The sequence below is a fragment of the Scomber scombrus genome, chromosome 19 (genome assembly GCF_963691925.1).
Source record: "Scomber scombrus chromosome 19, fScoSco1.1, whole genome shotgun sequence".
NCBI lineage: Eukaryota > Metazoa > Chordata > Actinopteri > Scombriformes > Scombridae > Scomber > Scomber scombrus.
The window spans coordinates 18,036,204-18,108,292 of record NC_084988.1 but is presented as its reverse complement, the minus strand read 5'-3'; the positions used below and the strand labels follow the sequence as shown (position 1 = coordinate 18,108,292).

The 72,089-nt window shown below is 39.6% G+C and overlaps 1 protein-coding gene across 1 annotated transcript; it reads left to right on the top strand.

The window, feature by feature from the left end:
• The first annotated feature begins 15,311 nt into the window (after positions 1–15,311).
• dlgap2a (discs, large (Drosophila) homolog-associated protein 2a) lies at positions 15,312–63,413 on the top strand. Its single transcript, XM_062439859.1, has 11 exons — positions 15,312–16,391; positions 26,352–26,566; positions 36,957–37,107; positions 38,069–38,285; positions 45,616–45,675; positions 51,316–51,701; positions 57,042–57,130; positions 57,272–57,711; positions 57,875–57,966; positions 62,670–62,822; positions 63,207–63,413. Exons 1-11 carry the CDS (start codon positions 15,312–15,314, stop codon positions 63,411–63,413), a joined length of 3,090 nt encoding a protein of 1,029 aa, XP_062295843.1.
• The last annotated feature ends 8,676 nt before the right edge of the window (positions 63,414–72,089 follow it).

Below are 72,089 nucleotides of genomic sequence, written 5' to 3'. Positions count from 1 at the left end.
TAAATACTGTCCCCTATTAATTACACCGAGCACTTTAAACACAAATCTTTAACGCTCCGGCTCGTTCTCATTCGTGACAGACATGTCTGCTTGCCTCGGAGGTGCAGTACTATTGCTGCAGACACACTTTTTGTTGCTAAAAATAAACACATCCCATACTCCCCCATTCTGGATTTCAAGAGGAAACACACACCGAAACAGCATAAATAAAGAGAAAAAGGAGGAACAATGCTCACAGCATGAACTGCTGGAGGGGACTGTCATTATTTGCAGCAACAATTATTACAAAACTGCACTTCTGTGAATTTGGGCTGCCCTCTCCTCTCCACTCCCCTCCCCATCTGAAAACATTTGAATCATCCATAAATGAGGCTGAGGCAGAAATGTTCTTCAGAAGTCTTCATTCAGAAATGATTTATTGGTGATACTGCTAAGAGATCTTCCAGGTAACTTCCAGAGTATTGTCAGTTTTTGGACTGAATGTGAGCCTCTGATGATGCTGTGAATCACGTCAAAAGTGTTGTAGTTGTATGATTGCCTCAAATTTGGTTTCTTTGTCTGGGGAAATTCATTCTGTCTGAAAAGAAGAATGTGTGAGCCTTTTGTTGTCGCTGACTGTGTTCAATCACAGTCCCTCCTGTGGCAAGCTAACCTCGGGACACAATAGCCAACCCTTTTGGTCCGGTCTGTGAGTGATAACTAGCACTCGTCTGACGTGGCAATAATCCAAGATCAGAGGGGTTAATAGTGTGTACTCTGTCCTCACCCCAAAGGCCCCCACTTCCCTGAGGGGCCTTCATATCGTCTCAATGCCTGGCCTGATGTGGACCTCAGGAAACATTAATTCCTCACCCAGCGTTAGTGGAGGTCACTTTGGGTTAATCTTCGTGGCAGGAAGCTGGGCTCTGGAGCTGCAGATGATGGATGCATGCCATGGCTCATGGCTCTCAATCCAATGAGTTTTACTGAAATGTAATACACCCTGTTGCTTACTTACACATTAGTCACATAACTGGTGGCCAAGTGGATTATATTTTGCATTTTTTGTGAATTCAAAACTATTCAGGCAGCAGTGACATTCTTATAGTATGCCCACTTAGTAGCTACAGGGTCACTACCTTTGAGCTCAGCTGAAGTGCTCTCAAAGAGCACACAAGATGCTTAATTTTGGTTCATTCTGAAACACTGCACCCTCTGACAGCCAGGCCCACTTAATGTTCATTATAAAAACCAAACGATCCATTATTGTCAGCTGCAAAAGCCCTCCTCTACTAGTTAAGCAACCTGCAGTATTTCCTCCTGGCACCCAAAAGACCTCTCTAAACTGAAATCTCTCTCGCACTGCCACTTACCTGCCCAGCTTCTGAGCTGCAATCACTGAGCACCAGCCAACAACTGAGTACATTTTAACAAACATGTTGATGGCTAAACAAGACCTGTCTGGATAGAGGAGAGCTCTATTACGCTCCCTCTCCTTCTCCAGTTCCTGTCTTTATCTCTTTCTGTCTCTCCTCTCTAGATGCTGCCTTACATTGCATTCAGTTGATTCGTCTTTTTTTTTAGGTGTGGGGTGACACAAGCTGCAAGGCTGCAATGACAGAAGCGTGATGGAAGCTGGTTTAGTTTTTTGTTATTATCAAGAGTGAGGTAAAGAGATGGGTGGATGGTATTGTGGTACTGCCATTCAGTGAGAGTTCAATGGTGCTTTAACATCCACTTTGGTTTCTATGTACTCTTGGGCTCAGTTAACAGTTAGTTTCATGGTTGATTCACCATTGGATTTTTTAATTTATTTATCAATCAACTATTTATCTATAAAAAATCCAAAAAGAAGTTTCCCAGCACCAGCACTCCAAAATATGCAAAAATGTTATTAACACTCATCTAAATAAAGCAAAACAGTAAATCCCTTCATTAAAGAATCTGAAATTACAGAATGTTAGTGTTTTTTGACTGTTGGTGTTCATTTGTTTCAGCTCTCATGTGTTGTGCATGTAAATGTGGCAGAAGTAGTGCAAGGACATGGATTTTGAACAGTGTTTTCAAGTTTGACATGTTCTCTGGCACTACGCTGTAAGTAAATGGAGGATATTTCACACCGCAACATTGGTTTCATGAGTTTCACCTCCCACTGAATAGTTTTTGCAAATGAGGAGACGAACGTAAACGTGCCGGTGGCCATGTGCCATACTATTGATGATCCATTACTAATTGCAAAATTGTGTTGAATGTTCAGAGCGTTCTTACAGGCTAAAAAATCAACTACAGTATTTGATGTCAAACCTTCCTTTTAATACAAAATGCCAAGTTGTGAACAGCAGCTGAGGTCAAGACATATTGACCTTTCGCGATTGACTCCTCACTAATCAGGTGACTCCAAAGTATCTCTTCAGTCTTACGAGAAAAACATAAACACTTTAATTAGTCCCAGTACCATTTAACTTTATATCCTCATATACTGCAGCTCGATGAACCTCCCTCCTGTAAATGTAATGCAGCCACAGCCAGTGTTTACAAATTCATCCCTCCATCCCTCCTAATCTGTTTGTGATCACGTTTTGCACTAAGCAGTCTAATAGGACTTAGTAAGTGATGCCCCACGCTCACTGAGAGTACACAGCATTAATAACTCAAGGTAATGAGTTATTATCTATAGCCTTTATCAGATTGACAAAGCCCATTCTATTAGCAGTGCTGAACGGGGGGACCAGCATCAATTAAATCACCACCTCTCATTGTTCACGTTCAGGCAGCATTAAAATATGACAAGTGAAACATAATTAGGTATTAAATTGACCATCGAGTGAAACGGATTCACAGCATGTTTCATATATTCCCTGTTAATTCATGCAAAACAGCATTAATCCATCATAAGCATGCCTCGCTGCATGCGTTGTCTTGTCTCACTTTGTCCTATGTTAATTCATCCTCTTCTTTGGCTCCCGTTCTCTTCACCTATCCTCCAGGTCTGCCTCTGCAAACACAAAATGATCTGAGAGAGAACGTAGCACTTGTTCTCATTTACAGTAGGATCACATACTCTAGCGCAGACTTCACTGAACGTAACAGTTTGTTGATTCTGAATCACACCTGCAAATATTGAACACTTGGTAATTTGTGTTTTCACAGATTTGTCATCTCTCTGAGGAATAGGAGACAAAAAAATACATTTAAAAAAAGCCAAAAAGGATGTTCCTTCTACATTGCCCATACCGTTTTGTCCTTCTTTTTCGATTGTGATCTTGCTTATGGTGAAGTAATTGTTTTTGGCTCATTCATTTGCTGTGCGCGTACACATCGCGCAGGGGAGTTTTTCAAAGCTCAGGCCTCAAGGACATGCATTAGAAGCCAATCAGGAAGCAGTGTGATGCAACGATGCGGTCGTTACCCTTGAGGCCTCGCCTTGTTGGATATGGAGATGAGAGTGGGAGGGGTATCACAGGCTCATTAATTGATTTCAGTAGAGGAACAGACCACCCAGATGTTGTGCAATTTCAATATCTGTACTAATAAATACTGAAAAATCATACAGCACAATTTGTTGGGAGAATGTTTTCCTGCATAATTGAAAAACGATGGTGACAGTAAGGCACACTTGTCATTAATGATCTACAGTGATATAATTGCCAGAGAAGGGACTGGGACATATTAAATTGCTCTTTTCTACTCATTATGCAAAGCATGCACATCCAGAATTTGTGCTGTCTTTTCTCCTTGACTAGATTTTTAAACAGTGTATTTTGAGGGTTAGGGTTAGGGTTGGGGGTTAGGGTTAGAGGGTTAGGGTTTGCAATGTGGAACCAACGTAAAGCAGAAATCTTATGTGCTATGTTTAAGCTTTGAACCTTTTATCTAAAGTTGTGTTCAAATCAGCTTTCATTGCACTGGCACAATATTCATTGTTTTAGGCATGATATGAACACTTATTTAACACAAATGTGGAAGTTTGTGTTATTGTCTTGCACCTCTGTGGCAGCCAAGGCCTATTAGCAGACCCCGAGTCCATGCTGTTCCTTCGTTTCCTCCCCAAATAAAAGTCATTTCTAGTATCAGTTAAACAGTCTATTTATTTCCCGATTATTTGATGAATAGTTTGAGTTTTGTTTGACCAATAAACCGAAGACATTCAGTTTAATATCATAGAAGACCAAAAAAGTGACTGATTGACCAATTATCACAATATAGCAGATGATTCATTTACTGTCAGTTGACTAATCGCTTAATTGACTAGTTGATCATTTCCTCTCTAAATGAGACAGTCCTGCCCTCAAACAGATTAAAGCTAATGGAGCATTCAGACTTTCATTGGCAGTCCTAACATTCTCAAATATATTCAACAATAATCAGCCAACAAAATATAAAATACTGAAGGGAGACAAGGTTTCATACACTGCAGTTTACTGTATGTATTGTATTTATAATTGTAAGTATGCCCAAATAAGTAGGTATAAGATTTCTTTTGTTACACCATGCTAACAAAAACAAATTTGATCTAGCTTCTGTTACTTAAACCCTGTTACTCAGGGTTTTTCATTGGTCTTGTTGATATGACATATACTATACTTACCTCGTAAATTTGATGGAGTTGTATGATATTTCCAGACTTTATGAGTTAACAATGATCTCCTGAACGCACCATTAAACAAGTTACAGGTACACATTGGATTATGGGATACTGATGCATGAGATGTGTCCTTCCTCATTTGGGAGAGCTTTCTGTCTAAAAACTAAACCTCAGAGAATCAGGCCTCTGAACCGAGACACAGCTAGCGGCTGTTGTGAGTGTCACATCTCCCCATGCAGTGTTTGTGGCCTCAGGCAAAAACTAACACCCTGCTCCTGGCTGTGATGTGCTCAGTATTTTTTTTCTCAGCAACCTCTAGCTCAAAGCTTAAAGGGAATGAACAAGGCGAGTTGCTGTGTAGAGTCTTGATGGCATGGGTGGATGGAGGGATTGATGTTTGTCGTGGCAGTGGTTACACTTAAGAGGTTTGCTTTAGAGGCAGTTATGACAGAGATTGCTTTAAGAGCAGCGTTGAACTTCGGCAGAAGTCAGGTTGTTTCGCTCCCCAGATATGACTTAATCCATACATCTTTATTCAGTGCTCATGAATTTCCATTCTTACGCTCACAATGAGAATGATTGATTCACTAAAAGATATATTTTTACCAGAAAGCTATAAAAGTTCATTCCGACTGAAGGATTATTTGCATTGCTTCCTGTCAGTTATTTCTTATATCGCTGATATATTCCAGCAGCATGAAGCATTCCCAAGAGTAAAGTCATACTGTACCTCCAAATTAAATGCGTTTTCATCACCATTTACTACACCGAGCAAGTATTCCTGATAAAAACTTTGCACTTAGTGGCCCTTCTTTCACCCTCTGTCTCTCCCCTCTGCCTGCCACTCTTCTTCACACACTTTCTCAATCTGACAGCCCACAGATTCCCTACGCAAATACATGTGTGCTAACCAGTCTGAAATATAAACTACTTCTGCTCACTTAACAGAGGCTCAAAAGTGGCTTTTAGATGAGTTTAAGTGCAAGACGCTGCAGTTAGACCCCTGGGAATGAGGATGAAAAAGAGTGTGAAGTAGGGATGTCAACTGGCAGCTAGCTACAAGTTTAAGCTGTCACTGATCAATTTCAACGCTTGCTGTATTTTCTCTCTTCCTGTATGTTTCCTTCAGTGTTCCTTTCTGTTGTACATTTTAGCAACAAATACTAGACAACTGCCTTAAATCGGATCCAGTCTGACTGTTCTCGAAGCCTGTATCCATGTTTTCCTTATCACCTTTTATCCCATTACAGCTACTTGTGTTGGATCTTGGGGTAAACTAAATCAGCCCGCTCACTCCATTGAATTATTACTAGAATCATGTGATTTGAACGACTGCCTGGGGAAGCAAATGAATGCTTGACTGCCCCCATAAGGCTGCTTTGGCACAGATGTTGACTATGAAAGCAGCATGAGTGCACATATCTGATCTACATTAAGCTTTTAACTCAGTCCATGTAATACAACATCATGCAACATGTACTGTAGGAGGAAGAGCTTCTGTGCAACAGGTGTTGTCATTTATTTTTACCAAATCGGCCTTACCCACTGTAATCACAAACACAAACCTCATATGAGTTACTGTAGAAGTGGGAAATTAAAAACATCCTGAAAATGTTTAAGAATTATAAATTAACAACCAAAATGTAAACGTCAAGACAGTTCTGGGTTGTTTGACCTTTCTGTGCTGGAATCTTTCTCATCCCGCAAAGGTTATTTTTGGACCTCCCTTGGTCATTTATTGACTGGTATTCTTCTTATTACTGTGGGTAATTTGGAGTATCAGCTTGCACTTTAAGGAGGTGTTCAATGGGCTGAAACCTGCCAGGCAAAATCAATTTATGCAAATACAGAAGAACTGAATTCATTTAAAATAATTCTCATACATTCTGTGTGTCTTCACTTTACTCTAACACATTATATCATCAGTTTATTCATGTTCATTCATATCTATCTTCATGTTATTTGTCAATCATAAACAACTTGTGCTTTTAAAAGTACCATAAATGCATAACATTTTGGTGACTTTTATTTTCATGTCATGTCATTTATGTCTTTTTTTTAAAGCAAAAATGGTTCTAGCTTGCCAGTTGTGAACATTTGCTGGTTTTCATAGTCTTCTATGATAGTAAGATAAATATGTATTGGTTTTGGGTGGTTGGTTGGACAAAACAAGCAATGTGAAGATCTTGGCCTGGGAACTTGTGATGGGAATTTGTACTATTTTCTGAGGTTTATAGACTAAATGATCAATTGATTAATGAAGAAAATAATCTGCAGACTAATACATAATGAAAATAATGATTAGTTGCACCCCAAATATAGTATCTAATGTAGCATTATTAGTGTGACTGAGGTAAATGTTGTAATGTAGCAAAACAACACATGTACAGTCATATAGGTGATAATAATGGCAGCTGTTTGCACCACATCACTCAGCAAGGTTATCAGCACAAGCCTCGTGGAGAGGCTAAATCTGCAGTTTGGCTTCTCGAGCATTGGCTGGTAAATAGTTATTGTATGATGTTTGGAGTGCACTCTGGGCATTGTCAATAGCGCTTCTTTCATTTCACTGCTGTGAAATTAGGCCAGTAAAACAATGGGGCAGGCACTTACACTAATTACATTTTACTGTAAGATGTGTCCGGGTTCACCTCCTCTCCCTAGAGCGACATAACCTAACCTTCCTCCATCCAAATCAGAGGGTGCTGCTCTGGTGTTTCTGGGTCTCTGTGAGCACATAAACATGAGTATGTTTGTAGACTATGAAGGTTTAGTGTAACAGTGTGGTTCAGTATTTGAATTCTTCCAGTCACATACACATCACATGACCTTTACAGTAATTACTTTGCATAGCCCTCTATCAGCATGTCTTGTTTCCACCCTCTGATGTTGTCAGCTGTCACTTCATTTTTCTGATAGGATGTTGTCCCGATTAACATCACAGCAAATCATTTAACACGCTGATTGACTTTGTAGCTCTAATGTTTCCGCTGATTTTGGAGAAAAAGACGAGTGAGAGACAAGTATCTGATCTGGACTGTCGGTATCACTTCCATCTCCAGAAAGTCATTAAGGCTGGCCCCCACCCGCCACTAGCTGGGCTGCTGTGGAAGCTGCCCAGTGGAAAATGACATTAGAGGAGAAAGGATTTCAAATGTCTTCTTCAGGCTGAGGAGTGTGGACATCTGCAGGGCCCCGGTGACCTGTAGTGTTTTTAAAATCACATCTATGATGGGCTTGTCTCTATGGACTGATGGCTAGTCCGGACCCATGAACTGGGTCTTAAACAGTTGATACAGTGAGTGTTAATGAATGACAAGGTGTCATGAACTTGCTGCCTGCTTGAGCATTGCAGAACATTTGATGCACTCATGGATTCTTGGTCGATAGGATGCCTTTGACTTGTGTTTATTCGTCATCCCTGCAAATAATAACAATGTGACATTATCAAATTATATCTCATTTATCGCTGAAGTCCTCGGTGGCCGCAACGGCTGCAAAGGATGGGAACTTTATAGCGTGTTGCTACAGCAACCAGGAACTGTTCTGAGGCTTCCTTTAACAAGTTGCCTGAGAATGCAGTCCTGGCTGTTACATAAGATGTGACTCTCTCTCTCTCTCTCTCTCTCTCATTCTCTCTCTCTCTCTCTCTCTCTCTCTCTCTCTCTCTCTCTCTCTCTCTCTCTCTCTCTCTCTCTCTCTCTCTCTCTCTCTCTCTGTCTCCTACACTCACAGGGCTTTTCCTGTGGCAGAATTTCACATTCAGCATGATTTATTCATAGCTAGATAGCTTTGCTGGATTTATGATTCCACCATGTAAATGCAAGCCCATGCAATCTACTGCACTTGGCAAGAGTTTGCGCAGGGGCATTGTTGGATTCAAAGTCAGTTTTTGTGGCTGTTGTAAATGAAAAGGGGTGCTTTGAAAAGATTTAAGTTTAGAAAATCATTGCTTGATTAAGGAATGATTCAAAGATAGCAAAATAATTTGGCATCATTTCCACTGTTGTGATATTGTGTGGGAAGAAATTAACACAGCTAAATATGAGAGAGGCTGTGCATTTTCAATGTAGCCATTAACAATTCACATTAGTATTTTGTGTTCAATTCCAAGACACAAAAGACTCACCAGAAAGTCGGGAAGCACAAAAGCTTCAAGTATTGTCATACTGGGATGAACAAGGACTGCTGATCCTGACACTTAAATTCCTTTCTGTCACCTATCGTTTGACTGGCAGAGAGAGAGAGGAACTGAGGAGGAGCGCTGAGCGCAGCACAGATAACACACTTCATCATTAGCGGGCTGACGATAAGTATTCAGACATTCAGCAGCTTCTCCTTATCTGGCCACCATAATCTCTCTGCACCTAAATACTATGGCTGCCTTCAGCTTGCCACTCTGTTGTTGAAATTGGATGTTCGGGAAAATTGCCATTTTGCCATTTTGTTGGGACAGCCTGCCAATAGCCTAATCATTTTTGAAGAGATTAGTATTGAAGCTGATAGACTTGTGCACAGAGCTCTTTTGGGAGGGGGGGGTGTAGTGTAACAGGAATATGTACACGTGTAATCAGTATCATTTTACAGTCTCCTATACCTCGTATCCCCCCAAACTCTCCCAAAACATATCACCACACACAAACTGCCTTCCCTTTATCATTACTATTGTTTAAAAAGGCTCAATAGACAATATACCCACTCACCTCTGCTAGCTTCTCCTTGCTCTCATCTATCCCACCATGCTCACAAGCAAACCTCCACCCTGCTGAGAGAGAGATAGTGGGGTGTCTGGCTTTGATTATTGTGGGGGGTCTCTCAGTGTGCCATCTCTCACATTCAGACAGCACTCTCAGGTGTGTAAGCGTAACCACATGCAGCTCTGTGCAACAGCTAGAGGCTGAAGTGCAACACAGTAAACATGCACATCTGTTCAATTGTACACAAGTATGTGCATCAGTTAGTTCAGGTTAGAATTGAATGCTTAAGTATTACCACCTGGAAATATATACCTCTGTCCACGATTTGTCACTATGAATGTAATTATTTTTAAATTATAAAATGTTTATTGAAATATTTTCTGTTACTTATTTTTGTAAAATATTACATTTACCAGAATATATATATATATATATATATATATATATATATATATATATATATATATATATATATATATATATATATATATATATATATATATATATATATATATATATATATGTATTCTACATTATATTGCTTTAATGGTAATTCAAAATTGGACATACTATTTAGTGACAGTAGTTGCACGGTGGCATCAATGAAGTCTGTAAAAGACGTCTTTGATCCAGTACATGTGATAGTCTGGACAATAGTGACATTATAGTAACACACACAAGATAGAGAGACAATCACACACAAGCTCCCCCCTCCGGATCAATGCAAGTCATTTTCCCAGAAAAGTAGAAATAGATTTTGACAATTTTTTCCAGTAAATACCAGGATCTTAATCCCCAGCATGCAGCCCCAGTGCCTGTTCTTAGATACGCGCACATGTCTGGAAGAGCAACAACATTCGACTATGACATCTCTCCTGTTGCTATGGGACACTAAGTCAGATGTTTTGAAAATAATGACAGTCACTGTGACAGTTTCAGGTGTCGACTGAGAAAAACAGATGTTGTGTAATACATTGTTTTCACACTGCTGACAAAGTTCATGATAGCTTCCACAGCAGCATGTCACTTGGTATTTCTCAGTGTCAGGCATGTGAACTGCTGATCTTTTTTTTTATAGTGTCAGTCAGTATTGTGAGATAGGTTCATGTAACACTGACCCCTCTATAAATCACTCCAGTTTGATTTAAAGCCAGTTGTGAGTGCATGTCTACCCCCCTTGTGTGTGATTGTGAGAGGAACCATGCGAACATACATGTCAACATGTGACACGTGCAGCGCTGACTCAGCACACATAATGTAACCTACTTTTTGTTTTTGATCTCATGTCTCAGCATTAGGTGTCAGTCATAACGGCGAACATGAAGGGAATAGTGTTTTTTTCTGGCAATTTAGGTGTAACGCTTAGCCAAAGACAGATGGTTTATGAAGAAAAATATCACTGACATGTGATTGGCCTCCACTTGCTGCAGCAGTTTGAAACGGCTCAGTTAGTTGACTATAGCATTTGCACATTAAAATGCTGCGGGTTCATTTTGAGCTCACACTTAACATCTGAAATGTATGCATGAATCGTCCTGTGCTGTCACTTGGATGGACAAGTGAGCAGGATGTATGCCAAAGCTGTAAGCTGGAGCCTTATTTTGATCAGAGCCGCTATGGTGGATATAATGACACTTGCAAAGCTGACAGATTTGCTACTTTTGCCTCTCTGTCCATTGGCTCCTTCTCAAATCTAATAGCTCAGACCCTTGCTGATTTGCCCCAAGGGTTGAGGACACACTTCTCCTTCCTTTGATTTCCTGAAGAAAGGGCAGAATTCTAGGGAGTCTGCATTTAACCTTTGGGAGATGGATAAGACAGCAGCTCTATCGATTTGTTTTGCTCAGGGGTGTGACTTTACTACAGCCATTTGGAAGAGATTTTGCCAGAATAACCAGGCTGTTTTTGCTGAAACGTAGTTTAAACCACATGTATACTTGTTCTTGCTACTAAAATGCAAAAGATTTTCCCTCTCTTTGACATTTTTTGGACACTACAGATATTCCAATGATTTTTTAAACTGGTGTACAGATTGAGTACAGGCTGTAATTGCAGAAATATAAGATGCCAAATATTTGTGTAGATCTCAACATATTTCAAAGAAAACAAATTATATCTGGTCTGTAGTTTATTCATAGTATGTCAGTGTTAGAATAAAACATCTGATATATACACGTGTCTAAATATTGTTGACATTATCATCTTTCTGTCTAATTGATATGTATTTTACGAAAGGCCAGTAGTTTAATTAAGCAACCCAATTAAAAAGTACTGAAGCAGTTTGTGGCTTTTGAAGTCAGAACATTCAGAAATGACTGATTCCTTTTGTAATGAAAAACATTAAATACTGCCACTTATACAGTTGCCTCTATCCCAATCCTCTCTTAAATAGTGCTGCGACTACTAGCCATGATGCTAACCACTGTCAACTCCGAAGGTCGCATGCCTTTGATCTTTCAGTCTAGTCCAGCGCTTTATTATCTTTTAACTTTGTTTTCAACTTCAGTTAAGGTCTGAGCCAGTGGAAGAGTGGGAGCTGTCAGTGATACTCAGTGCAGATATAATGCTATTTAAATGCTAATGTGTTAAGAAGAGCAAAACGACCTTTACTCACAATCCTCACACGGGCGGAGTAGCAGCACCAAACAGAAGCCCTTAATAAATGAGCCTCTTCCTCTGACTCTGTTTCCCTTCCCTACACACCTCATGTCAGATATAAGGTGTGTTTATTGCCGTCGAGCCCAGAGGACTTTGACAACATTATAGAGATAGGGTATTGGTGCAGGTGTTAGTTCCGACATGATTGGATGATTGCAGAATGTGTTAAGTCGAATGTGTTTAGTTTATTTTTCAAGGGGAAATGTCTTAAACCGTAACAGTAAGATGCTACATCTCTAAGTGAGCAGAATCCCTCAAAAATATCTGATTTTCTCATGTGTTATCTGCATATTCATTATTATCACCCATCAACATTTCCAAGAAAATGCTGTCTTGCTACTGTATGTTGTGCTAAAATTAAATTGCTATCCAGTTTCTAAATTCACCATCCATCGTAGCAGTCCACCTATGCAGTTGGCACCCTCGCCAGGAAGCCGATAATGTGATGGCAGTTTCTGGTATCAGTGTAAAAACAACAAGCCCTGTCCCTGTCCACAGATGTCACAGATACTTGTCTCCCTGTTGTCAGAGCACTTGCCAGAAGGATGCACCTTCACTGAGAGGGCTACTTTCCCCTCAATCCACCTTGTGTAAATAACCTTCTAAATGTTTTATGGGTCTTACTTTTTGAATCCTTTTTTTTCTCTCCTTTCCTTTAGCTTAGCTTAAATTCTGTATCAGCAAAGGAAGAGGTGAAAAGGAGAAAGCGAGATGGAAGGCGGATGTCATCTGTCGTATAATCCCAGGAAATGCTACAACTCTGCCGGTAGATAATGTATTCAGCGCAGCTCCCTGAAATACCTCAAGGAATAGTCAGCTATCAGAGAAAGGCCTCGGAGTAAGGAGGTGACATAACTTCAGACAGAAATATAGCATCACATCAATCAATAATGCAAGCTTATCCTTCTGCCGCAATTAATAAATAGCAGTGAATTGCACTCACACCAAGAAATTTCACCTGATTTCACCGAGCTGTTGAATAATAATCTAGTGACGTTTTTGATAAACATTTTCTGCTCCCCCCCCCCATGACTGCTTAGAGTAGCCTGGATTAATTTTACATCAGGCTGCCAAGTAGACTTCCTCTTGTAAGACTGGTAAACAACGAGAATTTGTTTTCATCTCGACAGATGGAGGACGACAGCAACAGAAGAGCAAGGCTGCACCTCAGGGGTTGACATCTTAGACCTCATTAAAAATAAGTTTGAAAAGAATTAATTTGATCCAATTTGAAAGATGAGAAGGAACATCCACCCTTAGTCACAATTCACTAACAACGTAGTAAGTCATTCTTATGACATTTTTCTGAGCTATTGATGAAATAATCAAGATGAAAATCCATAATATACCTAGTGATGAAGATCCTCTGGATAGAGTGACAGCATTTTCATAGAGCATCCTGTCTGGATTCTACCCTGTATGTTACAATGATGTGAAGTTTTTTTAGTAGCATTTAAATGCAGATGAATCAAATAACATACATCAAAAATCAGTTTAAATCCATCACAAATTGTTATACTGCTCCTGTAATAGCTAATTCTCAAATATCTCATTGGTTTAGGCCATTGTGGGCAATGTTTTAACTCAATGAGCAGGACTGCTTTATTGCTATGCTGGATTGTTATGATTTTTGCACCGGTGCAATAAAATAACCTGATTTGTTTGGTACTTAATTTGCATTAGCAGAAGCAGATATTCCTTATTGGTTTATCTATCTCCTAGTTCCTCTACCTATTTTCTAGGGATTTAGCTTTATTGCAATATACACTCACTGAGCACTTGATTAGGAACACCTGTGCAATCTAATGCAATCCAGTCCAACATATCTGCCATAAATTCTACTTTTAAAAATGTATTGACATTGTTAGAAAGGTGATAATTCTACTTTATGTTTATTATCGAGGTCAGAGTGGGTGTTGGTGGTGTGTGTTATCAAAGTGTTACTAATATTTTGCTAACCCATGAACATATATGAGTGGGGCCAAACCCAGGGTCCTCATGCCCCATTGTTTTTGTTTTGTGTATGTGTGTGTATTGAAGATATAAGAATTATTTGATTTGATAATATATTGGTACACATTAAAAGTGCTACGGTTTAGCCTAAAATTCCCCTGGTCTCTCTCTCTCTCTTCTACCACTGAAGCTCATAAAAACTGTCCTTCATTTTATGGGGTTACAGTGGGAGTGAAAGTGCAGGGGTTTATGGGGCGTATCAGTGGCAGGCAAGCAGGCTTAGATATGGTTATTGTTTGTTTTGTTTGTTTGTTTCCTATTTCACAAGACAGGGTTCAGATAAGTTTGAAATATAACCCGGGTAAGCTTTTCTACTACAATATTCAGAAAACCAAGTAATGAGGAAAATCAAAAAAAAAGGGGTGACAAAACTTTTATGAAATACACAGACTCATGTGATTCATAAAATGTACACTTTTCAAGTTTTATAACATACCTTTATTAGTATTCATTCAAACCTCATAAACTAAAAAAACTGTACTGCTATGAAGACCTTCAGACTACATTGGGATATATTATACTTTAATTGTTTTTAAACTAGACACATTAGGGAAAACGATCGTGGTGTCATTCATAACATAACACTATACAGAAGTTTAATCCTCATTGTGACGTGATTCAAAGGAAGGGCATTGTAATTACAGAGGGAGCAGGCGATGGTGAGGCATAAAGATAAAGTAAACCTTCCCTCTGATTAAGTTAAATACAATGGAATAGAGTGCTGGGACGTCTGCCCTTGGTGACCGATCACATAGACTTGGGTTTTAATCTAAGACTACATGGCCAACAGAAAAAGAGGGAGGGAGGGTGGGTGCATTTGGTGATCGCCTCCCAAGGACGCCTATCAAGCCGTACGCCTCGCAGCGCTCTCCTCAGGGCTTTGACGGATGACACCAGCACCACAGAGTGATAGGCTATTATTTCACTTTGCATTGGATAAATGGCAATGCGGGCTCCTACCTGTCGCCTGCCCTTCTCTTCGTTTTCTGTCTTTTTTGCCTGTCTCTCAAGCAGTATACCGTCACACACCTGAATGGAAGGAAAACACTTGGAGGACTGAGATTTTGTCTGTGCAATCTGTTAATTTCTTTTTTCAGAATTGCTACTTTTTTAGTTTCTTATGTCCTTTTGTAGGCAGAATGGATATGGAGAGTAAGATTATAGTGTATAATGACCAAACTGTTTAGGAGATGTCATTTAGTAATAGACTTTTTTCCTCCTCCCCATTAAGTGTGAGATGTATTTCTTTTTGTGGTAAAAATGGTTTTATACCCTGGGTGTGATCTGGTATTCTCCCTCTCTTGCTTTCAGACCAGCAGTATTCATGGTCACCCTCGCAGTACTTCGATGAGGACAGCCACTCCCCTCCACCCAGGAACATGAAGGGTCTCTCTGGCGGCCGCCCTGCCCACCTCCAGCTCACCTCTCCCACCTCAGCCCACACCTGCGGCCTGGCTGAATGTGACCATTCCTTTGACCATCACCTCCACTATGGCGACTCACGCCCCCCCTCCTACCTCCTCAGCCCCACTGAAAGCTGCCCCCTTGAGGGTCACCATCGCTGCTCCCCACGGAGCTCCATCCACTCCGACTGCATGGTGATTCCGGTGTCCATGTCGGCCACCGACCACTCCATCTCAAGTAGCACTTTCCCCCGCATGCACTACGGCAGCGCTTCACGGGACAGCGGTGGCAACACCTCTGGCGGCAGGGAATCGCGAGATGATGGTGGCTCATCCTCACACGGTGGTAGTGGAAAAATGAACCGAATCCCGGCAAACCTTCTGGACCAATTTGAGAAGCAGATGCCACTGCACAGGGATGGGTTCCACACATTGCAGTACCAACGCACCTCCACTACAACCACGACTACAGAGCAGCGTAACGAAAGCCCTGGGCGAATTCGTCATTTAGTCCACTCAGTACAGAAGCTCTTCACAAAGTCACATTCTCTAGAAGGTTCTTCCAAGATGAATGGTACCAAAAGCGACTCGCATCGGGACGGCTCACACCACCATCATCACCACCATCAAGGCCACCACAAACACAGCAAACGCAGCAAAAGCAAAGAACGCAAAGCTGAAGGCAGTGGGAAACAACGTTCGGGAGGTTGGTGGAGTTCGGATGACAACCTGGATAGTGACAGCACGTACCGAACACCGAGTGTCATGTCAAGACATCCTGTGGACCACATCAGCCACTGTTACCCTGACTCAGTGCATGCACACCTGGCCGGGGACCTGTCACTAAAGACCTCCAAGAGTAATAACGACGTCAAGTGCTCAGCCTGTGAGAGCATAAGCATGGCACCAGAAGGCAAGTTCATGAAGAGGAGCTCTTGGTCCACGTTAACGGTCAGCCAAGCCAAGGAGGCCTACAGGAAGTCCTCACTCAACCTGGAGAAGCCCATGACGCCAACTGACCTTAAGCCCAACCTCAGGCCCTGTCACTTTCTACAGGTGAGTTTGTCTTATTCTTATTATCAGTATTATCACAGAGAAAACACGAGTTCCAAAACTAAAGCCTGCATTGTACAACACAAAGCATTCTGTTTCTGTAGACATCGTTGGCCAATAGACAACGAACAAAAGTTGCTCATCTCAGCTGGATTTGTGATTGATCTCAAAGACGGTGTTCTGTGCTGCCTTGGATATTACAATATGAACCTGTCCTATGGCTCAGCATGTGGCTGGCAGCAGAAAGGACAAGCACAGCAGGACGAATCAATTAACTCCATAAATGATCTGCACCGGAGGGGAAGAGTCGGCAGTATGAGAATGAAAGACCAGGGATCAATGTTGATTTCTACTTTGTTGTTTGCTTCGATTTTGCATAGGTTTCGAGTCTGAAAAGGTTAGCATTTACCACTGAACTATGATTGGCTCTGTGGGAGGCCCTATAGCACCTAGTACTCAGGGATCAATGAAGATTGAGTCAGCACTTTTCGCACATGGAAAAACATGGGTTATATATGCATTCTGAAGGGAATATAAAAAAGGGAGCATGCTTATTAATCCCAAATTGCAAATCCAAGCAGGGGAAAAAATTATGTAACAACAATGTTCAATATACAACAATATAACATCTGATAGCATCATGTAAGTACCGCCTGCAGCCAAAATAAAGCGAGCACTTCAGCACACTGGGGAAGAAAACTTGGAGACTCAGAGCTCTGAGCAGAGTGTGTTACTGTATGGATTAGAGACTGTTGTAAACGGAAAGCCAATACATTACTCAAATCAGCCAGTGGAGCCAAACAAATCACTCAATCTAAGCTTACGTCAACAGAAAACACTTTTAGGAATAATTTTGACTAGCATATTTTTAAACATAATTGATGATCATTTTGAACTGCACAGACAGTTCATTCATCCACTCAAAATTTTTACAATCCCACTAAGTGCAGAATTCTGCAGTGTTTAGCCCCCCCCCCCTTACCCCTTTCTTCCAATTGGCCGTGCAGCTGAGGTAGTGTCCGAGTCGTGGCACCATAAACATTTCTAAAAATATCCTCTTCTCCTGCTTCCTGCCGCAGGGCTATATTTAGCTCTGCGTTATCAATCCAATCCGTGCAGGGTGACACATCTTCCCTCCCCAGAGGAAAATCAATGCCCTCTCAGAGAGCTGGAAGATCTATCGAAGAGGAGAGGTAGTGAAGGTTGGAGATACATGCCAGCAAAGTGTGTGAGAGATGCTCCAAGAATCAAAGGGGAGGAAACGGCAAAAGAGATGGCTGTTTTTGCTCCCTGTGGCTACTGTTGTTGCTCATCATCAGGAGCAGTCAGGCAGAGACATAGCCAATAGTCAGGAATGATACTCTGCACACACACCGAGGGGTCACATTGAGAAGCTCTCACTTCCTGCTGCCACTGAATTGGAATCGCCTTAAACTATCTCCACTGTAACAACATAAACTGTGTCCGGGGAGTATTTGTACTGATTGCCTGTCCATGTGTGAGTGAGAATGCGTGTGGAAGGATGTTTATCGCACAACAGATGGTTTGATGATGTGCTAGACACTTTGTTTGCATCCTTGGTTGGAGGAAAAGCGAAAGAAAAACTTCTAAAGTGGTGTTAAAGTGTAAAACAGCAAACAGAAAGATGTGCAGGACTTCTCCTACTGAAGTGTCAGTATGTTATCATTGATAAACCAACAATGAGCTCATCCTTTTAAATAATGTGTGTGTATCCCAAGTCTGACGTATTTTCTTTGTCTGTGCCGTAGACCTCCATTGTTCAAAAACTATTAAAAACACATCAATGAGCCACACCACTGCACTAGCTGACACATTCCTCCACCCCTGAAGAGTGTGATTAGAATAAATAATGTATCATCATGTATCCTGTCTGATCTCGCACCATACCCAAACCATCCACATAATACCAAAAGTGCGCTGGACACAACACACCCCCGGCATGCTGCGCAAGATGCACTCGACTGTGATCTGTGCTGCTGGGTTCATGAAAAAAAGGCCCTATGAACATGATGATCCTGACAGTGCCCCACAGGGTCCAAATGCAGTGAGTGTGCCTGAGGGATCAGCTTCACATGATCACAATCAGCATAGTTTGCTATAAATTTTGCTCAAAGTCAGTAGTTGATGCTCTCAGTGCAACAGACCCATGTGCAAGAATCATAGTGACAAACGCGGTGTGATTGTTTGATATGACTGTCCTTGATGAGACAACAACAGAGGAATGTGTGGATGTTGACACTGTTAAGTTTAGAGGGGGTTTTTTAGAGTTTTTTTGTCAGTACTGTTCACTAAAGTCTTTAGTCTTCAAAGATATTACGTATGAAGTAATATTGAAAAGTAATGCAGGTTTTTTGACCCATGTTGTCAAAAGGTTTTGAATATGTTGTGCATCGGAGGGTTAATAGTTTATTTGTTTTTTTACAATAACAAAGGTCTACAGCACAGAGGAATATGATATATCAGACTTCAAATATATATACAATATTTGAAAGTTGGATAAGTTCATTGTTGGTTTGACTCTGCACATGAGATTTGTTGACAATATAGAAAAATATAGAAAAATACAGAAAATCAACCAGCCTTATCCTTCAACGTCAGTGCATGGAGCAGGTGTGTGATCGTTTTTGTGTGAGTGGGTTTTCATGTGTGGGTGTATGTATGAGAGATCGATTAACTGGACATCGGGGAGGACAGAGATGGATTCATATTGGCTGCTCTTTCTCTGAATTGACAAATGCTGGGGAATCAGACCTGGCATTAGCCATCGCTCTCTGTCTTTGACTAAGCCATTTCACAAATTAGCCCCAATTAGCCCTTCCCTCACACATACACATACACATCTTGTTATTATTCCTTCATGAGTTTGACTGTGTGCTTGAAATTAATGAAAGCAGGTGATTGTGGCAGAAAATTCATCTACTGTTGGCGACAGGCTCACCTGGATGAATTTCAAGCTGTGCAACTACTGTAGGTGTTAAGGCCACCATCCCTCCCTTGCTCTCTCTCTCTCTCTCTCTCTCACACACACACTATCTACAAATCAGGCATGTAAATAAATCTGGACTGCAGTAGCAGCTGTAATCTGTGCCTCCAGCTCGTAGGTTCACAGCACAAGAACTTTGTCTAACTGACAACTCTCAGCGCTGATGAAGTCAGCTGCTTCAGCAAACGCAAGTCTGTTCTCTCCGTGCGTACAGTACTGTAATACAATGGGAGGATTAGTCTTTGATAGTTTTGCTGATAGGGCATTGCGGAGGGATTTAATAAGCCAATTAATTGGCATGTTGGCTTGCCAAAGGTGGAGCTTGAGAGGCAGAAAGGCCGCTGATTAAAATACAAAAGGGAAGTGCAAAGCAGCAGAAAAAAAAACTGGCACTGTGAATGAAAGCTACAGAGTGCACCATCTACACACAGACAGGGGTTCCCTAACTTTTTTATTCTAGGGGCTACCAGATCGCTATCAGTCCATGAACCAGTACTTGGCAAGATTTAGTCCCAGGAACCTAGGGATCAGACAGTAGTTTGCAACTTAATGTTACTCATCCGCGTGGCCTCAGGCAACAGAGTGGCTTTGTGGTTAACCACCATGTCGGCAAGCATCTGCTCATATTTGTGTTTTATCTCAAGTTTCCTTTTATTCTACAAGGAGGGTAACAAGCTGTAACCATTTAATTGTCACTTGCTAAGCACATTTGCTCGTATCCGTCTTGTATGTGAAACTGTTCTTCCAAGCCAAAACAATAGTGTACTAATTCTCTGAGGGTTTGGTACCAATATTTGCTGCTTTAGTAGCCTTTTTGCCAGGAATTCTTGGTCTTTTAACAGAACAGTTCTTGCCACATGGTCCAAACATAGTCAAGGATAGGTCTTTGACCCAATCTCCATAGTCAAAGTTAAAAGAAACCAAAACAACGGAGAGCAAATATTGGGATTACATTGGTGCCCAGCAATTTAAAAAAAAAATGAATGCAGATGTTGTTCAGTATCTGCTGGAAGATGTAAAAGTTTGTAATCATTTGACACACACACACACACACACACACACACACACACACACACACACACACACACACACACACACACACACACACACACACATTAGCTGTGACAGCATTTACAGCTACATTTACACCTGTTAATGCGGTCAGCTCCTTTTGATGTTTTCCTGCCACCTTGTTGCCAAAAATGGGGCAAAGAAGCTCAAAATAAAAAAATGCTGGGTATAGCAATCCTAATGTGGCTGTTCAACTTTGACTTCTATTTTATTTGAAGAGTAAAATATATAAATTCAATAGTGTTAGAGAGAAATATTTTTAAAATATTTGTGACTTTAGTTTCTAGGAACTTGAAGGCCTGCTGGGAGATCTGTTCCCTTAAGTGGGTCTGCCCCTGGGGTCATTTTCCAGGTTTCTTTTTTTGACCTTTTGAGGCAGCTCTCCTTAACAATACAAGGGTGAAGGGCTTGACGTGACTTGACTGAATTAGTTACCATACAAATTAAGTTCATCATCATGAATAATTATTCAGCGATAAAGTGCAGAAATGTCCTTTTATTGTATTCACGTTACCTCAGCTTGCTTCATCTACTTTACTTTCCTGCTTTGACCAGTTGGACTTTTAATAACTCACAGAACATTTTTGTATTTCAGCTGTGAGTTTTAAATGTAGTCAAAAAGAGTGAGTGTGACAGTACAAGTAAGAGCAAAAAGACAGGAAGAATTTCAAGTCAAGGGAAAGTCAGTTCTTTTACTAAAAAAAAAAAAAAAAAAAGGGTCTCATGGTTGCACAGTCTTCTCTCTCTGCCTCTTGTCACTTTACGATTGTTGAGTGTCAGTAACCTTCATTGTAGTTGCACTTAAAATATCCCACAGCCATGTCACAATATCTACTTTTCAGATTAACTTCACCCAGATATTCCAGATATTCAAAGGAATAAGACAACACGCTGCCAACTGGAAAGACTCCAGCCACTCACAGGGAATGAACATTTTTTTGAAATGTTAGACACTAGTCAGGTTTCCATCAACATATTTTTGTGCGCATTTTGAAGTATTGCATTAGAAAGGTCGATGGAAATGGCAGAAATTGGAGAAAAATGCCCTTAATTTTGCAAAGAAGCTTTTACGCTAGCTTGAGGTTGTTTTTGTTAAGAGTTATTGTGCTAAAAGGGAGATGGAAACACAAGAAGTTCGGACGTAGGGGACATTTAATTCACATGACATACTGTATCAGCTGTGTCTGCTGTCTGTGTTTTTCTAAATGTTGTTATAAAACAAAAACATGGCTGGTAGCAGCAACTAGGCAACCAATACTGCATGAAAGAGCAATTACAACTTGCCTGATTGAAACAAATGCAGCCTCTATTACTGCTAGTCTGTTTATTACAGTGACGCGTAACATAACCTGTGCCACCAGCTTCCAACAAAACTATGCTTTACACAGCCTAGTTTATTTGCTCCAGACCAGTTGATGGAAACATACTTAATTCGCATTTTCTTTCTTTTTTTTTCTTTTTTTGCGATATTTAAAAGTTCCCTTAAAATTAGCTTGACAATTGGATGGAAACACGGCAACTGAAATGAGAATTTCTTGGCTTTTTAAAGAACAGGTTTAGTGTTACACTGAGATTCAGGGTTAGGATTAGTTTTAGATCATCTTAATGTTGCCAGAATACTGGTTTACATGATCAAAAGCACATTTTTTACATCACTTCTATGCCTGTCTCATTCTCCTTTTTTCACTGGATGTGTCTACTTACATTTCCATGCAAACACCAGTGAACAGTGTAGCATCAGTAAATAAAGAGCATAAAGACAAAGTAAATATGCAGATTTTGAATGAGGTTTGTGCACAGTCGCATGTGTGGGTGAGAAACATGAGGAAAAAAATAGTTGATGGGGGGCATGCGGTAGGCTTTTCTATCAGGTAAGTAACCACTCATCATTCGTTCTCCCTTCAAGGAGGAAAGAGGTGAGAGAGAGAGGGGGAAAAAGAAAACGGCACCTGTTCTAACACACACTGCATATCCATGCAATCTTGTGGGAGGAAATGAGGGGCTGGAGGCTAGTGGATGGGATTACCAGTGATTGAACTATTTAAGAACTCTCTAACTCTCTCCTTTCCTTCCTCTGTTTTCTCTATTTCTCCATCTTTCTACACTTTATTCCCCCCACCCCACCACACACTCTATGTCTTTACTTAATAGCAATGACTTATGTTTCTTAGTGGGAGAGGCACTGTGTGTAGATAGAGCAATGAAATGCACTGCTGCACTGCAGGTACATTGACTGAGGCCTACCTAGTCCCACCACCACCCCAGCACACACTCATACACACACATGCGTGCAAATGCACACACACACACACACACACACACACTCCCTGTGGCCTCCTACAGAGCCAAAGATCAAGGCACTGAAAGTAAAGGTGGCGACACACAGCTATATGCCAACGTCTGCAAAATCCTATTAGAACCATTTCATCGATGTTATTTACCGGCAATTGAAATGCCAAAACAGTATGTGTGAAAGGATGTGGTCATAGGACATCAAAAAGAACTTTATCATACTTGGCAGTACATGAAAAAACAATTTTACACAAGCCATGTCTGTTCCTTATTCAGCAGAATCCGGATAATTACAGGAGGTAATTTTGAGTTTTTTTTGTGATAATGTAACTTAAAATGTGAATCTTCACACTTGAGCTGTGAATTTTCACACAGCCCCCACAAACCTTAGTTCGCATATTCACAAAGGACTCATCACCACAAATGTCACATGTTTATTTAGGAACAGAATCATCAAAACTGCCAAAGAAATATAGCATAGTTGGAAATAGTCTGCTTCACACCGTATCCATGGCCTTGCGGATACACACTAACCTCTGAATCCCATGTCTTCCCTTAGTGGGATCTTTAGGTCAAGGTGAATATCTGTGTTGACAAGCATCCATATTTCAGCTCCACTAAGCCGGCTGGGACACCATGCGTGTTTTCACAGAAGTCAATACGAGCAGACTGCTGCCTAGTTGGTTTTTTATCTTCACAGGAAGAAACCCTACAATCTATTCAGTTTATCAGCGAATCCAAATTAAACAAATCTCACCACAGCTTGCGCCTGTCCTCTGGCGTTCCCTTCATTAATTAGACGTCTAAAAATATCAAACCCCTCCAAGACTTAATTAACCCATCGACTCCATTTGGTAGCTTGTGCATGCCTGTCTTCAGAGGGGAGACGGATGACTTTTATCAGAGTGTGTGTGAGTGTGTGTCTGTGTGTGTACGATTGTCTATGCACATTTTTGGCTAGAAGGCCTCCAAGTATGTCTTTGTATTCTGTATGTCTTTTTCCGAATCTGTTTGTCATGTGTGTCTTTTTATACTGCATTTACATCTACCTATGCCATAACCCTAACCCTAACCCTAACCCTGACCCTGACCCTTGTTTTTTTACTGTAACACCACATACTTGAATATTACAAGAGTGTTAAAGACCTGGAAGATACACCACTCTCAATCCATAGTTCCCATTAATCACACAATCCCCCATGCTGACTTGACACATAAGAGTCAAAGGCTGCTTTGATCCTGCATTCTCTGTGATTAACAAAGAGTGGGACTTAATTAAGACATAATTGATCAATTATTCAAGCCGTTTTGATTTGATGTGACACTTGTTAGAATGGTAATCACGGGTGGGCGTGCACTGATGCCAGAGGTTAGTAGAATTAGTGTCATAGGGAAGTAATTTTTTTCCCAGGACAATAAACATGTGTTGTCTCATAAAGATCTTCTCATTCACTGTCAACAACTGCTTTTAATGCTTTTTCTAATATGTATAACACTGTTGCTTCTACTTTCAACATTTCACTTTTGGAAAACATTTTTTTTTATTTCCATATAAAATGTAATAGGGTTTCAATTGTTATTTTTGGCATTTGCATCAGAAAGTGATTAGACTCATGTGTCTGACGCATTACTGACATTTGGATGCAGCCTATCTCCTCCTGACATTTGCCACAGCCAGTCAGCTGTCTCCCAGTTCACTGTGAACCTGTGAGTAGTAAGTTAGTCATTTTCTTTTGGCAGATGAAATTTTCTCAGAATCCGTATTATCAGTATGATTACACATGAATCTGATATTTTAATCTTTAATAGTGGTTAGGAGAGGAGCTCTACAAAAGGCTATTTTAAACCTCTTCTTGACTGTAGCTCAGGTTCAGCGTTACTGTAAAGTCAAAGAAATATGGACCCAAGTCAGATTTAACTTAATGAAATGTAGAGCTGGGCAGACTGGCACTCCACCGAGGCTGATCCGGCTGCCAGGATATTAAAGTGACAGATGGATACAGCATCGGAGAAGCCTTCAACTTCCACATAGAATTTAATGATTAGTGACAACGTCATATTTTATGAGTGCAAATCATTGACCGTGTAAATGCATGTCCAGCTAAAGATTCTGACCATGGTACACCGTCAGCAGAGTGCAACATGGTAAATCTAAAAGAAAATAGAAAATATGGAAAGCCTACAAGGACAGAGAAGCAAAAGGTTTTTGCTTTGGAGGGTCTCGGTTAGTGTGTGTGTATGTGTGTGTGTGTGTGTGTGTGTGTGTGTGTGTGTGTTTGTGTGTGTGTGTGTGTGTGTGTGTGTGTGTGTGTGTGTGTGTGTGTGTGTGTGTGTGTGTGTGTGTGTGTGTGTGTGTGTGTGTGTGTTCATCTTTGTGTGTGACTCAGCTGCTCATGTTACGGTAATTGAACCTTTGTACTGTTTAAGGCAAAATGAGAATGTGTGTTTGTGTGTGCGGGTTAGAGAAAGACAGCGAGAGAGAGAGAGAGGCAGTGTGTGTAATGAGGTTGTGAGTTATCGTCATCAGTTCAGTACATGAGTGGGTGAAGTTAACCCAACAGATTTTAATAAGCTACACAACCTTCTTCAACACAGAAACCCATTAGGTTCATACAGTGTAATAACGTTTCTGCATGCTGTGTAATGGCATGTACCATAATGGAGTCGCTCTCTTCCTTCATACCTGGATCACGATTCAGAAAATGTTTTAGCTCCATGTAAAATCTGTATCCACAAATGTTCTGATGAAGTCTGTTATAACTGTTATGAGTTACATGTGCTCTGAGCAAAGCAGGCAAGACTAATGTCAATTGCAATAACCTCCACTTAGTATGGTGCTGCTTGTTCGGAGTGAGTGCAGCTGAGACATCCTGTTTTTATACTAAATGGAATAATACTGATGCTGCTGTCTGGATACTCAATTACCTGGTTTAACGAGTGGGAGAAAATTGCAACATATAAACTCCACATGTGATAGCTACAACAACTGCAAAGATTGGTTCCTTCTCTCTGTTTCCAAGCTTTTTTCCCCCAAATAATTATGATTAACATCCCAGCCAAATTTATAACATATGAGTCAAGGTTTTGGTAGTTTGTAACAGGGCCAAGGTGAAGCAAAGCAAAAAGATACCAAGCAGCAGTGGTAGCTCTGTAAAGGCTTTATTGCAATGTGTGTTGACTCATCATGAAAATGGTCCTGTGTAGCTAAATGGATGGAACTAACTGTGCCAGAGGCAGGGGTTCAATTCAAGTGTCCATCAAATAGTGCATTGCGCCATGAGTTGAAAATGTTATAGTGCTGGTTTTTATGGTTTTAGTGCTTTAACTTCACTCCATCTAGATTAACATGGTCCTCTAGGAGTTAAGAAAAGTCTGTCCTTTAATAACCCTGAAAAAGAGTTAATCTACAATGCCAGAAAAACTCTCTTTTTGTTACAAACTATAATTTTCTATTTTGGTCTGTGGATTGGGCCTACTTTTTGTCTAACAATGCATCCACTATGTCAGCAAAAGCACACCATTATACTCGCTACATCAGATTCAGAGTGATTACTTTTATATCCACAAATCAATCAATGTGTTCCCTTGTCACTCAGGTGCCACAGGATGAGTGGGGTGGTTACCCTGGCGGGGGGAAGGATGATGAGATTCCTTGTCGTCGTATGCGGAGCAGCAGCTATGTTAAAGCCATGGGGGATGAAGAGAGTGGAGATTCGGACTCCAGCCCCAAGACATCGCCTCAAAAGATGGTGCGGCCAGATGCCCTGGTCAAAGCCATCATCAGACCCAGGGACCTGCTGGACTCTCAGAGGTATAACAAATGCAACTTATTGTGCTTTTTCTTTGCATTCATTTTTTTCTTGCATGATCCTGTTAATATCATCACTTTGCCTCTGGTGTCCATGTCAAAAGGCAAAGAATGTCCATCCTAACAGTTTGCAGTCTTTTTTGTCTTCTGATCTTGAAGCCACTATGTGTGTGTGTGATATTTGTGTGGTCCATGTCTTTGGTCCCAGACTGAAATATCTCAAAAACTATTTGATTGTCATGACATTTGATACAGACATTCATTCACACTTTTTCCTCTAGTGCCACAGTATTATTTTTAGGAAACGTCTGAACAGTTACTGGATGGACTGCCATGAGGATCACTTTTAATAACTTTGGTGACACCATAATCAGGTTATAATTTTAAATGTATCCAATTCTTTGGTTTATGACTTAATAGCTGCCAAATTAATGACATTCCCATCAAGCTCTGTTTTACTGTACTCACTAAATTAAGGTGGTGAACATTGTAAACATGATACCTGCTCAAGATCAGAATGTTAGCATGAAAATGTTAGCATTTACCTCAAAGCACCTCTGTGCCTTAAAGGGACAGTTTGGGTTTTTTGAAGTGGGGTTGCATGAGGTATTCATCCATAGTCAATGTATAACCTGTAGTACATTGGGGGCCTTTATTTAGGTGGTTAAAATATACGTTTTGCTGCTGGCCCCATCCACAGCAGTACATTGCTTAGCTTCTGTGCCCGTACTCCTGTCTGCTTCTCCAAATTGGGGGTTGCAGACCGCCATCTACTGTACGCATTACTGACTATAGATGACTACCTCATACAACCCCACTTCAGAAAACCCAAACTATTCCTTTAAGCTGCATTCAGGCCAAATCCAGCAATGCAGTGCTACAGCACTGGGGGCTGCGGTGGTTATAGCTTCACAGTGCTGCTAGAATCACTTCAGTCTTTCTGATACTGCCACTGTGGTGTGCCTAAAACAAAGTATCAATTTATATGTATTGTGATTTTAAGTAAATAAAACTCCCAGTGAATGAGAAAATTCTCTAAACGTCCCATGCAGTTCAATTTGTTCCAGAAAATATATTTTTAAAAATATATCACAATAAGATCAATGTCAGTATCCTCTGAAAATCCTTGAAACAATGTGATTTCCGTGGAATGAAATGATTTCAAACCACTGGATCATTTTCCAGATGTGCCTCTCTCTTTTCTCCTATTTTTGAGATTTGCATGTGTTATTTATTTTATAATTTACATTTCTCTAGCAGTGTTGGCAGTTTTCTTGTGTTGGTGCCCCACTGCTACATCAGTGTCAAGCACTTGATAGCTGAACCCTGTGCTCATTAAAATCTCTTTATGGGTATTCATATCAGTGTCTTCAACAGTAGGAAAGTGTTCAGTGTGTTCTTCTGGGATGTGTCCTAGTAAATGATGAGGAAACACTGGGCTTCTGTTTTGGTAACTCAGCAGTAGAAGAAAGTAGTCATAAGAGGATTACATCATAAGACAAGCTGGAGACAATGTCACAGGAAAATAAACACAAGTAACTGTATTATGGAGAGATTCAAGGGGAGTTATTAACATCGTCAATTTCATTACTCACACCAAATAAAGAGAGTAATAAAGCCTCACCCTCAGTAATGCTTACCAAGAGGTCAGGCTTTCCACTCAGGTATTTGTATACTACTGGCATTAATATTAAGATAATCTAGCTCTCAATGTTTATGCCGAAAATACCAGTTATAGTAAAGATGTTAAATGAATGATGCGCTGCAGAAGTTACTCTGAAGCGGTTTTAAGTCAATTGTCTGTGCTATGTGTCTTGACTGTTTTTTCTCACCTTCTGTGGTACCTCATATCCTATCTCCATCTTTATTTCCTTCATTTTCACCCCAGCTCACTTTCAGCTGGGTAAACACCAATCATGTATACAAAAAATGTTGCCATCACTTACTCACAACTCCGAGGTTGTAAAAAAAAAACCTTTTCTCTGCAATTTTCGATTACAAATCCACAAGAGAAACTATTTAAATGTTACTTATCATTTTATTTTACTTCCTATTGTGGTTTTAAATTTCATTGTTATGGTACTTCATACAGCAAATTATTGCATTCTGTGTGGCAGATTCATCTTTTCCAGAGTAATTTTTTAAAAGGTGGCAATACAAGAGAGCCAATTCGCTTTAACTCCTCCTTCAAAGGAATCTGTTCCTCTTCGTTTGAAACAGAATGTGAAAACAGCAATTACAGCATGGATTCACGAGTCTATTTTAATATATACGGATTTCCCGGCCTTCCTTTTTCAAAACCCAATCTTTTATCTGTCTCTGACTTGCTTCTGGCTTGTACAGTGAGTACCTTTACTAGTTAAAGTTTTAGTTCAGTATGGTCTTCATAAAAGGCTTTCTGCTACAACTTAGAGCAGGTTGTATGGTCTTATTTTTTAGATAATTGGATTCCATTTCTTTTTGAGAAAAATCAAACTGTGTTTGAATGACACCTAGAGCCTCTATTTGTATTTGGTAAAGGTGCATGAGAGATGAGAGACAATTGATTTCTTGTAGCAGTGTGGCCAGAGTCATGCAGAGGCAGCTGTGGTGTAAACTTTGTAGTAAAGTAAACCAAAGTAAAGGTGGTTTAAGAGGAATACGTTTTTAGAATTTTTTCACGAACGATTAAATGACATGTTTTCCTTCCACGACTATTATCCTTCCCATTATTTATAATCACTGTCGCAGCACTCTGACACTTATATCAGGACTGATACTGATCTTACTGAGCAAAATGGGTATCGAATGTTCTGTGCTAAAGACAGTAAGAAATGTATATCTTTACAAAAATTCAAAAAGTCAGTCACATTCATTCCATCAAGGCGGGTCACAAAACGTAGTATTTGGTAACACAGTAATTCCTGCGCTTGAACACAGAAATTATTCCAATGAGTTAATTAAGCTTTCTTTTGATTAATTCAGGAAATCTCATTGAATCATGAGAGACTTCAGTTCAATGGGTTAGGGTTAGGAAATTAATTAGATTTTGGGGAAAAGAGTACTGTTATTGGATTGGTGCTTGATATTGGCAAACACTCAGCTTTCAGGGATTAGAATCAGTATTGGAAGAGGAAAAAGTTGGATAAGTGCATCGCTAAAGAGAATAGTCTGGGTAAGTTCAAGAGTGTAACCTGTTTCAAAACACAAAATGACATGTTAATGATGATAAATGGGTTATGATGGGGGAAAAAATCTCCAGTATGTTTCTTATGCCAGTGTCATGTTACTGTGGGTAAGGAAATATAGGGCTCCAGATATCCTGGGACTTTTTTAATTAAAGGCATGCTTGGATAGCTGGCATTACTTTAAGATAATGCTCAATTGTCTAAAAGCGGGTAGCAGCATTATATGACCACTGACTTCTACATGAGCTATTGAAATATCAATCAGATTAAACATTAAGTACATGTTTGCTCAATAGATAGAGGTGGAGAAAGAAATGAATGGCTAGATAGATACTGTGATTGTCCAGTTACAAGTCACAACTGTGCCTGAAAATAATTGATATTAATACAATTTATGATTTATTAATAAATCCATGGAATTGCAAAACTTAAATAGACAATAGAAAGTTAATCACAAAGGAGGAAACTACAGGAAGCACTGACTGTCAAGATTGTTTTTAGAATGACAACATGCTTCAACTGTGTACAATGTATACGTTTAGCCTATTTCATTTCTCTTCTATGCAGTGCCTTTTACTCAAAGAAGAATATTGAAACACACGTCCCTGCATGGCCCGCTGCAACTTCTGCATAAATCATGCTGTATCTCTGTTCTGCTCCTGGTCTGCATGAGCCCAAAGACAAATAATCTGGCATAAATTGTAAACATTATGCAAAGATAACCTTGTGTCTGACCTTAGCGTAGAGTGTGGCCTGTGACAGACATAGCTGCAGTATGTAATGACAGTTAGTCAAAGGGATATACAGTACTGACTAACATTGATAATTCCCTCACTCTTATCATCATAGCCTTGTCTTTCACTCCTCGTCTCTGACGCCTCCAACCCTGCTCATTGCCATTCAGCACTGTTTTTTCAAATGTTTCTCTCGTACAGAGCGGAAGCACAGAAACCGCAGTGTGCAACACCCACAGAATCTGCTCATATACATTGCCACTGTCAAGCTGACCCTGCTGAAAACACGTACACACAAACAGAATAAATGATGAGCGTCTCTGGCAGAGTGTTTGTGACATCTCTCTGCAGGATGACAGTAGAGGGAAGCATGGCAGCAGAGATCCAGATCCAGCTTTTACAGTCAAGGGCAACAAGTAGTATCTGTGTGTGCTTACGTAATAAACCAGATATTCATCCCAGGAGATATATAATGACAAATCGAATGTTATGGATTGTGAACAGGCAGGATCATTATGATATCTGTTACAGAAAATGCAGTCATTTGGCCTTTCTAACAGCTCTTTCAGAATGGGGTGTAATGTATGAGGCAGCCATAGTGAGGTATGCTTCCTTTTCCACATTTTGCAAAATTTCCCCAGACTATCCATTTTGAATGGCTGTAAACTGTGAATGATTTATGAGGATGCAACAGCGGCAAGGGCTATCAGTTGCAGTTATTGTACTCCAAGGCCCCTGTGAATAATGGTTCCCTCAGTGGTTAGACTGAGAGTGTGCTGGGCTCTGCTGAAAGGAAGATATTGACCAGCATGGATCAGGATGTGTGGCCTATCTCTGAGTCCACTGACAGTAGTGGCAGTGTTATTGAATCTGGTGGAACAGGTTTGTTGTTGCACTCATTTCAAACACCGGGAGTGTTCCCATGGGTGTCATTACTGAAGAGTCCCGATACTCCCCTAAACCCACTCTAAGAATGCCATAATGTGGTGTAGTTCCTCATGGATCCAAATGGAGATCACATTTCTGTTCTATATCTTAGCTCTTCTATATTCTGATTCTCTGATGGTAACAATTTGAGACTTTTTTAGGAGTTTGGTTTCAGTAGACTGAGCTTTATATGGAATACTGTTTAAGCTGGAGATGTTTTTTAGCTTCAAATGGCCATAAGAGGTCATGTTTGGGAATGCTGGACTTCATTTGGCAGATTTAACTTTCTTTACTAGCATGGCATGAGTGCAGTTTTTCAGTGATAATGGTGGCAGATTTATAACTTGAAATTCTTTGTAATTTTTTTAACAATTCGTCCTCAGTTTAAGACACAAGGGTACAAATGTAAGCCATACGTTTTGCCAGTTGCAATGACAACTGACATTGTCAAATTTTAGCAAATGTGGCTAATTAGCTCTAACCTGATGCACCAGATGGTTTGTTACACAGAGCCATCTGAGAAGTCATCCATGGAAACTGTTTGGAAAAGTGCAGACACTTTCAAAAAGTACTTGGCAGATGAATGGATGAATCATCTGTCTATCACTGTCTACCACTGTCTTATCATGTGAGGCAGATGGAATTCACAATTGGTCCGAACCGCCGGTGGTTCGGGCACAAGTGCATAGCTTGAGGCCTGAAAAGATGGATGAAAACTGGTTGAAAACTCTGCCTCCATGTAGAAGACGGAAAAATTAAGGAGCAGCATTGGTCTTGCTTTGCACAACGGCTGGATAGCCCTAAATTTATAGGACAGACTAGATTAGACTGTTCAGACCGAGATCATTCTAACATGACCCTTTATGAACATCTACCACAGAAAAACAACAACAATAATGAAGTACAATTTTACAAGAAAAGAGGCTTTGAGAATGATGACTAAACAACAAGTTTAGCAAATGTCACACTATCTCGTGTAATGTTTGCTGAGATTTGCCCAAGTGTAAACCTCCCTAAATACAGTAAAGAGCAAGATAGAGCCACTAACATTACCCAAACTTTGATATAATATCATTCAGAATTCAGTTTCCACACACAGATATCCCAACCTGCAAAAAGTTATTTCAGGGAGGTGCAATAGGTCTAATAAGCAGCAACACAGAGCTATCAGGATGCTCTGCTCTTACACGCACTGCATTGATAGTCACACAAACACACACACCCAGTCACTATCTAGCACACACTCTTGCTTGCTTACTTCAGATTCCGGGAGATTGTATTTCATTTGCGGGCTTCAGGCATATCAATATGCGGGAGACTCCCAGAACTTCCGGGAGAGTTGGGATGTCTGCACACAGATGATGTCCCCATCCTGAACAGGCTTTTTGTAACGCAATCTGTAGACAACATAATATTGTAGTTAGCTAATGATATCCTCCTTGGCCATGGAAGTAACATTAGGTTTGTTGGCAGAGAACATAAACACACAGTTTAATAAGTTCCTTACACTTTTGCTCTCGTTTTCTGTTTTGGAAAGGCAATTTGAAAAGACACGACCATAACCTGCTGTGCTTACAGTTACTAAGCACTGATTGGACAATCACTGTTTGGTTGATGGGTTTAGCAAACAGTTTAAATCACCCGTATGGAGAAAGTTATTCTTGACTTTGTAGACTTGACATTGATTTATTTTGGACACAGTTTGCATAAAAATCATGTCAAGTTCAGATATTTAAGAGTTTGATTGACAGAGATGAATGTGTATTATTAGATTGTTTTAGAAGTGTGATCATTTTCAATTCTTATACTTAGCACCACTGTGATGTGGTCCATATTTGTTACTGTTTTGACTCCACTCAGTCTCCGCTGATGTGAGTGCCACCTGAGAGTTCTCATTGTATTACGGTTCATTGGGCTTGTTGGGATGGAATTAGATTGGATTCGAGACAGACATTGCGTAGGTAGGATTTCCTCTGCACTTGTATCAATTTGATGTCCCACAGGGGCATTCAGATGGGCCAAATACAAATTTGACAGCAGCAGCTCCCTGAAGCAAATCATGTTAAAGTGAGAACAGGCTGTCAGGTTGTGTCACCGCCTTCCATCTTTCCCGCTTTCAAGCTCTCTGTCGCTCTTGTGGTTGACAGGGTCGCCTCTTTGTTCAACTCACCAATAAAGAATACATCACAGCCACAGGCCAACTCAACCAAAACAGCCTGTATCAGAAGCAAAGTTAGATGTCAATGATTGTTTTAATTAATAATCATTTACAGTACACCGCCCCAAACCCCTACTCCATTACAACTTCACCCTTGGGTCCTGTATGTCCTGTATGCTGCAGAGCTGACAGCTATGATGAATTAAATATGAATCAGCTTTTTTGTGCCATAGTAGAACCTGCCAAAGACATTTAAAGAATGTATTAATGATGATGGGAATGACGTGGCAAATTTTACTATGCACGTTAGCATAATGAGTCACTCAGTCAACCGGTAATGATATGTCACATCTGATGGCAGGTCACAAAGACACCAGAATACCAGAAAAACCAACAGCTAACATCTGTCTGGGGCAAGTTAACTTCTCTTTAAATGTCTGTGTCTAAACAGCACAAGCCAATCAATCAATCCCTCTCAATAACTAACATTTATTTGCCCCCAATCCATGATTAGCTTCTTGTGTCACTATAGTTAATCAAAGTTAATACTGGAAAAGCATTTGATAATTCCTGTTTCAACATAAAGTAATTACTTATTCAGAGAGCATTGGGTATGAGCATTTCTCCCTCAGATCTCAAGGTCAAAGCAGAATTCCAATCCATTGATTTGTGCCTGTGTGAGACGTGTTGTGCATTGGAGTTAGCATACTTTCTGTTTTCTAGCCTTTTTCTCAAGATTTTTCTAATTTTTTCACCACTGTGACTGTGACACATAACACTATGGCAAAATTTATATTATTTTGTTCTCCTGCCACCTAATCTCTCATTCAAAAAAGTTGCAACCAATGTATGCAGCTCTTGATCTTATGGCACAAATAGACAAAGTACTGCATGTTGTGTGTCAGGAAGGGAATATAAATACAGTGATTACAATGTATTAAACACATCTGCTTTTCAAATGTTCACATCTCAAATGTTTCCTGCTCAGGATAATATTCAGTCTCACTCCTCTTGTTATCCTCCACCCCACTGACAAAACAATCAAGGGTATGTGATTGTTCTCCCTAGGGATTTGCGGCACAGGTTGTTGGTCAAGAGGGAAACATCTCTGTTGATTTACACATTCTGGACTAGAAGACACATTTCCCCCTATGTCTGGTTGTGTGGTCTCATCCCCTTGCTCTCAAATTTGTATTTTTGTTGGTACATTTGTTAACACCATTCTTCCAAAATCTTGTCTCCTGGAGCAGCGTTGTTTCATGCTTCAGCATTGTCCTCAGTCCTTGTTTTTTCTGTTTATACTGTTCCATCAAATGCTTTCCTCCACACACCACAGCTATTGTCAATACAGGACTTTGTTTAACCACAAAAGAAAATGTTGACCCCCTGGAAGAAAAGGCAGGAAGTGCGAGATTCTCATCAACCCTTAACTAATTATTGGCCAACAATGGAAGTGCATTAGCACCAATCAAAGACATTAGAGGAAATATGCTCTGGCATGATTTGATAAAAGGCCAATGCATTTTCAAAAGAGCCTCCCTTCACTCAACTGATGATAACAGACATCTCTACAGACAGGATGGTTGAAGCACAGCCTCAGCCAATGCACTTACATCTGATCTTGTCAGCTAAAAGCTTGACTAAGTTTCATTGCACAGGGAAGCATGTTAGGGAGTTGTTGTATTTTTTTTAACCTCATTTGGCTCAATTAATGGCTGTGCAAGTCTAATTAGACTTGAAGAATGTGTAGTTTATGATGAAGATGAAATGCTGCACACAAAAAACAATTACACTTCAAGTGATTTTCTGTGTTTTTTTGGTTAGCCCTGGTGAACAGGCTGTATGTGAGCACCTACTGTGTGACTAAACTCGTAATACACTCCTCAATGCCTGGCTTGTGTGTCTATACATGTTTCATTGGAGGACATTGCCTTGACCGGGCAATACTGTCTGCCAACTAAATGCAACCTCAACATTTTCCCACTTTTATCATCATACAAAGACCATATTTTAACAGTCATATTTTATCACCCTGATGTTTGCAGCACTTTGGTGAAAACCCCCAAGCAAACATTCAGTGCACCACAAACCCCATACAGAGTCAGTTCCATTGGATTTGTGCCCAGTGACGTCACATCCATCCAACTCCCACATGTGGGACCCAATAACTCTGTTTTCTTCTCTACCCACAGCTCTTACCGCCTGGATAAAATCAACAGTGACATGCGTAACTACATCACCAATTTTGCTGCAGACTTAAGGTGAATACAGGCTCAGTGACTCCCCTCCCCTTACCTCTCTGTTGCTGCCATGTTGCAGTGGTTGGACGTCAAAGCCAGCTGGCATGCTGCCCTGCTGACATACTCAATATGGACGCTTCACAGGGCAAACACTCAAGACCAGTCAATGAGAGGTTACCTGGGGCAATCTGCTCATGCTGTACTGCCAAAGCATACAGCACAGTTAAACACAGTATAGATATGATGTGATTCACTGCTATACATTATGCCAGCATATTCCTAAACGACTTTCTTGTATAAAAAATGAAAGCAACACAGTAGCATAGTTTGTTTTAAGAGATATCGTCTCTTCCCATTTACAGCTCTTCACTTTTCACTTCACTTCATTCAGACTTAATAACTACATGTTTTTTCTCTATGATGTCTTTTTTAGAAGGTTGATATTACTTTGCAAATGCACAAGGCCTCACTACAGCATAGCATGATGGATTGGTAGACTCTTAATCACACTGGTATTTTCCTCGCCGCCAAACACAAGCATTTATGTCTATAAAAAGCCCAGAAACTGCTTACTCATCCCTGCCTTCTTCTAGAAATAGATCTGGCAGAGGGAGCCTGACTTTTGTATTCCTAAAGTGACTCACATAGTATTCTTTGGTTTGTTTAAAGGACTTTTCTTCCTTTATGTCTTTACACTTGCCTGTCTCTCCAGCATATTTCTAACCAGGCATTTCTCTTGCCTTGCTGTGTTAGCACATTGAATTGACCTGTCGGACACCGGGGTGCTCCCTGAAGTGCTTGCTCACAAATTAGCTCCTTATTTGAATATCCCTCATTTCCAAGCATTGATTGGATGTTTCAGCACAACAGAAATCGAACTGCCTTTTTTTACTGGTGTGCACGTCAATGTAATTGTGGAGAGTAACAGAAAGAGAGGGAAGGTCTCTTCTCTGGAGGAGCAATGTCATAACCAATCTCCCTCTTAAGCAACTGTAGGTTGTCCAGAGGAAGCCCACCATAGCATTCAATTGTTTTTGTCACCTGTAGCCACCATTCACCCAGCGTGACTGTTAGTTAAATTATATTTGATAGACTTAATTACAAAATCATAATAATGGCTGTAGTCCCACTCCTGGTCTACTTGTCTTTTTCTCTCTCTCTCTTCAGTCAGAGCTACCACTTGCAAGCCACCAGGGACATGCACCCAAGCATTGCACTGGATCCCTCTGCCAACTACAACTCTCCGAAGTTTCGCTCCAGGAACCAGAGCTATATGCGAGCAGTCAGCACCCTCAGTCAGGCTAGCTGTGTTAGCCAAGTGAGCCAGGTGAGTCTGCACCTCTCCAATTTGGAAAGATTTTCAACTCCTGTGTTCTTACACTGGGGACTGATAAGAAACCTTGAGGAGGTCCCAGGGAGTCTAAAGCTAAATTAAAAAGAGACGAAGAGAAGTATAGCATTCTTCATTTAAAACCCAGATAGAAAGCATGACTCTGCTAGTCTTAGTTTTTAACTCTCACTGTGACTGCTTTAACATTTAGATATTGTTTTTTTTTTTTTTTTTAACAAATCCTTTATTGACTCCATTTTACTTGTAACCTACTTATTTTATATGACAGTTCATTGCACACTGTTTATCTACATAGATTAAACAGCTACAACCGGGGTTGTTGAGATATTTATCTCCCTCTTAAAAGAGACGCATATTGATTTGTTCAGAGTCTTAAAAGCTCAACTAAACTCTACTAATTCTAAATCTCAATAGAACAAGATGCTTATCTGTGATTCTTGATATTGCCACATGGGAGTGGAGTAATAACCATCAAACAATTTCAACTTTCTGAATAACCATTTGTAACAAGTCTATTAAAGACACTCTGACACAATATGACCTTGGCTTCACGAAAGTCACATGATGTGGTTGAATTCACACAAAACAAAAGACAAACAAAAAAATGGACCCAGCCAACAGGCCATCTACTAGTGTGGAAAAATGACAAAGATTATCAGGCAACACTAACAACAATGAAAATAGGCTTTTTGGCATTACAAGAAAACATTTTCATCAATGTCTTTGCTGTCTTTTTACCTTTTGCCTATCAAAACATGTGCACTCCATTTAATTTCAACAGCAAACCTTGTTTTCATTCTACAAAAAAATGACAGGGAACACAGTATCAAATTTTACAACCAACCAATTAATTTCTCCAGACTAACAAAGAATAACCTCAGTTGCTTAACGATGGAGAAAGTATGCTCATGGCTTTTGTTTTTCACAGGTGAGTGAGACGGAAATAAATGGCCAGTTTGAATCAGTTTGCGAGTCAGTGTTCAGTGAGGTGGAATCACAGGCCATGGAGGCTTTGGACTTGCCTGGTTGCTTCCGAACCCGGAGCCACAGCTACCTGCGAGCCATCCAAGCTGGCTACTCCCAAGACGATGACTGCATCCCACCCATGGCTTCCACTGTCACCTCCACCATCAGATCTACCACAGGTAAGGGCAAATGGAGATTAAATTAATTTGCACAGTCAACTATGTAACATCCTGGATGTTTGGTCTTTTTGTTAGCTTCTGTACTGACAAACTGACACCAGAATTTAACATTTGGCATTGACATGTGGTAATGGTTGGATATAAAACAGTTGGTGTAAACTGGTTGTAATGTCAAACAGCATCATATCCTTGCATGAATCACTCTTGTATGTTTCCATTGTTTTTTTTATGGACGTATGATTACTGTAGCTACAACTTGTGAGCTTTGCCAGTTCATCCTACTTTATTTTGGATACATTGCCTCATCTGCTCATCCAGTGGATGCATCAAAGAGTAAAGCTATGAACCCTATTGAAAATCACGAAAGGGAATTGTTTTGCTTTTTTTTTTTAAAAGAAAAAAATCCTGTCAGAATAAGGACATAACTGCTTTTTTCCCACTACATTTTGGATATATGACTTTCTTTATGATGCCACATAATGACACATGTCAACACACAGCTTGATTGCAAACTGGGCAAAGAAATTGCCATATGGATTTTTTTTACTTATAAACCAAATTTGCACAGTGAATTAAATGTCACACCATACACTATGAAATTTCTTCGCCCACAAATTGTTCTCATAACAAAATATTTTGTCTCATTGTAAGGCCCATGTTTACACACAATGAGATGACCATGACCATGAATATAACCGTGTCTGAACTGTCACACTGGTTAGTTGCACTTGTCACATATGTAAACTTGTTACAATAAATCTAAACCTACTCAGCTAACACATGCGTTTATTTCTGATACTGAGACTTGATTATAAATTGAAAGCTGCTGGTGGTTTCAATTCCCATGATTGCTGGATTCACAGAGGAAACGATACGTCCATGTACAGATGAAGAATGGGGGAACAAAAGAAGAAAAGGTCTCTGGATGAGAAGTCTGAGTGGATTCCACCTCTTTCCACAGTACATTCATGAACAAACACGACTTGGACTGTTATAGGGAGGGTTAGAGGTGTGGACATCTGGAGATGTGCTTATGATCAATTCTTATTACCTATAAATGTTTGCTTACACTGCTTTCTCAATAAACTCAAATATTTTTGCATTTTTAGGATGCATTAATTCGTATGTGATGGTTTTTGCCACTATATTGGACGTGGGGCAATTTGTACCTGGAATGAATCGGTCAAACTGGACCTCACATTTTCAATAGGGTTCATACTATATTTCCTGATTGATGGGAAAAGGTTTGGAAGCTTTGCTCATCTTTGCCTCTTTTCATTGCACAAAGTACACATTTCTCAATTTCGACTGAAAGCAGAAGAGCATGCAAGGATTGTCCTTACACCTCATTTATTAGAAATAATGTCCATTCTCTGTGATGTGTTCTAGGAGCTAGGAGTTTCAACTTTGTGCATTGAAAAGATGTTAAGAATGCATGCTACAAATTAAAGTTGAGAATGCAGTGTAAGCCATCAACAGAAATGAGTCAAAATGGGAGTGCTTTGTCAATGTTATACTGCTCTTAAACAGACACTGGTAATTTATCATATTACAGTATTAAAATTCTAATATGAACAATTATTCAATATACATCCATATACAGCATATACAGCAAATTGCAGTAATAATTATAACATCACTTAATTGATATAGATTTTGGCTATTATCTTATTTTGACTCATGGCATTCAGTGCATGACTTGATGTTACTGCTTTGTGGCAATAAAAAGCACATTCTCTCCAGCTGTTCACACCTGTGGCCATATTACAAATACATATTTACATTTGTCTTCCAGACAGAAATTATGTGCAGGAAGACTCTTGTTTACCCGACCAGGCCAGTATACATGAGGATTTGGCAGACACGGCCCCTTTGGCTCATGATGATCTAGGCTGCCCCATCAGAAGAGACAGGCTTTACCATCAAGGTAACATGGGGGCTACAGCCAAACCTCTATCTGGACCACCTGTTTCTCCAAGCCTCTTCAGATCCCCCAGATCTAGTGCTCCAGAACGGCCATCACCAAAAGCCATCCAGGCCAGTATCAAAGAATCAGCTACCTTGGCTGCAGCTATCAGCATGCAGTGGAAGGAGGAGGTCTCAGCTATGCGTCGAGAGCTGGCAGAACTCCGGAGGGACCTCTGTTCAGAGCTACGTGCATTCAATAGTAATTTCAACACTTTTACGCAGCATTACAACACATGGTCTCCCCAAGGTGGTAACATGGCAGCAGGAGCTGGAGCTGGGCCTGCAGCTGGGCCTGCAGGTGCAGCTGCAGCTGGATCTGGAGCTGGAGCTGGAGCTGGAGCTGGAGCTGGAGCTGGAGCTGAGTTAGGTTTAGGTGGAGTGGTTGGAGTAGGGGTAGACACAGACGCAAGGGCAGAGACAGGGTTAGGTACAGGAAGACTTGGGACTTCAAGGACAAATACAGGCACTGGGGGAGCTAGAGAGAAGAAACCCCAAGTATCTAAAGTGTCTGTGGGGACCCAGGCCAGAAGCAAGGTACTGGTTCGACAAAGCACTGCAGATGCAGCTGTCAATTGTCCAGAAGACAAGGATGACAAGAAGGGGTCCCGCCGAAATTTGCCAAAGCAGCTCTCTATGGACCCAAGCATTCTTGCCTGTCCACAGTCAATGTATGTAGAAAGTGCCATCCCCCTTTCTTTGGATCCATTACTTCCAGGTTCTGCTAGAACACTCCAACCAGAGGAATTTGAATTGACTGTTGTGCCCTCCAGCGCTAAACCAGAATTGGAGCTGCCTGACCATAATGTGGTGAGTTCATTTGATATGGCAACTAATGAGCCAGTTACTTCTCATAGTACGGTGCAACTGTCATTAGAAACAGCACCTGAGAGCCCTCAAGATTCAGAAACGGTGGAACAACTAATTATAATCACTCCACAGTTAACAAATATTGACCTAGATAATGAATACACTTCGAATACTGAACCACCTCCCCCCGTTGATGTGAAATCCTCAGACACAGAACTCATTGAACGGGATAAGATGCACCTACCATATCCTGTCCCTGTAGTTACTGTGTCTCCACCAGAGGAACAGGATTATGACATAACATCAGATTCAGAGTCTCCAGATCCTGTCCTTGAGGACAAGCCAGATCCAGTATCTCAAGACACTACAGTTTTGTGTTCACCCTATTCAGGACTGGAGGATACAGATTCCACAGAATTAACAGAATTAGAAACAAAACCATCAGACTCACCAATGGTGTCTTCATCTGAAGACATCGATAAAGGCCAATTGTCAGTCTGTGATGCACCCACATCTGATCTCGATACTGTTACAACACGTAATGTGGAAACAAACAACAGATGTCCTTTCATTGTGGTGTCAGAGTACCCTGACACAGACTCCTCTGCAAGTCCAACTGACAGCGACACAAATCCAGATCCCATTATAACCCTTCCAGATTATCCTTCTGATCCTCTCCATGAGCAAATGACATCAGACCCAACATTTGCTCCCAATCAACCAAACACTGAATCAGATATCCAAGACTCAGAGTGGCCACCCCTTCCTGAACCACTTGATACCACCCCTATATATCATGCCGATCTGGTCCACTTTGACTTAGTCATGCTGACTTCCCTAGATCAAGATGATCTTGACTCAGTGTTCATGGACCCTGAACCGGAACCATTTGACCTGAGTGTTGACTCTCCATCTAATACGGAAGATTTAGAGCCACCTCTCTACCAATCAGATTGTTCAGCTTCAGCTTCACCACTACCCACTGCTGACCCTGCCACGGCATGCCCTATGGACCCTTCACAATCGACTGAAGCTGTCTGTTTGGATCAAACTTTGGAATATTGCTTAGCCTGTATGCCTCAGGATGGAGCCTCGGAATTGCATGGAGTATCACTAGTCACTGTTACAATATCCCCTCCTAGTTCAGTATCTCCTGATACGTCACTGGAAATAGACTTTGAACCCACAAGTCCAGAACCAGATCCTCTTCCATCAGACACAGATCCCTTGCCCCCTGATCTTGAAGACACAATACCATCACTGGACATGGCACACGTGGAGCCAGATGAAATGATAACAGAACCACTTGAGTGTTTGGCTTTATCCCAGGAGTATGGGGGGCTTGTGGAAGAAGATGCCCTAGGTGGTTTGGAGAGGTCGTCAAGTGAGGAGGCTTTTCTATGGTACAGATGGCAGAGGAGGGAGAGAAAAGAATCCATGCACAGAAGTGCCAGTGTGGAACTGTGGAGTGGGAGATATGAGTACAACAGCGCAGAAATCACATATGTATCTCTCACTTTGTGAGCTCATACCTCATTCTCAGCAGACAAAATGTAGCTCAAAGTATATTTATAGCTCATGGTTTGTAGCTGCCAGCGTACTGTAGAGCAATGTGCAGATCTAAATGTCATGTGATCATTGGCATTCAGAGCAAGGACTTCCTCATACACAAACCTGCAGTAATATTCCAAAAAAAAAGACATTGGTATTGGTAGCAGCAAGAACCACCTGTAATGGATTGCACCACACTGCAAGAATGTTATGAACATTCAGTAGTGACAAATTTACAGAACAATAATGCATCAAAAGCATTTACTCAAAACAGTATGAACTTCTCTAAAGTGGTTGTCACCACTGATGTGAATTATCTTCCAGGATAGTGCTGCTCATTTCAAGTACAGTGTACCTTTTTTCATCATGGGATACACTAGTAATGAAAGCTATTGTTCAGTCAGTGGATAAATACAATATATACACTTACATTTTATTGTTTTCAGAGACTTTTTTGGACCACTGTTAAGACTACAGACAAGACTGTCCAATGTATTCAAAGTTTTGACAACCCTTGCAGTGATGACGGAAACCTTCTTTCCCTTGACTTGTTTTGAGCTCTCTGTATTGTCACTCCAGAGTGGAGTGAAATAAATCGTGGCAGTTATCATATAACTATAAATCCCAAGGATGTACTGTTTACTATGTGAGCTGTTGGACTCTGCAGTTATAAAGAAAAAGTCAAATGATGCTGTGGAATGATGTTTGCACAATCTTAGACATAACTAGAATACTGTACAATTCATTTGTTCGGAAAATGACTTGCATTCACACTCATGCTCAAATATAATTACAAACCAGTATAGTAATTATATGTAGCCTCTATGTACACACGACCATCTTACCTACATACACACATTTTGCTACAAAACATACAGCACATGTACACACACATATCTTTTTCTGGACAATGAATATATCAATAATTCTACTTAAAAAAATAAAACACAATAAATTGTGATTAAATGTGTCTGATAATCTGACTACATTAATAAAAGGCCTTGTTGAGAGGTGATATTGTATTTTCTACTGTAAGATATCATCTTAATGCTCAGGAATCAAAGACTGAGAATGTAATACCAGTGGGACAAGTGTAATGACATTGAACTGTGTTTTTTCCTGAAAAGAGGTGTGCATCATAATTGTGTGGCTATTTTTTTGTGTGTGACACTGAATGATGAAAATTATGTTGTAATGGTGCATGACTGATGGCGTCGATATTTTGTGCATTTCACATGCAGTACTTCACTGTGGACAACTAATGTTATTCATAGTTTCATTTTGATATTCAGTGCAATGAAAGGAGCCTACACACCACCGAAGATGCAGAATTCTGTTACCAGCAATGAGCAGCTAAAAAGCCAGGCAAATCACAAGATATATCTGTGCTATCTGTCCAATTAATAGGCTCTATATGAAATAGCCCTGTGAAGTCTATGCTCCACAAAAGAAATCTTTCAACCGAACATCAGAAAGCTGCCAGAAAATAATTTTCCCGTGTGTTGTTTCGAATTGAATATGTGCAGAGCACTTTATAGAAAGTTTGCTAAATTGGCTGAATCAGAAAGGTTTTCAAAGGGGGGAAAGTTAATTAGTTTTTATTCATTTTGCTCATTTCACTGGCATAAAACACACCGACTCCCTGAATTTTGTCCATGTTTAACTTGTCAATGGCAAAGTTGTTATCCAAAAAGCAGCATCAAGAATAAGTCATGCATTTATTAATATTGGCATATAATAATAATTAAATTATTATATTTATTTAATTAATTTTTGCAGAGAAAACAGAGATGTGCTGGCTGACCTTGTATTTGTCATATTACAGGATCTCTTGAAAAAAACAAAAAGCCAAATAAACCAATAATCTAAGTGGCATGCAAAACAAGTAAACTGCCATAGTTTACATAATTTCTTGAATTGCCTCCTTAATGCATTTACTTTTATTTTTTGTAAACTTTCTATAACTAAGAGTCTAGTTGGGTGGACAATGATAATAAACTTTCACTTTCACCAATCACCTTCTACATACATTATATAGCCTATAAGTGTCACTTTACAGGGTCTAGATTGTCACTCAAACCAATAAGGTTTAGTCATTTCTAAAAGTTAAAATGCTTTGAGAGATTTCCTTTGTCTTGAATTCAGAAAAAATTGTGAAGAGGTAACTGTACCTCTTAATCCATAACTAAATAACATAAATAATCCAAAAACAAAAAAAAGTCAGAATCTAAGTACTGCTCAAGTTAATAGGGGGTATAGTATTTTAAAGAATATTAAGTGTTTTGAATACAAAAAAATCCTTATCCTAATCCTAATAATAGCAACAACAACAACAAACAAACAAAACAAAACAAAATATATATAGAAAAAAAAAACAATTCACTCTTAGCCTTTTAAAAAGTATGCCCTTATTTGTGTGGCATACCATCAAGAGAACACACATAGCTTGCACAATCATTACTTTCAAACACACGCCACATGTATGACACAAGATAATTAACCTGCATTCAAACTCCTTTCATACCAGGCTGCTATGGATCTTCACATTTGGTCAGCTTGTGAAAAGTTGAGCAGTTTTAGGTGAATGGTAACCATGTTGGTGTGTTGACCTATTCACATCAGTAAACATCAGTGAAATATAATCCTAATAAAGATTCAAAGATTTAAAAAACTTGAATTCTGATTACTGCTGTCAAGAATGTGCAGTATACCCTATCCAATTAATGCTGTGATCGAGATGCTCTGCTTAAACATGGTGCATTTAATACTTTGTATTTAGTCAGTGTGCCTCCCTAGTGAGGACATTTTTTAAGTTTCTTTTTAGTGATTTTGCCAGAATGATTGACTTTGCTGTACACCCCACTGTGCAGGTGGATCCTCATAGCCTGCAGTCCTCCCTGGATCCACTCTTGAGTATGCCTTGTGTAACGTTAATGAATTATACTGTATGTTTGGGCGGGTATGCCCACTACTCTGAATATGCACCCCGCTCCCTTGTTTTCAGGGATCCAGTTCTGCCTCCCCTCCACCTGCAGCATTGATCGGACTCCCCAGCACACCCCAGGTAAACCTGCTACCTGGGGCATCCTCCCTTGCTCCATATTAAGAGAGGTATCATTTTATTGAAACATGAGTTGTCCTTTAGCAAGTTGCTGTTAAGTACATGTAGATAAAGGAGACAAGTGTGGACCTCATCGCAGACTGCCACATGTGTTATAAACAACAAGTTACAATAGATTAATTGGATAAAACAACAATTCATCACAAAGAAAAGGAATTATGATTAACTTTGGAGCATTTATCTGTGTTAATTAAAACTTGACCAGTATTATCAATAAGCTATTTGAGCACAATTATCTGTTATCTATTCATCAAAGAGTAGTGGCATTGGAAATTGCAGGTTCTCTACTTCAGCTGTAACACACCCCTACTGTAAACTCTCCTCTGATTAAAAGAGACTGCAGTCTTAACACACTCGCAGTTGCTGAGAGTGCTGTCACTTTCTGTAACCTGCCTTACAACATTCCCTCTCTTCCAGAGTATGTGATAACAAATGAGCAAATTTCACATGTATACACACCACCCACTGAATGTTTCTCTTATAGTAATGCATCTGGTTGGCAAGAAGATTTGTACTTGAAGGCGAGGTTAAGACCTCACTGTTCATGCATTGAAAGGGTGACATACACATGCTGTTCAATATGCCTCCAGGAGCAGGAGCAGGGGAGTGTCTCCATCACAGATTGCAGCAGCCATTAAATTTAAATTAAAGACAGAACAAATAGTGTGACTTGAACAGCAGGACAACATCTGAGGCATTACAAGTGAGCAACAGTATGCCCTTGATCCACAGATCAAGAGAACCTTGCCACAGGAGTTTTTTGTTGTTTATTGCATGGTTTTTGTTCTCAGTTATCCATCACAATATTCAGGAAACATAAACTTTCACAAATGATCCGAGGTTGATGAAGTTCAAGTAATGATTCACCCAGTCTGTTTATTTTCTATTGTTAGCTATTTTTATATTAATTTCTTTATTGTTTCAGTCGGCAACACTTGTGACAGCGCCAGTAATGGAGCTTACCATCCATCTTCTTCCTCCCTCCCTCCCTCCCGATCATTTACATATCCTTAAAAGCCTGCTGCAAAACAAACTGCTGCATTTCCTTTACAGTGATAAATCCAATCGGAGAGAGAGACTCTTAATGACATGTCACTCACCCCCCCCCCCCCCCCCCCCCCACAGCCCAATGCTAGCATACAAGCCAGTCATGATAGATAGAGAGGTCCTAACAGAGATGGAGTGGTTGAATCACTGCTTTTGTGTCTCACGTTAATCAGCCTCACTGGCACAGTGGTGGTTGTTTGTGCTTGTGTGTTTGAGAGAGAGAGATTAAATTGAGTGTTCATACTGAATACATTTAGCTGCCTCTGAGAGCAATGAACCTCTATCATTGATATACCTTTTTTGCACTGTACTCCCCATAAATGCTGCTTTGTTTTTCTTCCAAAACTTACTTAACATGTAAAGAAATATCATTTTCATCCTGCTGTTGTGAAGATGTTTAGAAAGTTGGAAAGGTACCTGAATGGTTTTATATCCAAACTGATGTTTATTCTTGAATACTGCATAATAAGTTATTCTTTGGTTTGCACCATGTACACAGGGAGCCAGAAACCAACTACTACTTGCCAGGAACCAACTACTACTCACCTATATATATATATATATATATATATATATATATATATATATATATATATATATATATATATATATATATATATATATATATATATATATATATATATATATATATATATATATATATACACACATATAAATATTTGAAGAGGTCAGAGCCACCACAAATTAACACTGAATGACTGAATTGTGGTTTTATAACTCTTTAACACTTTAAACTACTTTGGGGAATCTAGAAACCTGACAGGCCAAGCTGAATTTTATTGAAATACAAGAACATGAAAACTGTGCTTTTCTTTTCAAGCATGTTTCTTATGATTTGGTTGTGCAAATAAAAGACCCAAGTATGTGAGAAAGATAAGCGTTGTCATATTTTGGATTTGAGCAACGTGTTTGTTGGATGGAAGAGATTTGTTTTTCTTTTATGCAAAATCTGACCATCTTTTACTTTCCATTTGGTTTTATCTTCTGAATGAATCTGAATGAATTGTTCCCTCATAAGTCTGACTCATTCAACTTTCAATGCATCACACAAGTCATGTGCAAAAAAGATTTTATTCTAAAAGATAGAGACATAAGATTAGGTTATAAGGCAGGCCCCAGTTTGGTTGATACTGTATTGTAGTGGTGCAGATTCCACAATTAATTAAATTACATGCAACTACAGTGAACCTTGGGGTCTCAGGCCTGAGGGACAGCCTTAGTTGACCATTGCATTGTTGTAGCTTGTTACAAGCTATGATTTTCTGTTAGACATTACAGTAATGTAAAAAGGCTTTTATGAAAATTGATGAGCTTCATTTGTAGCCAACACACCTCTCATAGTTATGCTTTCAACACGAATCTTACGCACTCTGCTTCATTTTCATATTTCACCATAATTATAGTGAATAATTTTGTTGATGTTACAGTGGTGTACATGGCACATAATATTGCTGAGGGCTTTGTTCAGTGCATTTCCTGTAAGCAGGGTAGTGAGTGAGGGAGCGAGTTACTGAGTGAGCATACTGGCTGTGTTCACGTCAAATGAAATCTAAATGCTGAGTAATACTGCCACTGCCGAGATGGGACTGGCTGGCTAATAATGGCTCTATTTTGGTCCTCTTGCTGAATCATGCTCCCTGAATGGGTCATCTCTTTCCTCCCTTGATCTCTCCTCACTCCATGATTTATCCTTGCTCTCTATCTCACACACACACACACGCAAAACCTCTCTCTAACCCCCCTTTAATGTCTGTGCACATTCAACCCTCCCTTCGTCTCTTACCTCCACATCTCTTTTATTCTCTCCCCCGATTTTTCACGTTCTTCACTAATGCATCTCTCCATCCGTGAGGAGTTTATTTTGTGAATGGACAGCAGCATGAGTCATTAAGCCCCCAGAGCAGAATGCTCTTCACAGACTAGATGTCTCGAGCTATTTATAAATACGACAGAAATATGGGTGAGAAAGAGGTGAAAAGGTGGCATTGCAGGTTTGAAGTGAAGCCCTGGGTTTTCTTTTCATCATAAATAATGCTTTTTCAAAAGTAGTTGCAATCAAAAAAGAATCTTTGACTTGTTTTCTCAATGTGTTTGTTGGGTAATTGTGTTGTTTAGGCTATAATGTAATAGGGTGAAATGCTAATTTTACACCACGACTTTTGGGGGCTTGTGTTGAGGGTGCAGCTCGTTATAACTCAAAATAGATCCAATTTTGGTCACATAAGGACTTCCTTAATTGCTTTGTGTGATGTAAGCATTTGTAAGACAGAAACCAAAACACAGAGTTCAACACAGTTTGCCACTTTGAGAAGAAAAATGATGACCCATAACTTAACCAGCAGCGTGACTCGGTGTTCTTCCTCTCTGCCTTCTCTCTTCTCTTCTTGGCTGTGAGGCACCTCTCCACTTTGATCACAATGCACCAAACACAGCTGCTCATGCTTCAGATGGTTCAGCCTATAACTGCACTGAGTGAGCTTTTCTCTCAAAGCCTTGCTTGAAAATAAAGATACGTCAAAACCTACAAGGCATTCATGACCCATTCCTCAGTCCATCTCTCCGTGGATTAAGTCCATATTCTCATTTGCACTTGAAAGAAAGTAATCCGCCTTTTTCTGTCATGAAATGACAGAGTAAGAAGATGAGAGTTGTCAGGCTTCCTTGAGCAGTACCTCCTCACCAGGATCTTCCATACGAGTACTGTTGATTACCTCTGGTTTTCACACTCGTCCATATTTGATGAGTGTCTCGTGTCACATAGGCTTTGATGTTCTCTCTTACTCTATCAACTTATTAATTATTCAAAAAATATATATTCACAACTTTTAAATAAGGCCCACTTTTTAAACTGTTCTCTGCCCTATCTGAGCACTGAGAGTTAGCAGAGTGTACTATGAGAGAGGCAAACACAGCTCTTGAACAGACTTGACTCTCAGCCAGGAGCTTAGATCAATAAACTGGCCAGCAACAACAGAAAAGTACCAAAAAACTAAAATGCCATATCCACAAGATTCAAAGTTTAACCCACTGAATGTTTCCATACATATGAGTTATGCTCATACATGTTAAACAACCAGCCACAGTGTAACAAGCTGTGCAACAAATTATATTTATGATTAAGATAATAATATAATAATGAAGTAATATAAAGCAAGTTAATAAAGCAATAATGAAGTGCTAATACATTGGAAAATACATTCATCAGCTTGTTGTCATTGAACAAATGGTTAGGAATATGTTCTCTATGATGTTTCTGTCATGCAAGGATCTTTAGATGTTGAATTGAGAAATGTTTACATACAGTACATGTAAGTACCATGTACAGCTACCATGATGGGTGGAAATAAAGAAATGTTTGACACTGCAGCTTTATCATCTGATTGAGTAGTAGCTAAGGGTGGAGTAGTTGTATTACAAACTGAAAAATCAAGCAAGAAAAATAATAATAATAAGCAATCAAGAGTTTGAGAGAGACGTTAAGAGGATAAGTCTGGTGATTTTCCTTAATGAAACCATACCAGACATACATTGTTAAGAAACGCAGTGAAAAGGTCAAAATAAACAGTGATTTGATCCTGTCACCTGAATATTCATTGCAATAAACATGGCAATTGTGGTTTATTTTGAATCTAAAATAAATGCACACTGGAGCTTCAAATGTGGATTAATCCATGGCTGAAAATAATCTCCAGGAAATGCACTTTTTATTCCTGTTTGAGTCATGTTTGCCCAGCCATTTTAGGACATTATTTATACTTTTTTCAAAATAAAAATTTGTGAGCTGTTTTTAGAAATGTTATGTCAGTAGAAACAAATGGGTTTGAAGGTAAGTGCTGAGAAAGTAAGAAAGTTTTGGTCTTTTCGTGGATTCTTTAAATGTATTTATTTTTTATTAGGACAATAGTATACAGTATGTCCAGCCTGCATTCTTGGAAGGAGGAGTTTTTTTTTTTACTTTCTTGTTAAGAGTAAGATGACAAGGTTGACATCACACTCATGTTTGTACGCTAAATGTTGTACGCTACCACCAGCAGCTGGCTATCTTAGCGCAAAGACTGGAAACAGGGGGAACAGCTAGTATGGCTCTGTCCAAAGGTAATAACATTCACCATCAACTCTAAAGCCCACTAATTAACACATACCTTGTTTCATCTGCACAAAAACAACAATGTAAACATTTACAATGCTTTACAGGGGATTATGTAATGGACTATGAGATCAGTAACTTCCTAAAGTCTCCACAGGTTGCCTGGTAACTGGCACCTACTACATTGTAGTCAGGCACATAACCTCCCATCAGTGCACAAATAAGTCCTCGGGAATATAATTATGAAAGCTTAGAAAAAATTTGTGGAGCTTAATGTTGGTGGGATATAATGATGATGAAAATGCACTCCAACAGTACATACAGAAATTCATAACGGCAATTTCTCATAATAATAATAATGATACAAATGTTCCATGTAAACATTTTGAAAAAGTATTTAAAATGTTATATCCTACTACTTTTTCCAGCCATCACCTACACACCCAACTACAAGAAGGCCCCTCCACCGGTCCCACCCCGCACCACTTCCAAACCCCTTATCTCCATCACGGCCCAGAGCAGCACCGAGTCCACCCAGGACGCCTACCACGAAGGGAGGCACCCTCATGGTGGAATGTGGGCCCCTGACGGCCTCAGCATGGGGTTGAACCCTGGCAGGGGCCTTTATAACTCCGTGGACAGCTTGGACAGTGCCAAGGCCGTGACTATAGCTATGGAAGCTGCAGGAGTCATTGCTGGAAAAAGACATCCATCCACAGACAGCCACAGCTCAGTGCTCACCTGCGACAAGGCCATTCTCGTGTCCAAAGCTGAAGAGTACTTGAAGACGCCTCGGTCCTCTATAGGGATACAGGTTAGTCATGACTTTGAGTTTGTATGATAAAAACATCTCATTAGAAGCTCATTTAATGCTAAAAGTCTTACAATCTAAATATGCATGGTTGCATAATAATTAGGACACTCACACATACAACTCAGAAACAGCGTTCACGTTTCAGCAGCTAAAAATAGCAAGAGTGAGTCATCTTACCGCAATCCATCAATTAAGATTCCCCTCATGCTATGTAGTAGGTTTTAATGAATGGTGGTTCACTCCATGGTTCAATCACACCCTCTCTGCTTGCTTTATACATTTCACACTCCCTATCTCTTTCTTTAGCTTTCTCTTTCTTTCTCTCTCCACCTCCCACTCCCTATGATCTTAGCCTTGATTTGTCTCCCTCATTCTCTGATACTGAGGTTCCGCTGTTGTAGCTCTTCAGATGCAGTCTAAAGATCACAAGCCTGCTGCAGAACAAAATAATATGTAGCAACTCACATGATCACCTCATAGCCATTCATTGTATTATTTTTTGTCAAAATATAAAATGAAAAGTTACTTGGTGAATTTGGAATTTTGCTCCATCTAGGAAGTAGGAATTATGCTTTCTGTAAACTTATCGTCTTAAATACTTAAATTCACACTCCTCTTTATTATCATCTCTTCAGCTACAGTACATCAATACATATGTCTGTCTTCTCTTAATCTTTCCCATGTACTTTTTTAGTGGAATTGTCATTTGCTGTTTCTTTATTCTCTTTTCCACACATTAATCTATACATTCACAAGCTGACTCCCTTCTCTGCTGACTGCCCAATGTGGCCAGTGCAGAGTTGAACTTGAAAACCTTTGAAATATTTGAAGGAAAAAAAGCAGATTGACCACTTCATTAATCTCATTTTGAAGGTGTTTGAATGACATTGGGTGTTGCTGAAGTTTCTGACGAAATAAATCAAGCACACCTTAAAGGGTAATTGCTGTGCTTTTTTTTCAGGTGATATTAAGAAAGTCCTTTGGCCGGAGATTAGTCTAACTCCCAAATTACACTGAAGCCATTGACTGTCAGATGTTGCCACTGGGGAGTCAGCCAGTGAATAAATGATCCCTTTAAAGTCAATTGATCCCGCTACACTCGTTGTGTTGTATCACATCCAAATCCTTAGAGTATCCAGCTGCAAGTTTTGCCCAGACACTGTTTCAGTCTTATGTGTCGATGGGAGCAATTAAAAATAGCCTCCAACACATTAGTTACAGCAGTCTATTAAAATGATGTACTGTAATTTAAACTGTATTCTGCTTGTTAAAGTAACCTAGTTACTGTCTCCCTCCTGCAGTAACCTGATTATTTAAACTTCAAGTAAACAAGGACATTGATTTTCTTAATTAGGGTAAGAATTAGAAAAACACAGCCAGAGCCAGATTTCTGGAAACTTGAACCTGCTGGTGAGGTAAACATATAACTTTATTTTTGCAAAAAGGGATTTTTATATGTGTGCACATGTATTGATAAAGGCAATGTGTGTCTGCGGCAGCATTGTGATGGATGTCACTTTGTGAAAAGAGTCAAATCTGGATGAGGGGATCCTAGCACACACCACAGATTGTTGGGATTTTACAGGTTCCAACTGAACAGAAGGTTTGTGTTCTGCAATTTTGATGAAATGTGCAGTTTCCAGGTGTGTGTGGAAAACAGAAATATCTGCGTTTAGTCAGGCACCACAGAGGGAATCAGTAGTTTTTGTATTGCCCTCCCCAAAATACATAATATTATTAAATTAAAGGCCCTCAAAACATTTTTATGATCAGTCTTTTGCTTTAAGCCGATGGAAACAGTTCGGGTTATTTCACAGAGAGAGTTTCTGTGTTTCTGTTTTTCTTCTTTTTTTCTCTTTGCTCTTCTCACTGGTTTGAAGTGTGTGTCTGTCACCTACCTCGGTGTACCAGTCAGAATTTTGAACAGGAAACAGATTTGCAGGGTTGAGTTTGCATAGACCAGCAAATCAGTCATACAGGATGATCAAGCCTAACCATATTTATGAGTGCTAATTTAAATTGCTGAACTGCAACATCAAAATCTCATTGTCATGCCTCACCAAACTTCCTGGTGGGCGACACTCAGTCGGGTTCCACACACACATACAAAGTCTCTCCACATCAGTACACATGCTGCTCTGACTTAGATCATTTGTTACAAACGGAGGGGTATACAGATGAAATACTGTAGGTGGATAAGATGAGGAGTAAAACGAGCAGGATACAGTTAGTCATAACTGTTTGAAAGGATGAGACAAAATGAGAATGAAAATAAGGAAGGGGTGTCCAAGTTGTTTGTATGTGCGAGAAAGTGACAGAGAATTATGTTGGCTTTCAAATTGGCTCCAGTGATGTGTGTTTCAATTACCAATACAGGTGCAGTAAAGGTCTATATTTACAGAAACATCTAAAAAAAAAGCAGTAAGACAGCTTTTGTCTGCAACATAGTTCAAAACTGTCCCAGAAGCTCCCTTTTCATTGCAAGTCAACCCCTCAACCTCAAACCACCACCAGTTTAAATGTCTATTAATTACCAGGAATTAGTGCATCAAATGTTCATGCAGTATTTAAGGTTATATTTTCAGGCTCAATACATTTAAATTTGATAACTTTTAGATAAAAAATAAAATAAAATCTGCCCCAGAATTTCTCTACTGGCAGCATGGAGAAGATATGCAAGACGCATTAGGGCCTTGATGTTGGGTAATAATATATTTTACAGAGCTAAAAGATGTTGCAAGTCTGTTATTTTAATTAGTTTGCCTTGTTGAGTTTGTAAGCAACTTTTTTATATTAAGTGGAAATTCCTTGAAAGAACTGCCCCATTTAAATACAACAAAAAATAGAATTGATTTGCTTACTTCATAAATAAAACATGCACAACAAAAATGTATAAAACATTTTAGAAAGTTTCTTCTTGGCGCCTTGGATCCTGGCTACCTCCCTACACACTTGCAGTCTTATATTCATACAGTCACCTGAATTAGCTTGACATTTGCCTTTGCTGTCCAGTTTGTCTTCAGCTGTCTTTTCAGTGGCTACATCAGATGGAAATTATGTTTTTGCAGCAAGTAACTCTTGGGGTTTAATATTGATTTATTCCTATTCCTGACAGCTTCAATTGACCTCAACTTCTTATCATATCACCAATCAGTATACTATTAGGAGTATAATTAACCTGAATTAGCCTTCCTCTTTATTGATTTGCCGTTTGCTTTATTTACACCCTTATCTCAGAGAATGACAACATATTTGGTTTTTGACCTTGTGCACGTGGTGTTGTCTTGACATCCCCCAGTCCTTAATGACCACTTTATTGCTGCATTAGCTGCACATTTGCTACCTGAAAGCTGAGACATGTTTGTGTTCTAAAGCGCTGATTGATTTATTTACAAAAATAGTTTTAATTGGAGCCATAATGAGGTTGTTTAAAGAGGAAGTCAAAGCTTTTAACCTTAAACACAATCATTGGCAGGGAAAAGTCACCAGGTGGTGTTTGTGTGCTTTAGATGGAAGGCACAGTGGCTCTGTGCTCCTTTTCGCTGATGCTCACAGTTTCCACACCTGTGCTGACGTTGTCACTGTGACTACAGATGCTGTGTGTGTGTGTGTGTGTGTGTGTGTGTGTGTGTGTGTCTGTGTGTGTGTGTGTGTGTGTGTGTGTGTGTGTGTGTGTGTGTGTGTATGTGTGTGTGTGTGTGCACGCCTGCGTATCTTTACATACATATACCAGAGCATCTTCAGGGTAACCCTATTGAATATAAATCTCACATCCGCCTGCGTGTTTTGTCTTCCTTCAGCCCTCATCCATCACCGACATGAAACTCATTCTCTTTTCATGAGGTGGACTTTGCTTTGCTTGTAACACAAAGTAATGGAGGTCACATCAGCAAGCTGCTCCACACTCATTTCCTCCCTGCTAACAGCTTCTCCCAAATGGCCTGACAGAATACAAAATGGCTCTCCAAAAATGTCACTCCCCAGTTTTTATACTGACCACTTCACACCAAAGGTAGGGTTGACATTTATCTGCAACAGAAAAAAACACCCTATTTTCCACCAGTGCCTTTGACTCACTCTCATAGTAACAAAACTGCATTGAGTTGAAGATTTATGACTCAGATGCTCTAAAGGCCTAGTATGGACATCATTCTAGTTGCAAAGGAGGGATGATGCCCAGATCGCATCATAGTATTTTACGCATATATTTGTTTACACAGAAAAAGCAACAGGTGAGCAAGGGGACACAATGTCACTTTGCCTCTTCTCTTAAAATTGGCCACTCTATACTATCAAACATTTAATTTGGAGACCATTTCTGGTCCAGTCGCAAGGAAATAAGTCTCAGCGGGCACTAAGGAACAAAGCCATGAGACAAAAAGGCTTAAGACAGCAAAGAAAGAAAAAGACAGTAAGCCAGCAGGAAATTGGGAACTCTAGACAAAGAGAAAAGTGAAAGCAGAAAAATTAGATAAGAAAGAGATGAGCAAATGCAGCAACAAGGTAAAAGTGTCAGACAGGAAAGTGGTGAGCACTGACAGGGTTTCCATTAAGCCACTAAAACATGGGACTACTGGGAGTGGTGCAGGCAGCAATAAAGAGTCTCTGAGGCTGGCCTCCTGGATCAGGATCACAGCCATGCAGGGGCAGGCTGGATCATCATCAGTCACTCTTCATTCCCATCCCATAATATCCACTAATGTTACCCTATCTGTCACTGTGGTCACACCGGTCGTACTTAACAAAAGGCAATCCATACTTTTCATACAGTTTAACTTTTCAAAATTTGCACTGGGGATTTTTGTCCAGTTATTTGTGTCACTGAAAGATGATTGTAATGTTTTATTTGCACCACACAATGGCTGGCCACTGCTCCTCAGGGATTGGCTAAATGCAGAGTTCCAATTTTACTAAATTTTTGATTGTAGGTGTCAATAAAACCTGATTTACATTTTACATTTTGCTTCTACATGAGTCAAAACAGTAAAGTTGCAGGCCATAAAACTAGAACAACGAGCTGAATGGTGTTAAAACGTTCTGTAGAGCTGAAGGGGAACTGCAGAGAGTCTGGTGATAATTCCTTTCAGACATGAGCCTTATATCATCCCGCCTTCATTTTAAGAATTCAACTTCCCTAGAAGTCGAAAAACCTCTGCAGAAAACCTCCTCCGTCTTGTTGCCTTTGCAACCTCTACAAATGATACAATGTTTACTTTCTGAAAGGCCATGCACAGTTAAATTGCTCTATCCAGCCCCAAACTAATAAATCCAGAAGCACTGGGGAATGTTAGCTCAGATAATGAGAAGAACTGTTGGTTTGGTATTGTTTCTTTGCATTAGGTGGAAGCAGCCACAGACTCTGAATCTGAGAGCAAAGGCTCACGGGAATACCACTCTGTTGGGATCCAGGTGGAAGATGACAAGAAAGGGTGAGATAATGATTTTAACCTCAGTAGAAAAGCTTGATCTGTTCTTTCAATATTATAATAGTAAGGTAAAAGTGTCATTATTTGTCATTTTGGCCCATGTGTGTATATTGATCTGTCCATTTCTGCTATCTTGCCTCTCAGACAGGGCAGGTTCAAACGCTCCAACAGTGTGACTGCAGCTGTGCAGGCTGACATGGAGTTGGAGGGCTTCCCTACCATGGAGGACAAAGGTCTGCAGTTTGGTGGGGGCTTCCAGCGTCACTCAGAGCCCAGCACGCCCACCCAGTATGGGGCTGTGAGAACCGTTCGCACACAGGGGCTTTTCAGCTACCGCGAGGATTACCGTACCCCTGCTGAACCCCCCAGCCCAAGGGAGAACACCAGCGAGACCACCTGGCAGCTGGAACCCCCTTCTCCACGGGAGAGTGCAGTCTCATCAGGCGAGTCGGGCAGGGCCTCTCCCTCCCTGAGGAGAGATGGGAGCTGGTTCATGCAACTGCTCCACACGGAAACCAAGAGGATTGAGGGATGGTGTAAGGAGATGGAGGCAGAAGCAGAGGAGAATGACCTATCAGAGGAGAGTGAGTGTCTGCCGAAAGCTTCACATATATTTGGTCACATATATTTGCTTTTATACAGGCAGTACTGAAATGTAACATGTTTGTTGTTTTTTTACTATAAAGAATATATTGGACTGTGATGGTACAAATAAGGACTTGGTACTGTATGCTGCATGTGTTTCAGCCCTTGGAAAAATACGAAGTGCGGTGGGAAGCGCTCAGCTGCTCATGTCTCAGAAATTCCAGCAATTTTACTGGCTCTGTCAGCAAAACCTGGTAAGCGGCCTATGAAACCAGCAGGTGTGTGTGTGTGTGTGTGTGTGTGTGTGTGTGTGTGTGTGTGTGTGTGTGTGTGTGTGTGTGTGTGTGTGTGTGTGTGTGTGTGTGTGTGTGTGTGTGTGTGTGTGTGTGGTCTAAGTTTTGCCTGAATTGATTTGTCTCTCTACCCTTCAATAATACTGTTTGCTATTCTTTCCATTGATTGTTTCCATTGTCCTCCATGTAAACCTAGCCTGGCCAAGTTGAGGTGTGGTCCAAAGTACTGTGATTAAGCCATAACAATGTCTTCCAGCAGCAAACACTTAATTTGAACTTTGATATGAAAGGAGTAGTTGGCTAGAGGTGCATTCATGTATTGATCGACAGTCATGGGCTCCCACCTCTGACTGTGGCTTTCTCTGGTAGGATAGTAGGGTGAGGCTCGCTAAAAAACTTGAGAAGGGAATATCTCTGTACTGCTGCCAGGCTGACAGTTCTCACAAACACACAAACACACACACACACACACACACACACACACACACACACACGCGCGCGCACACACACACACACACACACACACACACACACACACACACTCACACACACACACACACACACACACACAGCTTCTAACAACATTTCTCCACATGAAGATATACTTGGGAGCATATTTGAATTAAAGATATATGAGGAAAAAAACATAGCTCAGTAACAACAAAATAAACAGCATCATATCACAATGATTGAAAATATAGAGAATAAGTCTTTATCCAACTCTACATAATATACACATTCTTATTATTGAATGGTAAAGCATACAACAAAAAGAAAAGGGTGGGATGAAGTTTAAAAAGGTCAAACCAGCTCAACCAAACCAATAAAACATCCCTTTTGTCAATATTGTATGAATCATTTAGTAATAAAGTCAGATTTAATTTGTTTTCAAGGTAACACACAAATGTATCATTAAGGTCATATGATGATATTTTGTAGCCTATATTTGTCCATATCAGAATTTTATCATATGACTTCATGCAACTTATTTTCTGTTCACACCTATAAGAGAACATCACATCTGAAAATGAAGTTAAGGATAGAATAAAATAGTGCGGCCACACAGCTGCAGTGTGAACAAAGCATCATCAAGATCGGGATATATTTATCTGTCCTGATTATGAAATTTGTTTTGGGCTCCACATAAAATAAAAAATAAAATGTCTGCACTATGAAATTAACTTTTACCATTGGAAACAATTTCACACACCTTTATGTGTCTTTGCAACCTTCAATTGTTCAACCTTTGTTAGCCAGCCTTAAATACACATTAATGCTTTAGGCGGCACTAACACACTGAATCAAAACTCCCTGAATGTCATTGATTGTGTAAAGCTACAACACTGAGAATCAATAGCTGTCTGGCACATTTATATGTGACCTAAATGTTTTGAAATGAACAATACATGAGCGTGGAGGGATGCATTCTGGTGATGCAGCTCTGCCCTGAGAAGAACAGAAGACTGAGCCAAATCTGGGTTTAAATAAACCTAAATACCCAAGCAGCTGCTGCTGTCAGGTTCATCTAGTGCAGGAACATACAGAGGTCAGGGATTTCTACCTCATTTTTTTTTATCTTGCACTGTTCACAATTCGTTTTATTGATCTGAGCCAAGTACCCAATATTTCAATTGAAGTTGGTGCTGAGTTATGAGAGAAAGTTGCAAAACATTGCTGTTTATCCAATGTGCTGCAGAAACTACTCATTCAGAGGGAATGGGAATTGTGCTGGGATTAGATACAGTGATGCAGCCTTTTAGATCAAGTCTTTTCCATCTGAAGGGGATTTTATTACACACATTTACTCAAAAACCTTTAAATTACAAAATCTTGCAACATTGAACCACATGACAAATACATCTGGAAAATATTCCCTTCATTCTATCCTTGTGAAGTAAATGCCCACAAGTTAGAAGCTTGAAAAGTTATCTAATTGTGTTTCATCAGCCTGCTTCTCTCTCTCTCCTGGATCAACTTTCATAAAGCTTGACTTATAAATTCTCTAAAAGAGACCAACAGTGCATAGAGCACTTCTCTGGGAGGAGCTCCAGGATTAAAAGCACACACTGACACACTGGGCTTAAAAAACTCACTGACTCTGCCAGCTCGAGATAGTTGAAGCCTTAAAAACTTCTTCATGACAGTTTGAAGAACATCACAAGTTTTGAGTTCAGAGTAAAGCTGATGAATTGCAGAAACAGTTCTTCAGTAATTAAAGACCAGCTTACCTAACATGCTAGATGCTATATATAACAAACACACATACATTTTTTAAATATCATGTAGATTTATTTAGTGTTTGAGTCACACCTTCAATCTTAAGTTATAGTTTTTTAATCAACGTGTAGTAAAATAAAATTGCTGTAAACTTTAAACTCTCAGTACCACTGACACATTAATAAAGTAATGCACAGTTTTGTTATTTGATATCTGTTATCTGATTAACTAATGTGTATTTTCTTTTTCTGATGCCATAACATCTTGCTTTTATAAAATTATGAATGTTTAAAGTCAAAATCATATGCTAATCAAATGCCATTTTGAGAATTTTCCATTGCTATGATATATCTCTGGTTAAAACATCATACTTAAATATCGATAAATTGTGGCAGGACATAATGACAAATTGTAATGCAGGAAGGAAAACAAAACAATCAAAGTATCCTGTAAAAACTCGCCTTTAGTACGACTACAGCATAAAGAATACCTGGCACCACCACTACACTGTAAATCTACTACATTATCAGGCAGCTGCACCCTTCACCAGCCACCGAATTTAAATGTCACAGGGCTTAGAGTATGAGTGTGCGAATGTCTCTGGGGTTATTACAGTAAGTTGGCACATCCCATCACAGATGTGTTATTGAATAGGTCTGTGATTTGTGGCGATCTCAGACCTGCCACAGTATTAGCAGTTCAGCTGATTGCTAGTGCCTAACATTAATTAAAATTGCATTAATGTATTCAATTTCAGCATATGTCTAACACTGTTGGCTTAAGACAATGAAACTGTATCAATAATTAACTAAAGGAGCTGCCCAGGAGAACTGATACAGCAATTGGCCTTAAACGTAAACCAGTAGTCAACAATGTTACCAGGAAACAGTATGTCAAATAGCTGAATCTGTATACTCTATAACGTGAAAGCCTCGAAAGTCCAGCATTGCTTGTTATTTTGAAGTACCATTTTCAGTAGTCTGACAGATGTGTTGCATTAATTGAAGAATTACCGGGATTATGTACAAAAACAATTTACAGTTAGTGCATGTGAAGAGATCTTTGTAATTTTGGCAAAGCTTAGTTTGAAATACACCCAGAGATCTGAAATGGGTTTTAATAACATTAATCCGGAACATTTGACCAGCTTTCTAGGCTAATTTACAGCTTTCTCAATACTCAGTTTCTTAATCACAGTGAAAGAATTGCATTCACTCACATATTCATCATTGTCTCTAAAATGTCCATAGATCGTACCAAAAGCAGGTATTTTTAGCACCATCTTTTTATGGTCCTGAATGAAATGTACAGGATGTGTTTAAGGAGCTCCTTGTATAAGACCATTGTCAAGAAACTTGTCTCTCCAATACCAAGAATATAGATCTGAAGTGGTGATCAAAGATTATGCATACATTTTATTATAGATAATTTCCACAAATCAACATTATTTTTTGTCATGTTACTGCCATATATGCAATAAAGAGAACGCTTAAATTGTACACTTTTAATGTTTAATGATGAGATGTTAATGGGTGTAATTTATGCCCTTGAACAAAATGTGAATCAAAGACTTTGAAAATCCCACGGGGGAAATTATTTGGAAGTGTGGTAAGGAAGTCCACAGCTAAATATTTACAGGTTTTAGGGCTACATATGTTCACATTCTAGCTGTTTTTTCTTTACATTATGACCTGTAAATTGTATGTGAGCATGAAGTTTTTAGGTAATTTAAATGTAGTTTCATAGTGACATCTTTATATTGACTCATCACAGTCAACATTTACTGATAGTGCTCACAGGTGTTAGTGTATTACAGTTCCAAACAACTCATGTTTTCTTCTTCTCTGATCGGATCTGTACTCCTATGCAAGCAGTAAGGTTGATTGTATTAAATATTGTTTTGGCTTTTAAACGGTGAACATGTAGATCCCAAGGCTAAGACAAAGATGTGGACTATATTAGATGTTGCCTTGAAATTCTGTTATCAAGTCTTGACTTGACTTGAAAACGTCATGACTCTGAAAACCTGCAGAAACTGCAGACCAGTTGCAAAACAATTAGTTGCCCTTTCATTTCAGGATTGGTGCAATGAATAGGACTGAACCGACAGGGTTCAGCTTATTATTTCAGAGCTCATTCATGGAAATATGACAAGATTGTTCTCTATCACAAGTTGTCATCCATCATTTCAAATGAGAGTCCAAAAAGGGTGATGATGCCTGTTTTCATGAGTCTGATGAGGACATCTAGTGGATCTTGGCTGAAGTGCAACAACCACTGTGGTCATGAGTGACCTACAGTGTACACTGTATGTGTGCAATCATTGTATGTTGTGTGTTTGTACTTGAATGACAGACTCTAAACCAACTATCTGACTAATTACTTAATGTCACCAGAGACATAAAACTTAACTTTGTTGTAACTCCTCTCACCTCTGCCTCTCATAGGACCCCAGTGCCATGCCGCGGCCCACCTCTCAGGACCTGGCTGGGTTCTGGGACCTACTGCAGCTCTCCATTGATGACGTCACTATGAAGTTTGACCAACTACAGCAGATTAAGAACAACAACTGGAGGCCCATAGACAGTCCAGAGAAGAAGGTGAGGGGTCCCTCTGGCACTGCCCTCTCTTGCCTAGGCATTTTGTCACTTGATGTCACATCACACACATATTTACAGTGATGAGTTTTGTGGATGGAAGCACATCCATATTAATATTAATACCACAAAATCATCCATCCTATATGTGGCAAACAAATAAAACATGTTTGTGAAAACTTTTAAAAACAAGTTTAATCATGTGAGGCCATTTAAAAAAAATCTCCTGATGACAGTTTTACACAGGTCCAGATTAGAAATCTATAACCCACATCCACAAAACCCAATACAAACCGGTTGTTGGGCTTATTTTCTTGTTTGTTTCACTTTTGTCTGTTGTTTGTGGTTGTAAAACCACCTCTTAATAATTCTCCTTTCCTCTTAAAGCCACCAGCTCTTGTACCAAAGAAGACAGTTCGACAGAAGAGTATTATTACCAGGGAGAAATCCCTGGACCTCCCAGACAGGCACCGACAGGAGGCTCGGCGGCGGCTTATGGCAGCCAAGCGAGCAGCCTCCTTCCGGCAGAACTCAGTCTCAGAGCGAGCGGACAGCATCGAGATCTATATTCCCGAGGCTCAGACTAGACTTTGAGAAGATAGGGTCAGGGGCCAACGTTTCACCCTGCTCTCCCGTTCAAACTACTTTAAAACTAGCCTTTTTCTAGACTGCTACTCTCTCTACTCTTCCTTTATCCATCTGTTGTCTGATCTCGATAGCCATCCTCAGTGCCCATCACCAACACCATTGGTCTGTAGGATGTGCCAAACCTCTTCTCCCATTGCCAGAATAAGTGTTAGCAGTAATGTATGCCTGACATGGGTTGGTTGGGATTCTTGTTGGTTTGCTGGTCATCATGACACCCAGCCTACACACCTCATCCAATGTCCTGGGTGGGTGCGTCCGTAGTTTTTCAGCATTTGCAAAGTGCCATTTAAAAAGTGCAGCTTTGAAAAACCTACCAGCAACCAGGCCATTGAGCTTAAAAAGAGTAAATGAGAGATATATTTATTTCAAGTTGTTCAAAAATGTTCAAAGTTAATAACCCTTCAGTATTTTTCAATAATTTAGGTTACATTATGACTTAGATTCACTTTTGCTCTTTTTGTCTCTTTTTTGGGATAAATGTTGATTATGAGCTAAAACTCACAAAATTGTTGTAAGTTCAAAACTATGAAAAGTGCCAATGCTTGAAATACCTCAACTATGTGCATGTGGCACTGATCACCCATTCAAGATTATTCAGGCAGCCCTCATAAGCTCTGGACTGGTCAGTGCTGAAAAATGCAGCTTTCTACCCAATCTGGTTGTAGTCAGTGTTACATTTTTCATGATCTGGATTGGTGGAAGAATGACATCTTTCAGCTCATCAACATGCACATTTCAGATGACTTTTCCTATATATCTCATGTTCCTGTTGCCAATTTTCAAATATTGACATTTACTTGAAGCTGAATACATGCAAGTCTTGTGCCAACATTTTTCATTATGTCAATGCAGTAGAAAAAAAAGTTTGTGTAACTCCTTAGATCAAAATGTGTAGACAAATGCACTTATGCACTTATTAAAATTCTCTCTATTTCCAAGGGAAGTGTACATACCCAAGTTCACAATAGTACTGCTGTATTTTTTTAATTGTGAGCAGGAAGATTATATTCATTGTGTATTTTTTCCCCAATGTTCACTACTTGCCTGCCCTCTCTATTGCTTTTGACAAATCTGGATTTGTTGCATACCTACACAAAATCATACTGCTGTGTTTTCATCTTATATACTTCTCTCAGGCCCTTTCAAGTACCACCCATAGCCACCGTTAATGAGGAGTGATAGAAAAACTTCCAAAACATAAACAAAATATCTGCATACTAGTTACTTTAATCCAAGAAATGCTTTGTGATTATCATATTTCTTGAAATGTTCGGCATTGCTGAAAGTCTCCCTAAGCAGTAGCCCTCTAGGAAAAGCTCAGAAATAATCAAAAGAAATTGGGGCAAAGGCATTCCAAATGGATGCCAGCAGCAAGTCTCCAGTTGAAAGGCAGTGCATAAGGAACAGGATATTTACATGCTTTAGCAATGCAGGCATAGCTGTGCAGTATTTTCTCACAAAGAAAATGTAATTCAAAATGCGTTCCTACAGTTCCTTGAGATGCACCAGTTGCACCAACTACTCAAAAATTCAAAGGTAGCCTAAATACCATATGTGTTCGCAAAGTGGAAATGGCAAGATATCACTAAATTAAAAATGGGTTTGTGCCATGTCATTACCACAAATTCATACATGCTAATTGCCAGGTGTAACTGCTTTGTAGCTGACTGAACCAACTGACAAAGCTAACGTTAACTTGGTAATGTATGACCCATTTGAACGGAAGAGTAAGAGTTATGAACTATGGTCCTTCATTAGAATGCTGTTTCATAATCATGTCAAGTGAGATAATATTAATTTCATATCCTGAAAGTAACACAAAGTAGGCTACAAAATGTTATGCCAATAACAACAGAATTACCTGGTTAGGTTAGCATAGATAGATATTGTAGCATCTGAGGTGTATAGGTTTCACAAATTAAGTGCTTACAATATTTCCAACTCATTCTAAATTGCATGCTAGCTCTGCTCTGCACCAACTCTGAACCTTAAATGCTTATTTTTAGCCACTGAGTTTTAGCTTGTGATGCTACAGTGACGTGATATACTGTTACCATAATTGATTGCTTTTGATTGGACAGTGCTAACAACCAATTTACACACTACTTAATGCTTTACCCGCTAAAATACTTATTAAGTGTTAATGGTGCAACCAGATTGAGTAAATCTCTTTTGAAACTAGCAAGAAGATACTACGAAATTGGCAAACAAACTTTAAGAAATTAAGGAAAGTGGAAAATTAACAGGGCAGTTATGGTAGGCTTGGATAAGAATTTTACTGTTGCCATAGAATTTAATACCAGGTGGTTGTAAGTAAATTGTGTATGAAGATAAATTAATCCAGAGTAAAAGCTAAAATCCTGCTGCTCAAACTTTGGTTCAGGTTACCTGGAAGGACTTAAGTGTATTGGTAAAACTTTGGGTAATCAACCATCTAAAAATGGTGCTGCTTTTTATTTAATCAATACAATACTAGATAAACAATCAATGCAACACAGTGTTCTGTCCGCTGAGCGATACATCATTTAAAAATCTATTTTTATGACTTGAAATTTTTCGGTTGAGTAATTGTGCCTGGCCTCATAACGGTTAGGACCATGGTGATTTCTCATATGGCAGTAACACAATAGTTTATTTCTGAGTTTTGTTAATGCTTGTGTGTCTTGTTATGTACATCTGTGCTGACATATTCAGAAAGAGAGTGTGAATAGTATGTCAGTGTCTGTCTGAGTCTGCTTGATTTCCCTTTTACTACCCAATGGTGGCCTGCATCTCTCTGACACACACACATTCCCTGTGTCATGAGCACTCTGCAATATACTTTAGACACCAATACATTATCATGTCATTACATTTCTTCTACACTAGTTTTTTTTTTCTTTTTTTACAAAATGCAATCCATTTTTTAAATAAATGGAATCTCACTTGCTGACATATCAGAATGTGCAAGACATTGTTTAATTATTAACTATTTTATCAAAGCTCAGACAATAATTATTATTATGTATCTTTAGTGCAAACTCTAGCTATTTAGCCAAAGTCAGCTAGAGTTTGTTTCTAACATGCAGTTGAACACTTCAACTAAAGACTGGGTTTTTATAGCCCATGGCTGAGTGTTAGATTCCCCTTTTTAAGAAAACACACCCATGTATAATTCTGCTGCTTTTTCATTGCAGTGGCAGGGACCTATAACAGTATGACAGTGGGTTTCTGGAAAGCGTCTGAGCTTGTGATGCCAGCTATTTGGCAGAGCAGAGACGTTCACCTGCTGTTGCCACAGTGGCAGGCAGACGGGAGAGAGACAGACTCGGCCTGACATATGCTGGCTTAGAGGAGACGAGAGCTCCACATAGAGCCCCTAAACTGCTGGTGTTGTATGCTGTTGTGTAGCTGGAAGGCTGTTCTGTGAGGATCATGAGTCACTGTGCTGGGTATTTTTCAGTCTGTCTTTGACTAAGCAAAGCAGCTTATGTAAGATTTTGGGTCCTTGGTGAGATCAAGCAAACAGCCTCCAAGGCCCTTCAAAGCTTGTGTTGATAAATGTATTTCTGAATAGTGGCCTATACTGTAGAACTTAAGCATCAGCACTACATGTATTTGCTTCTATCAGACTCTACTCAGCTAGTTTAACTGAAAGCTGTCATAGAAACAACAGAGGTGTTTTTCCAGTAAGAAAATTGATTACGTCTGCAAACAAGATGAAACACTGTCCTACTGTATATGAGGGATAGGCATAATTGCCATCAGACCATTTTTGTAGTTAGACCATGAATGGATCATTTCAGATAACAAAGATAGATGAGTGCCAGAAATAACAAATGATTTTATGCAATTTAGACACAGACTTAAATTAGAAGTGGGAACTGGGCCTGCAAAAATCATACAGGGCCTGCAAAAAATCATATATTTAGTTTGAGAACTTTTCCTTTTCTGGAAAAAAAAAATATTACCTTGGTACTCCTGAGACTCTCTGAGCCATTTTATAAACTATGAAGAAAATCTGTTCGCTGTAATGGCTGGGTCAAGTTTCTCTCCCAGAGAAAATAATTTTCCATCTATGAAAAGTGTTTTGTTTTTTTACCTGTTCACTTTTTTTTCCAAATAGGTATGTAGTCACTTTGAGATGAGCAGCTGTAGACTGTTTGTAAAGGCCTTGTGTTACGTACAAAGTAACCTTGTATTGAAGCTTTTTCTGTGAGTGTTTTATGTTGGATCCTTTTGGCTGATGCAGCCTTGTGTGTGTGTGGATGTGTGTGAGATACTGTGAGCACTGGAGGATACTCCACTCGTCAGGAAGTCACTGGGGTGATTTTTTCTTAGGAATATGGTAATTTAACAGTCGCCCACCAAAACCTTGTGAAAACCCCAAGGGAAGAAAATGACATAAGTGTCACATTTAATGTCATGAGGGCAGCAATTAACTACAAGTGCCATCTTTCTGACTTATCCAACATACTGTAAAATCATAACTCTATACAGCTACACATCCTTCATCAGTTTTGTGTATGCAAATCATTTCTGCCATTGCCTTTCCTCATTTACAGTCACACATTTTTATCATTTCAGTTTCTCGACATCTGTGGCCTCACTTCTGGTACGACTGTCTATCTGCTTTTAACTCTAGAACCCATGATGTGAAATATTTCAAGGGGAATTTTTCGTAAACCATGCCGTGTAAAGAGTGTCAGGCTCACTGAGATACACTGATACAACACTTCCTTAAACTTGGAATGTGAAACAACTCTATAATTACTAGACAAAATGAAAAAGGTAGTTGTTTAGCTAAAACTATTTTCATCTCTTGTATATCATATCTATTGTGAGGATGAATATAATGCCAAATATTCATTATTTGTAAAGAAATATATATATATAGATATATAAATATATAATATATGCTTCATTGAAACATAACTATTTTCTGCTCTTGCTCATGTTTTGTTGTCATTTTTACTTTGTTATGGTTATTTTATAAGCTGATATGATGGCATGCGAAATACTGATTCTGAATGTAGGCTTATTTTTTTTGTTTTTTATTATGGCACTGTCCCACTGATGTACATTTGTAAGTTGATCACATATGCATTTCTCAAAGTGTGTTATTTCAGTGCTATATTTCAAGAAGTTATTGTATCATTGGGTTATTTTTGTATTATTTGAGTAGTTTGCAACAACATATGCATTTTCCTCCATTCTTTCCTAGCTGAGCTATTGAAAGATTTTGCCTCTTTGAGTAGTTTGGTCATTGCTAAGTTCATCCAGTGTAAATAATTCTGCAATTAAATTTTTTGGAGAAAAAGTTTGGAAAAGTTTGTCTGTGTGGTGACTGTCAACTTTGAAAATATAATCCAAATGAAAACTTCTCAATTCACCCACTGCTGCTGTGCCAATTACATTTAAATATTAATATTAGTAAAATGTTCTGAATTTATATATGAATTTAGTTTATTTCACATTGTTAGATGGAACACTACATTATAGCCATCAAAGGAAGCCAAAAACAACTGTTCAGTGCTTACCCTAATAACAGTATTCCTGGTGGCAGGATTTTAGCTCACAGGAGGAAGGCTCAATACATTTATTAAACCTTTCTTGACATTTCATGCATTTTATATATATATGTATGCAGCCTGCCTACCAAAATAGCAATGGATAGATGCAGATAAAGGGTAGCTCTGAATCATTCTGTCAAAGCAAATGGTGCATTTACTTTAAACTGTTCTTGGTCAAGTGAGACAAAAATGTGAGAAACACCAGAACAGTCTAGGTGAGTCAATTCACCTTTGTCTGTGATTCAGACCAAAATAGTGGCTGTACAAACCACTAATTAGTCTGTTTTGTGTTGTGATACCTTTTGTACTTTTGGAGCAATTTAAATCCAGCAATTTTCTGATCTTACCAGTGTGTGGTGTAGCTGCTGCTTTTTTTAGGCCAGAGCAAAAGCCCATATCATACCTCAAAATGTTGAAACAAGCCTCCTCCCACACGAAATGTGAATATATTTCCCATAGGAGTTATAGTGTTTGAGATGTAAACCTTAATTGATCGGGAGAGCACTGTCTGGCTTTTATTGATTGCGATACAAAGTACAGGTGGTCCCTCGTGTTTCTTAAACTTACACTTTTCCTTCAAACACTGTGTATACATATTATAGCTACATTTTCATCTTCAACTAGTCCTGCTGCTGTAACTAATTATATACAAATCTCCGGCCTACAAACTTGAGGTTTAATCAAACCAAATTCTCCTCAACAATGTGGGAACTTTTTCTTCACATCTGAGGTAGCCTGCTCAGTAGTTAAAGCACTGTTCTCCTGGTCAGCTTCCCTATGAGAATACAAGGTTGTGGATTTGATCCCTACTCCTGGCAACACTGTTCTTTTTAAGGAAATGCAGACACAGAGACACACAGCTGGTTCCACTTAGTTGATTGAGCGTATCTCTATGTCGTCCATTCAATTGTTCGTGCATTCAGACCCTCAGTGGCTTCTGGCTCAGCAGTCCATGAAACTTGCACGATATTCATGACCCTATGCTTACTTTTTGCTGCATCACATCTTTGTTCAGTGTATAGCATCGCTACCTTACAAATCTCTAAGTGTGTCTTATTGTTTGGGAGTGTGTGTGCATGTGTGAGACAATTGGCAATGAAACCTGAAACCACTGAGAGATGTACAGAACAGTTAAAAGGAAGACAGAAGGTCAATCGATTGATTGGAACCAGCCGTGCGTCTCTGTGTCTGCATTTCCTTAAAAAGAACAGCGTTGCCAGGAGCAGGGATCAAACCCATCCTTGTAATCTCATAGGGAAGCTGACCATGAGAACAGTGCTTAAACCACTGAGCAAGCAAACTAGAATTGACACAGGAAGACAAAGTTCCCATTTTGTTGAGGAGAAATTGATTTGCCTAAAACTAATGCTTGGAGCCCAGAGATTTGTGCATCATTAGTAGCAGCAGGATTAGCTGAGAATGAGGCTACTGTCTGTACACAGTTTTTGAAAAAAAACCCAATAAAACAAGAGGGACCACTTGCAGTTTGTACTACAGTCAATAAGAGCCAGATTACACTCTCCCTATCAATTAAGGTTTAGAATTCAAACAGTATGACTCCTATGGGAAATATATTTACATTTTGAGAGAGAGGAGGCTTATGGTAACATTTAAAAAATAAAAAACAATGAATCCTCTGGTTTTAAAGATGTCTACAGGATGTTACATCCTACCAAAGATTTGACTTGGTTTGACAGAAATATACAAAAGAGGATCGACCACATGTATGTCACAGAGGATATAACTGATTGGACTATAAAACAAATCAATTCCAGTCAATTCCAATCATTTAGCTGTTGAATTTTTATTTTTTGCTTTGGCAAGACTAAGAAAGAAAGTTTTTGAAAATGACATGTCAATTGTTTAAAGAACAATAGCATAGCAGCTGAATTGAAGGATGAGAAACTTTGTGTTCTCTGGAGGCTGCACTACATGATTGCGCTGAATATAAATTATCTTTATTGCCCTTTTAAAAAAAAAAAAGTCTGATCACAGTCAAACTTTGGAGGAGCATGTCTCACTGAATATTTGGTGTATAACAATAATGTTGGTATTGCCATAAAGTTTCCTCAGCTGGGTGAAAGTGACACACACACACACACACACACACACACACACACACACACACACACACACACACACACACACACACACACACTCACACACACACACACACACACACACACACACACACACACACACACACACAGTGGTCAAAAAATATCTCTACGCTTTCCTGTGCCTGGTGATGTGACACACTCTGATGATATGCTGTAATAGCCCTCACTTAAATTGTCCCAAAAGTACAGAAGCTATCCAAAGTAGTCAGTAGTTTAATATGTAACAGGAATTCAGACGCTGATCTGATCAAAATTAAAACAACTCAAACCATGATGAAGATGTGTGACATGCTGCATACTGCCACACGTGGGTTTTGTGCAACTTCACCTATAGGTGGTGTTACAATATTAAAATATTTTCTGCAAGAGTAGCAGCTTGCAGTGGCAGCAGCTGGTTGTTTAATCAGCTAGCAGTAATCACACGTTCTTCTCAAGAAATAGCCTACACATTACAATCTTCGTGTAATATTCAGATCTGGACTTAAAAATGAAATGTTAGCCAAAAATATACTTTAGGCAGACTACAAAGAATGATTAAGATCTGACATGTGAATTCTTAGAGCAGACTGCACATGAAAATGATGCTTGATTGCCAATATTGTTGAAGATCAAGTCAAGACAGTTGTGAGCAATATTTATATTTTTCATTTTGACAGTAGGCAAGTGTAGCACACATTGCTACTGTAATGTTCATCTAATTTAATCCTATGACTGTATGACTGTATTTTCAATGTAATTTCATATCATTAAACTTCCACATTATTGTTAGTCATAAAGGGTCTGCAAATACAAACAGGTGTTTTATCATCGTTTTATTCGGGTTGATTAGACTTCTTCTCAGGTTGAAGTTGCTGGGAACTATGTGAGGTCATCAATCTACTTGAGCTAAAAAGAATGATAAAGGTATAATCTGTCCTACCCAAGAAAACTAACAGGTGGGTCAGGGCGAT

What these genes read in the sequence shown, in the direction of transcription:
- dlgap2a (XM_062439859.1), top strand. Translation starts at nt 15,312, where the DNA reads ATGAAGGGTCTCTCTGGCGGCCGCCCTGCCCACCTCCAGCTCACCTCT. An exon ending in GGCCCTGTCACTTTCTACAG is followed by an intron (nt 16,392 to 26,351) that starts GTGAGTTTGTCT and finishes CTTGTCACTCAG; the next exon opens with GTGCCACAGGATGAGTGGGG. An exon ending in GACTCCCCAGCACACCCCAG is followed by an intron (nt 45,676 to 51,315) that starts GTAAACCTGCTA and finishes TACTTTTTCCAG; the next exon opens with CCATCACCTACACACCCAAC.